We start from the raw sequence: 71785 nt of genomic DNA, 5'->3' as shown, positions 1-71785 counted from the left end.
TGATGACAAATCAAAAGATCCTTGTCCTCAGTGCAGGTGGGTCTGCTATCAAGGCCCAAATCAATATAGCAACCGGATTTTTTTAAATATATATATATATATATATATGTAGAAAAAATGTAACGTACAATAGGGTTTATCGTATGCTCGTACGCGATTGTGAAATCGCATGTTGGTAATTTTGATGAAATCGCATGTTGGTTTTTTTTAGTAATTTCATATGTTGGTAAATATGATGAAATCGCATGTTGGTTTTTTGTAGCAAATTCGCATGTTGGTTTTTTTTAGCAAAATCGCATGTTCAAGAGTGAATTCGCACCAGATCGTACGGCTGGGTTGATCGTGTACATTTTGTACGATAAGAGCCATTGTACGTTAACCTGCCTATATATAAATATATATTTAAAAAAATCTGGATGTTTTTATAAATAAGGGCCTGTTTAAAAGTTTTTTTAAAAAATGGCCTGCTAAAAAGTTTTATGACCCACACATCTTACGTAACAGTGGGGTTACTAACACTGACTCGGATTATGCCAGCGTCTTGGAACGCTTGCATGAATCTCTACCTGACTTTGATCTCGGCGGTTTCTCTAACAAGGTCACCGCCCCCAAAAAGCCACATAAAACTTTGACGAATGCCCTTGGTTGTCGAATCGCACAAAATTTTGGAGAAGATTTTCATTTGTCCCCCCGCAAGAAAGTTGTCATTGAATGCCTATAGAGGCCTCACGATCAGGATTTCTTAACTGTTATTCCTGTTGAAGGTCTAGGTTAACGTATCTCAGCGGTGGAGTACTGGTCAATCCTTAAGTACCATCTGATGATCCCTATGTTCCCGAATGATGAAACTTGCCTAGTCTGCCGTAAAGCATGCGTGTATAAATACGAGGAGCATGCGTTACACTGTAGAGAGTTGTCGGGGTTTAAGTATCACCATGACTTTGTTCAAGACGCGTTAATGGATATTCACAAACAAGCAGGGATCTCGGCAAAGAAACAGGCACCTGTTAATTTTCTTACAGACCCGGCGGAAGGGAGGTCCACCCTATGCCCGGCTGACGTGCTAGTTTTTGGTTGGGAGGGCGGGAAACATGCTTGTGTCGATCTCACAGGTGTATCCCCCAAGTCAGGTTCAAAGAAAATAGGTTTGTGGCGGGGCAAACGGTATTGAAAGTAGAGTCAAAGAAGGTGGAGAAGCATGCGAAAGCTTGTGAGGATAATGAGCATGCCTTTGTCCCCCCCGCGTTTGACACGTTTGGCTCCTTGGCGCCGGAGGCAGTTCCGTTCTTAGCTAGAGTTCAACGTGTGGTCCACATCAACTTTTTGACCCCTCAGGGGCGAGGCTTTGTTTTTAGTAGATTAGGTTTACTGTTCAGAAGGGGATGGCGGCACAGTTTGTTGCTCGTCTACCTGCTATCTTTATGTAATTTGCCCTAGTGATTATGAAACAATTATTTAGTTAAAAAAATAAAACCCAATTAACAAGCCCAAGTGACTAATAAAAAAATATAACCTAATTGGCAATTGTGGGAAACAAAACATCGCAGCAGACATGGGAAACATTCACGTTCATCATCATCTCACATCAGACGATTGAATTGAAGACCTAGGCCTGGGGATTCATCAATCATCATCGCAGTTGCAGCAGAGGAGGTGATTCATCATCATCCATCATCATTGCAGCAGACTTGGGGATTCATCATCATCATCATCGCAGCAGACTTGGAGGTATAAAATTCTTATAATTCTTTTTTTTTTATTTTAGAACCTTTAGTCTTGTTGTGTGATTCTGATTTCATATGTTAAGGTATAAAACTTTGTTTGATGTTTAATACTTTAAATGCATTAGTATTAAAGTTCGTGTGATTGAATGAATGTTTATTGTTAATATTTAGAAATTATGCCTCCCGTTCCTAAATACAAACATCTATCCGGCCATCAAAAACATAAGAAGAGGAAGTTAGAGGAAGAGAAAAGAAAGACGGACCAAGTAAAACAAAACCAAATACATAAGTTTTTGGGTGAAGATAATGTGGGTGAAGACCATGTGAACGTAGATGAAGATGATAATGTGGGCGAAGACAATATGAACATAGGTGAAGATAATGTTAATGCTACCGTAGATGAAAAATCTAATATGTGTGAAGATGATGTTAATCCGGTTCCGGATATTGATATTTTTGATCATAGGGTGGGCTTAATAATGACATGATTAAAGAGTTGGTTACGAAAGGTCCAAAAAGAGACATGGATGTTGTTAAGGGCCTCGTGGATAAATTTGATGAATCGTCAACTGTAGAAGAAGTAACATTTTCACACGAGAAGGATTTTAGAGTAAATTATTTTTTATGTATTGTTGATCAAAATATTTTTTCACTTGAAACAAGATTTGAACAATACCAAAAATTTGAAAAAAATATTTGGCTTTTTTATTTCCTAAAAAGTTGAAGACTCTTGATGAAGCCAAGCTTAAGGCATGTCGTTATGCCTTCAAGATGCATTGAAGTATAAATGAGAGTCCGATATTGATGTTAAAGAATTGTATACGGAGTTGAAATTGATTGATACATTTCGAGACACATTGACACCCCTTTTGACATTTTAGACTATATCTTCCAACGCAGTACTTCTTATCCTAATACTATAAATGCATATAAAGTGTTGTTGACAATTCTGGTAACCGTGGCATCAGCAGAAATAAGTTTCTCAAAATTGAAGTTGTTGAAGACCTATTTACGTTCTACAATATCACAAGAAAGGCTAAATGGGTTGGCGATAATATCTATTGAAAGTGAAATATTAGATACTATGGATTACAAGAAGTTGATCGAGAGCTTTGCTTTAAAAACGCTAGGAAAACCACACTGTTCGCTAAGCTTAGTAATTAGTAGCTTCGATACTTTGATCATTTTTGCAACATTATTTTTGTTAATTTGTTTTATCTATTTGATAACAAGAGAAAAATGCCCGGATAGTCTCTGTGGTTTGCTCAATTTTCACCTTTGGTCCCTAACTTTCTAAAATTACAGCTATAGTCCCCAACTTTTACAATTTGGTTCCCGGATAGTCCCTAGAATGTATGGAGGTTAGTTTTTGATGTTAAGTGAGTGTGAAATGATCTAAATACCCTTACTGTCAAATTAATAACTAAAAATTTAAAAGAAATATAATTAATATTTTAGAATTTATGTGGAACCCACCACCTACCCCACGCCACCCCACCCCACCCCACTCCACTCCACCCCACCCATTCCTCCTCCTCACCACCACCACCACCCACCTTCCCCACTCCTCCTTACCGTTCACCCAAAAAAAAAAATAAAAAACCAATCATCACCAAAGCTCAAAAACCCACCATAAACACATATGTAAAGGAGCTTCAAATTCTGTAGTAAGTTGTTTCTCAATTCAATCGAATCAATGACACCAAAAAGTAACTAAAACAAGAAAGATCTACCAAATTAAACCCATCAAATTTGAAGCTAAATCTATAAACAAAAATTACTGTAAAATTTTTCTCAGCTCCTCCGCTTACATATCTCTCTAATTAAGAGTCGTCGTAATCACGCCAACGGACAAGCACCGTGACATAGATCTGTAGAGGCGGCCATTGAGGCCAGTGGTCAGGCGAGATAGGAGAGTCTTTAAAGAGATGGACGGTGCCTGAGTGGTGAAGATGGCTGATGGCCAATGATTCAGGTGGGAGGCTGGTACTAGTGAGATGGGCGGTGGTTGGTGCAGGTCGAAGTCCAGTAAGAGTTATGTGTAACGCCTCATTTTTTCGTAACTTTCCCTTTTTAGAAAGCCTGCAATGTATTTCTATTTTCGGAAGTTTGTTTCTCTTGTAATCGTATTTCGTTTCGAATTGTTGTAAACTCGAGGCTTTGACATAATTAAATTAATTATTTTATAAAGATTATACATTGTTTATTCGTACAAGTTTATACAATTAATTTATATATGCACTTGATACATATTCATGATTCTCGTAAACATGAATTTAACTTACAAACAACTATCATAAATACATGATTTTTATACGCTTATTACATGCAAATGCACTTGATACATATTCATGATTCTCGTAAACATGAATTTAACTTACAAACAACTGTCATAAATACATGATTTTTATACGCTTATTACATGCAAATACTTATACATACACTCTCGATACTCAAATTATACTCACATACATGTTATACGCTTAAAAACATGCTAAAACACCAAATTTTAGCTTAATGTCACGAGATTGGTCACTTTTGGTCATCTAACCACCACCTAACTCCTAAATTACATTCTTTAACACTAACCCTAATATCCCCAATATAAATACACCATCTCCCAAGATTGTACACATATCGAATGGAGAAATTGTCCAAAAGAGTTGTGAGGGGCGTATGTTAGGGGTGACGTCAAAAGACCAACCATCATACTTGAAGCGGTAACATCGTCGTTGTTTTGTACACATCGTCGTTGTTTCAAAGCGTAACAGATGGTACCACACCCTTTTGTCCATTTTTTATTATTGGAAGATATTACAGACTAGGCTATCTTCTTGTGGATAATATCTACCCATCATGGTCTGTTTTTCTGATAGCTCCTTCATTTCCTGTCGAGGTTAAACAAAAGACGTTCAATAAGTTGCAAGAATCGGCAAAAAAGATGTTAAGAGGGCTTTTGGTGTTTTAAATGGTAGATGGGACTTGCTAAACTGAACGGTTCGTGCAATAAATAAAAAACAATCCATAGCATAGTATATGCATGTATCATATTGCACAATATGCTAATAAAAGAAGATGGACGTGCAATATCTCCAGATTGGGTGTCGGATCCTCCCACACAAGCTCATGTTCCTGAAAATTTCCAACAAGACTTGCACAATGAAGAAATTCACTTTCGGTTGAGATATGCTTTAGTTGAACTTTTGAGTTCTTTAGGTTTGGAATTTCCAGATTCGGACGAGGAGTAGGTTTTGTTTATGTGTCTTTTTATTTTTATATGTTTATTTTTAAGTTGTAACCTAAAATATGTCTAGAAATATTGTTTTTTATTTAAATGAAATTTATAATTTATAATTTTATTGTTAATATATATTTTGAAAAAAATTAAAAAAAACCATCACTAGTGATGGCACCCCCAGTAAAATCCATCACTAGTGATGGAATCAAGCTCAATGACGTGACGGAGAATGATTGGGTGTAGTGAGTGATAGAAAACATCACTAGTGGAGTGCCCCTATAGGGGTGCTCAGACAAAACCGTAACCAAATAAAAACCATAAACCAAACCATAACCGTAACCAAATAAACCGATCCGAATAACGAATTCGGTTTTTGGTATGGTTTCTAACCGAATCCGAATTTTGAATATGGTTTTTGGTTTATGGATCCACATTTTATTTTATTTGGTTTGTTCGGTTTATTTGGATAACCGCATAAACCATTTAACTTAATTAATTATTAAATAAAAATAATAATATTTTATAAATCATATACAATTTATTAGCCCAAAAATAGTTTTTTTTTATATTATATTTACAAGTTGAAGAAACACATAACTAATTTTAAGGTTAATTAGTTTGGTTTATGTTTCTACCATAAGGGTTAAGCTTCTTTGATTTCCTGAGCTCCTTAATGACCAGCTTATTCTGCAAAACAGAACACCGTTAGCTCGTTAAGAGGGGAATATGGGGGTTTCCCTCTTAACCAGACTCCGGCGTGAGAATAAGTATCTGCTTTGAGGAGATTAAAGTGAGTAAGAGTGAGAGTAGAGAGAATAGAATTAACCTGTGAATGAAGGGTTCTATTTATAGTCGGAGAGGTGTACAGGATGTGGGCTGATGGGCCTTGGGCCGGAAGACGACAACAGAGCGGATATGCCTTTTGTCTCACTGGTGTCGACCGTTAGTGCCTTCTAGAAGTTCCCCGGTGTTGGCGCACCGTGATTGGAGCCACGTGTCGCTGTTATCGGCCTTGTTGTCCCTCTGCCATCAGCAGGTAAGTGGAGATCATGGGACAGGTGTCTCTGCCCTGTGATTGGTGCCACGGAATCGTCCTTTACTACTTTCCGTCTCCTGCACATCAGACGATCATGGAGCACGATTGGGCAGGGCCTGAAGGACGCAGATTGGCCCTTTCTTCTGCCACTTGTACCCTGTGTACTCTGAAGTGCCCTTGCGCCATATCCCTGCGCGCCCCATGCTGCACATGGGGCTGGCCTGCGCATGGTATGGGCGATTGGAGGCTCGTCTTCAGGATGTTAAGTGCTGAAGTTGTTGCTTTCTCTTGTTTAGACCCTGCGCGAGGTTGTTAAGTGCTGGCGTAACCCGCACAAGGCTGAGATTGAAGAAGTAGTTGATTAAGGAGTATGGCCCGGCATGCGACCTGGAGGAAGGTTTTCGCGGCTTTTTGGGACCATACCCCTTCAACTCCCCCCAGTCCAGTGCTGCACCATGCGCAAAGTAAATGGTTGGAGCTCTGGACTTAGAAAAAAGAAGTTAAAAGCTTTGATGGTGCTTGCTTGATCCTGGTGGATGACGCGCGTGTAATTGCTTGTCGGTTACTACGGCGCGACTACCAGGTTAGCTCTTGTGATACGCTGCCTTTGGTTTGACGCGCGCAAACTTGTTTGGACAATTGTAGATGATGCGCGGCCTTAGTATCTTCTGCATGAAGTTTGTAGTAATTGTAGGCAGGAAAATCCTTGAAATTTGAATTCTGACGGGTTGGTGCAAATGTCGTTGATGGCGATGTTTGAGCTGACCGCTGACACGGCTGTCATCAAGTTGTCCCTGACGATTCGGCTTTCCGTCAGGCGAGTAAGGCCCACGCGCGCGTGGTAACCGTCACTCCGATAATCCCGCCTTACGTGGCGTTTTGTGATTGGGCACGCGAACGGTGATCTTGGCACGTTTACCCATCGCATTAAATGCGATGGGTATATATACCCGATGAGATGAAGGAAGGGAGCACTTCTTTCTTCAACTGCTCCCATTTTCTCTCCTCATTCCTTGCCGATCTTCAAATCTTCAAGTGGTCACTACTAGATCTTTGAAGAATCCTCTTCATAACTTCAATACTTCCTTCTGAACTTTAAACTCGATACTCATGGCTGAAGAACATCATGAAGACGTTCCTGGAGAAGAAAGTCTGGTCCCTGTCCTAAGGTGGGATCTAGGGCTTTTTGAACAGATCGTTCGAGGTTTTCGGTTCCCACCAGAATGGGATGCCAAGTACCCTGGCCAGAACCAGACGGCCGCCGATGTGCCGCCGGGCTACATCACGTTATTCGAGGATTTCTTTCATCAAGGCAACTTCCGGTTGCCGGCGACGAACTTTATGTCCCACATTCTTCGATTTTATGGGTTTCATATCTCCCAGATGAGTCCTCCTGGGATGGTCAGGGTTCGACACTTCGAGTTTCTTTGTCGAGCTCACGACATTGAACCTACTGTGGAGAGGTTTCGGGTCTTTTATCAGCTGATTAGGAATATGGGTTTCTATTCCTTCGCAAGTCGGGGAGCTGCGAAGAAGATACTTCTGAACCCACCCAAGAGTTTCCATGACTAGAAAACAAAGTTCTTCTTTATTCGCGAGGAAGTGATACCGATTGCCATGACCTTCCGCGCCTGGTCTGAACCAATTGTGAAGGAGGATCTGCCGATCCCTAAGCAGGAGAACTGGTATCTCAAGCTTACTGCCACTCCAAACCGAGTGTTTGGTGAAAACGTTCTAGTAGCGGCGGGAATGAGTGATCAATGGGCGCCGGATAGCAAGGACGTTCCAGTTTTGAAGTTCGATAACCAAGGTTAGTCACTTGTTTCATTTCTCTGACTTTAATTGTTTTGTAACCTGTTTTTACTTCTGTAATTGCACGTGTAGAGGTGCAACTGTACCAGGCTGCCTTCCCCACTTTTGGAGGGTTTATGGGCGCGCACCCACTTAGAGCGGGGGAGGAATACTGGTATGACCAAATTAAAGGTCATTTCATGTACCCAGTTGCCGATGCTTTTGCCGATCCACCTACCTCCACTGAAGCTGCGCATATTCCTAACCCTCGTCCTCTACGCGCTTTGACTTATGCTGGGAAAGAGATTGTTTATCTTTCCAGCGAGGAGTCTATCGGATCTTCCAATGGGGAGTTAAGCTCCTGGTCTACCATCTTTGCAGGTGTGCTGCGCGATTTGGGCATTGACCCGGAAGAAAAGAAGAAGAAGCCAAAGAAGAATAAGGTCATCACCTTGGATGTCGATGTTACCAGTAAAAAGGGTGGGAGTAGCCGCGCAACCACTGGTGTTGCTGATAAAGGTACCCTCCGCCTTCGTCAAAGTAACTTAGAAGATTATGTTATTATCAGTGACTCATTTGAGGGTTTGTCGCGCATAGGCGAGAAGAAGGCGGGAGCTGCTGGTTCAAAGAGTTCCGGGAGCGCGGGTTCCCGCAACCCTGATGCTGGGGCCACCCCGTCTTCCATCGCGCATGAAGAAGGAGAAGACGAAGAAGAGGTAGAGGAGGAGGAGCCTGCCGTGCAGCTGATTAGGAGAAGGAGCAGGGAGGCTGCGATTGGTGCCTCTGTGATGTCGAAGCCTGGTGGCGCTCCTCTGATCGGAAAAAAGGAGCAATTTGCGCTCTCTTTATAGATTTTCTCCTGGTTAGTGTTTTGCTTTTGCCTTGCGCTCCTTTTGTTATCTCCTTTTTAACATTCCATTTCTGAAGAGGCCGAAAAGAAGACCCCTGAGAAGAAGGGTGTCACCATCACGGAACCCTCAGAGCCGGCGCTTAAAAGGCCCATGGTCACCAAAGTTACCACTAAACCTTTCAAGGCTCCTCAGTCTGAAAAGGAGAAGCAAAAGGCTGTTGAGAAGCCTCTTAATGGGAAGGAGATGGAGAGAAAAAGAGCTGCTGACAAGCCTCTTACTGAGCCCAAGGAGCCCGAGGTTACCGCTGCTATTCCTCTTGAGAAGGCGCAGGGTCCAGAGGAAGTTCGTATCACAGGGCTTGACCAGCCCATTCATGAGAGGGGGAAAGGCCCGAAGGTGAAGAAACCTGTTAAACCCTTGTCAACTGAAGCCCCCGTTCAAGCTACTCAGGTAACTTCTGCTGGAGAATCTGGCTTGGCTGTTGATAAGGAGAGAACTGCCTGTGCTGGTGGTGCGAGTGCTGGTGTTGCTGCTGGCCAAGCTGGCGCGGGAAGGCAAGGTGCAATGCCACACTCTCCTATACGTCCTATGGATACCTTGGGAGATATTTACTACAAGTCCTATACGGAGGAGGGCCGTGGTGAAGCTCCACACCAGCCGCCATGGGTTTTGAAACAAAAAGACACTTTCCTGGAGTTCGCTCCGTGCCGCGACTGGCTTCTGAACTCCATTCCTCCTGGTGAGGTTAACCGACAAAGAGAGCGAACCCACAATGCGTTGTATCATGCTTATGTTGTTGGTGAAGCTAAAACCCGTGCTACTAACCATCAGATCGTTCGCGAGTGGCGAACCATGGTTAGGGAAAGGGAAGAATGGGAGAAATACCGCGAGCGGTTGCTAAGGCATGTCAAAAATTTTGAAAAGTCAAAGGCTGCCTTTGATGAGGAGAAGTCAAAGTTCGAAACTGATAAGAAAGCAGAGGAGTGGGGCTGTGAAGGCCTTAAGGGCAAACTCCGCGCTGCTGAAGACCTCTTAGCCAAGGAGCGTGCTGACTGGAAGATGATTTGCGCGAAAGACAACGAGCGCATGTACGCGGCTTGCGCTAAAATTACCGATCTTGAGGGTCAAGTTACGGAATTGAAAAGGAAGGTTGAAGATGTGCAAGCTGCTAAGGAGCAAGCTTAGGTGTGTTAAGGTGTTATCCTTTCTTGTCTGTGGTTTAGCGTGTACGATTATCTAAGTTTTTTACTCTTTGCAGGCTGAGCTTAAAGCGCAAATATCCAACAAGGATAAATATCTGGTTGCCAAGGACGTTGAAATTGCAGAGTTGAAGCGTCGCCTGCAAGAGCAGGTTGACAAAAGTGAGTCCTTGGAGATCGATCTTGAAGCTGAAAGGTCGAAAGCTGCCTCTGCCGAGGAAGCCAAGCAAAAGGCCGAGGAGGCACGCGCCATCAGTTCATCTGGCCTTAATGTGGCGCAAAATAATTATGCCGAGGTCCAGGGCATTGTTGACACCCTAGCTTAGGAGGCAGAATGGATGCGTGGCAGGGGATTAGTGCTGGTACTGTTCTTTTTAACTTGGGTTTTATTTACTATGAAACAGTTTCTGATTCATTTCTTTTTGTAGATGGCCAAATCCATCTTGAATGCAGTGGAGCTAGATGGGACTGTTGCTGCTCTTATAGATGCCTCGCACGCGGTTGGTCACCGTGGAGGTTATCAGGAATGTGCGCAGCATGCCGAGGAGATTTCCGGGCAGGAGTTTGACATAAGTCACTGCTCGGTGGCTGATGAGGCTAATGCGGAGTTGACCCATGCTGAAAATGCATACGATCATCTAGCTTTGCCTGTAATGGATTTGATCACAAAAGCTTTAGAGCATGATGACTGGTGTGCTCGTCTTAAGGCTATTCTAGACCCACCAGAGATGGTTGAAGCGTCTGATGAGGAGGAGTCGGCGGGCGATGATGGTGAAGGTGGCGGCAACGACGATGATGGCGGTAATGGTGATGACGATGGGGATGGTGATCAGCCTGAATAGGGTTGGCAGGCTTTATGCCTTGTAGTTTTGTTTTTGGATTTTAAATGTAACTTGTTGCGCGGTCACGCTTATGTAAACTGATGATGTTATGTAATCGTTGCGCTTCTGCACCTTTTGAATATGACCTTTATGTTTTGCTTTTCATTTTTCGAGTTACAATTATTGCACTGTTGCTAGAAACTTTGGTTAGGTTAGCGCGAATAAATGTAAGTGTGGCTCTTATGTGAGTGTAATTGCCCGGTCTCGCGCTATGTTCGCGGAGAACCTTGGAGGCATAACTCGATAGCTCGTAATTTGCTGAAGTGTTTTCGTGCTAATCAAAAGTTTAACATGCATTTGTAACGTAGAAGTCATCATGATAGGAGAAAACATAGGGCATATGCTTTCATTCATTTAAGAAACAGGCGCTTAGGCCAACATACATCGCAAACACGTAGGGCGTTTAGCCAACATAGAAATTAGAAAGGCGAGTGGCCAACATGAGAAAGTAAAGGCGCAAAGCCAAGGGTAGTTACATATAGCACTTGCGCAGTTGCTGCGCATTCCACATGCGCGGGATGATGCGTCCATCCAGAGTGCACAACTTGTATGCCCCTTTCCCTAGCACTTCGTGTACTAAGTATGGGCCTTCCCATTTGGGTGCTAGTTTTCCTGGTCGCTCGGCGTTTGAAGCTTCATTGTCCTTGAAGACGTATTCTCCTGGAATGAAGGTACAAATGCGGACTCTCGCATTATAGTACCTTTCCAGCTGTGTTTTGTACTTTGCTTCTTTAATACGCGCAATCTCGCGTCTTTCTTCCAGTAAATCGAGGTCGAGACGACGCTCTGCTTCATTATCAACCGTGTTGACTGCTGTCAAGCGCGGTGAGGGGAGTCCGTTGAAGAACCCGTTGAAGTCACGGATTGGAAAGTGAACAAGACCCGCCGGAGCAGTGTCAAGCTTGTCAAAGTTCGTTGGAATGCTAGACATGGTCCTGAATTCACCTGGGAGCGTGAGGACCGAATGAAAGAGAAATACCCCCACTTATTTCCTAAGAACCCTGCTTCTACAAGCAGAACTTAAAATTTCGGGACGAAATTTCTTTAACGGGGGGAGAATGTGACAACCCTCACTAAACCAGGTATCCGTACTATTTAATTAATAATTAATTACTGCTTAATTACTGTGCTTAACTGAAATTGCTGATGAACTGCTACTTGATTTCTAATACTTGTATATTCCTGCATCATACTTTGATTTCCGTCACTACATTATTTACATACTGAACTCTAGTGACAAACATGATGCACAAAAGCACAGTAGCATTTGAACGGATAACCTATTGAACATGCTGATAAAGCCAGCATCAGGCAGACACTGCCTCTAAGGCCTGTATGAGTCAGAAATATTTTTACTACACCCATAGTGAGTGTAGGGATACAAGGGTTGTAGAACTGCGTCTCTAGGGATAAGTTATAGTGACCGGATGTGCCTAAAACGTACTCTAAGCACAAAACACAGCACTTTAATTAACATATCAGCTTCTGGCTAACTGGTAAAGTGCCAAAACATGAGGAAAATATTCATGACACTTTGGGGAATAAGTTGTGTCACTAAAAATGATATTTACGACACTTAAAAGCTTTGTTAAGCACTTTGACGGATTACTATCCAACCGAACAACCGGACTATACCCGGGACATAAAAATATTGACAGAAACATTATTTATCTTTTTCTGAGCCAGTTAGGGTCCCTGAACACCCTAACACCCGCTATAAAGCACATCACACCACTAACCAAGTTAACCCCTAAATCTAACTTGGTTAACCTAACTAATCATCAACTAACTAGTTGAAATCGAATTAGTACCCCCCCCCCCCACTGAAACCGGCCCCAACTATAAGGGGACATACCTTATACTAAATTGATTATTTTAATATGATATGTTTGATATCTAGATAGCATATTAACCAAGGGTTAGTGAACTTGTGTTTGCCTATAAGTAACATGTCATGACACAAGAGATCTTACACTCCACACAACTCCACAAAGCTCTCTCTCTCCCTCTTGCTCAACTCACGGCCGAACACCCCTTGGGACACCCCATCCATTTTCGATCTTGATCATTCCATTTCAAGCACACACAAGTGTTACAGGTCACATACGAGGAGCCTTGGAGCTAACGGAAGGCGAAGGACCTCTCTATCTTGCTTTTATCCACCTCTTTTTCGCATATATTCTTCCCTAGCCTCGAGCTAGAGGTATAATGCTTAAAACACTCTCTTAAACTAATCTAAGGTGGTTAATATGTGTTGTAACGGTTAAAATTCGGAAACTTGCGTTTTGAAGCATAAAAGTCTACTAAAAACATGGAAAATGATGGTTAATAGCATATAAGTTGTGTAAATCTTGTAGTAATTGAAATTTGTGGTTATCTAGACCCGATCTACGTTGTGGTAGCTCGGATCACCATTTAACCCGGTTCGGTTAAGGTCATGGATCTTGACATAAGCTTGTTTTGAATGGTACAAGGGTTAAAAGGTGAAACTCTACCACACGAGAAACATGAACTTGTGTAAAAGTATTTTTACTTGTAAAATAGTGTTTAAAACGGGCGGATCTACGTATGTACAAATGGTATTTTCATAGAACCAAGCGTCAAGAAAATCATGTTTTCTAAAAGACGGATATCACACTAACAAGTATGATTTTTATAAACCACAAGTGTATAAAACACTTGTGAAATGAAAAGTTTCGACAAAATAACAATCTTTGTAAAAGATGACGAGAAGTTGTAAAGATGGATTTACTCTAAAAACGAGGTTTTTACGAGATCAAATTACCTTATATGAAGATCTAATAAATTTAAGGAGATTTACACCACAGTTTTGGGAAAACTACAAGTTCATGTAATTTTGGCGATTTACACATATGTTGATTAGTTGTTGTGATGAAAGTTGTTTTGATCAAATAAAGAAAATTGTTGAGTTGATTTGTTAAAGAAAATGATACGCTTGAAAGCGTGGCCACCTCCAGTTACAGAGGAAACTCTGGCGAAATTTTTCTAAAAACCTAACACTTAGAATTATCTACGCTACAAGTGTTAGAATTATTTTTGACATGTTTTCAAAATATATTTCGCCACGACTTTATTTACAAATATTCGGAGGTGGGATTTTCACAAAAACTAAACGTGATAAATATATATATTTATATTTTCACCACACTGTTTATGATTATTTTGTGAAAAATACACAAATATTATTTTTTAGAGTAAAAATAATATTTACAAATGTTGACGAATCCAAAATAATACGAACGCTTCCACGATAAACATATAAATTACAACGGTAATTATTATTACCACTCGAACGATAAAAACGTAACTTACGCATTATGCGGAAATTATTACGAACACGTATTCTATCAGCGTATTATTTTTGGGAGTGTTATGTGAAGTGAAAATATAATATTTTTGAGAAAAATACTTATATTTTGGAATTGGAAATAAATATATTAAGTGAGACTTAATGGTGTAATTCGAACGCACATGTATTAAATCCCCCATCCTTGGGAAGGAGATTAACTACCAAGTATATACGAGAAGTAAACACGAAATAGTTGTCTAACTATTTCCCAAAAACTTAAACTATAAAGCTAAGGCACGACCGTCCGTCTAATAGAATTAGCACATGTAGGTCGTTGCACAGCTGCCCGATTTGGAGTACTTGGTAGAGACGCACCGACTGTGAGTTCATGTCCCCCTTTTCTCTTAACTGTTTTCAGTTTTCTAAACTGCGGGGGTGAAATACATGTTACTATGATTACGAATATTTCTTACATGGTATGGTCAGCTAAGGAAGGAACTCTTAGGTATGTGATTTGGGTAAGTGAAACCTTAAGAACATTAGTCCTCGTAGTACGATCGAGGGATACAAGTGACAGGCGTATTTGAGCATAACAAACCCCACCCATGAGCCCTAAGGTTGGACCATGTGGTGACCTTGTCTTAACACCACCCATGCGCCCGCAGGTTGGACCATGTGGTGACCTTGTCGTAACACCACCCATGCGCCCGCAGGTTGGACCATGTGGTGACCTTGTCCTAACACCACCTATGCGCCCGCAGGTTGGACCATGTGGTGACCTTGTCCTAACACCACCCATGCGCCCGCAGGTTGGACCATGTGGTGACCTTGTCCTATCCCCTCCCATGCGCCCGCAGGTTGGACCATGTGGTTACACATTAACTCATATGTTTCCTTATTTGCTTTCATACCAGAGTTTACAAAATATTCACACTTACAATGGTTATAAAGGTTTATTCGCGCGCACATACTAAACACATGAACTCGCTCAACATTATTTTTGATTTTTCAACTTACATGTATTTCAGGGAATTAAAGGATCTGGCACGGTATGGCACGTTTTCCCGCTGCACTAGTTTCCGAGGTCATCCGGGGTTTAGGGAATGTGACTCTTTCCTGGACAAGTCACAGTCCTTAAACTGTGTTTATGTTTTGTCTGTTTGTTGAACAAGATTATGGTTGTTAGGGTGTATTCCCGTTAAAACAATGGTATTGTATTTGGTTTTCAAAACTTAATGGATGATCTTGCATGTTTTTAATTCATATAGCTTTGTTATGATTAAGCTATGGTATTAAGAAGTCACACCAAATTAACCACGCTTCCGCAAAGCCAGGGTGTGACAGCTTGGTATCAGAGCTCTGATCATAGTGAACTAGGATTCTTTCTCGAGTCTAGACTATGATCACTAGGGCTCTCACGAAAACATTTTTACTGCATACCACTTAAGTCCAGATCCAAAACGTTTTTACAAACACATGTTGAGCACATTTTATTATTTTAGGCTCAGTCTTGGAGGCTGAGGCTCGGTCTTGGAGGCTGAGGCTCGGTCTTGGAGGCCGAGGCTCGATCTTAGAGATCAAGGTAGATGGCTAGTGAGACTAGGAAGAATAGGCTCAGTCATGAAGGCTGAGGCTCAGTCATGGAGGCCGAGGCTTGATCTAGGAGGTCGAGGTGGATGATAGAGCAGTCTTAGAGACTGGGAGGAATTTGGCTAGTGGGACTAGGAATATCAGTCTGGGAGGCTGGGAGGCTAGTGGGACTAGGAGAATTATTTGATTGCTTATTGCTGACTAACATGTTTATATGTGGATGTGATTGATTGTTATACGTATATGTGTTTATGTTAAAAATGTCATGCTTTCATCATGTACAAGAAAGATGGACACTACGAATCCCATGGCCATAGCATCAGACGACATAGTACATCGAAGCACGAGGTGCACATTTCCGATACTACCGGCACAGACAATGACGACACTCAGCCCTTTGCGCTGCCTGAAGTCGTAGCAGAGCCTACCGATGGCCATCTTGTTGGGAATTTGCCACTCGCGGTAATCCCTGTCCTGTGCCCCTTGCCGCTTATCCTGTTGTTGATATGCCCCCCCCCCTCGACGTGGCCTCTGACGACGATAACGATCTACTAGAGGAGGACCCATTCGAGGGCGAGACCCTATTGCTGCTAGTGTTAGCCTACTGCTTGCGGACGCTCCTGCAGGGGAAACTCATGCCCATTCCCCTGTCCCAGACTCATTTGAGTTCCTGACATCCGCATTCTCGCATATACAGGGAGTGCAGTACCATTCACACAACGCCGACCTTGATACGGCATCATCGGCTGCACCGGTTCCCGCACACAGCTTTGAGTTTGATCACAGTATTGAGGGTGATCCTGTTCTCCCATCTGGTCTTGATCCAGACCATGACCTTGAGTTCATACACTTAGACCAGCCCTTGGAGGATCCTGTAACCCCCTGTGATGGTTGATCCAGCTGACTTTGAGATGGAGTTTGTTGATACGGAGCCAGCCGTGGCCCTTGAGCCAGGCGTTGCTCCTAACACCGCATTGGAGCATGACCTTGTTCATACCGATGCACCTGCTGTTGCTCCTTGATTGATCATCTGCTTGGACGAGAGAAAATTTGGGGTAACTGTGCAAGACAATTTATTATTACGGGGGCCCACGTAATAACGACTTGTAGTGCACAGAAATCCTGGTGGACTCTGCGGTTCAAGCTAATGAAAACCAATGTAGCAGGAAATATCTAAAACACGAATGACCAAGGCAAGGCAATGTAGCCTCGAGTTCATTCTATTACAAGCAGCAAGCCAAATTGGCAAGCCTATGTGAAGGCTCAGAAATTTATTTCCCCACTCATGCATTGAGTATATTTACGTGTAAAATTAGGTGAGTACATGATGGCTTATGGTGCTATGTATCTCATAGACAATTGGGAAGTTGTCTAACCCACTTCATGCCATTTCGGCAGAAGAGAATGTCACCCAGGCGTGACGCAAACACAAGTATGTTGCCAAGGATAGAAGCCGAGCGGCAAAAACGCATCTCACAGGCAAATGCGTGACATGAAGCACTCCGCACTAAGCGTAGCAATGGCACTACTGGGAGTAACCCCCCCAAACTGACCGCACCTATAAGCAGTTTCTGAACTGCAAGCCTTTGAAGTTCGTCGAAACAGGAAGCGCCATTGCATTTGTCGTTGGTCCGAAAAGATTGACTCCATTCTAAGAATGACTAACTGTTCATCCCAACAGAGTGTTACCTTTACCTCAGGGTCATTTCTAGATGGCACACTTTCATGATAGGATCTTCAGATTCAGACCCTTGGTACAGATGCTGCTTATGCACTGAGCTGGGACGAGCTCAAGGAAATGATTAAGGAGAAATATGGTTCTAAGATTGGAATAACAGAAGTTTGAGATGAAGTCCTGGAATTTGAAAATGGATGAACCAGAGATTCCCGACTTGCCTAGGGTCGTCACCTACTAAGTCATTGATGTTGTATGATACAGTTGGGTACCTGTAAACCTTACATTCTGGTCTCGATTCGTGGCAATGCAATCGCAGTAATCTATTGTTTATGTTCTATAACAGGAGATGTTATGTGATTGATTTGTTTATAACATGGGATGTTATGTGTTGATATTTTTGTATACTTACGTACACTTTACTTACTATGACCTGACCCATACGATCATCATTTAGAAAATGCCTCCAAGACGGGATGTACGCATACCCACCAACGAGGCGGAACTTCAGGGAATCATTGCTGCAGTCATCGCACAATACAAGGCCCATCACTCCGAGCGCAACGGAGGTACCTTAGGAAATAACCCACCCAACGGTTGCACCTACAAGCAGTTCTTAGGCTGCCAGCCCCTACATTTCGACGGCATTGGGGGTGCCGTAGCCTTCGTACGCTGGATTGAGAAGACGGACACTGTTTTGCGTGCGAGCAAATGCGCCCCAAGAGATCAGGTCACATACATTTCCGGGCTGTTCCGAGATGGGGCTCTATCATGGTGGAAACTTCAGGTTCAGACAATGGGCGAGGCTGCTGCGTATGCTCTATCGTGGGATGAGCTGAAAGAGCTAATGCATAAAAAGTACTGTTCGAGAACAGAAAGCCAGAAGGTAGAAACTGAGTTCTGGAACTTGAAGATGGAAGGTCCAAAAATAGCTGAGTATGTGGAGAAGTTCCAAGTTCTATCGCGTATCGTTCCTTACATGGTAGATCCGGAGTCTAAAAGGATTGAGCGTTTCATTTGGGGATTGGCACCCCAAATCATGAGCATGGTAACGACATCAAAGCCTGCCACAATCTCTGAGGCCATCAATCTAAGTGTAGCCCTGACGGAAGAGGCAATCAGGATGAACAAATTTTCAGCCTCTGAGGAGAAGAAGGAGACTCATGTAGAGTCATCTGGGAACAACAAGAGGAAGTTGGCGAATTTCAAACAGGGTACCCAGTCGAGTAGCGACGACAAGGCCAAAAAGAGAAAAGAGTACACGGGTATTCTACCAAAGTGCGACAACTGTCGACGTCCCCATAACAGGCGGTGTAGATATGGAAAATGTGGTAACTGTGGCAAGGTGGGACATGTCAAGGAAACATGTCGGCAAGGTACTGAACATGGAAATAGAGGTCAAGATGGTAACGGAAATCGCGGAGGAAATAACAACGACAACAACTATCAAGGCAGGGATGGTGACGATCAAGGCTGTGGCCAAGCATGTTTTAATTGCGGTGATGTGGGGCATTTCAGGAAGTATTGCCCTAAGAACACTCAGGCACGTGGATGAAAGCTCAACAGCGGGGATAGAATCCAAGCGTGGATATCGGTACGTCTCATAATAGTCAATGTTACGCTCTATTTGACAGTATTGTCAAATTTTAGCTTCAGAAAATATAGTTGTTTTAGTAGTAAGTAACCTAGATACCCGGTTCTCGATAGAACAAGCCTAACGGAAGCTTCGATGTGATAATTGGGATGGACTGGTTGTCGAACAACCCAGCAGAGATTGTCATCCGCACCCTGACAACGAACGGAGAAATGATTGTGATTCATGGAGCAGGACACGCTCCTACGGATTATCAGGCAAAGAAGACACAAAAATTTTCGCACAAAGGATGTGTTGCATTCTTGGCTCATGTCGTGGAAAAAGAAGCCGAAGAACCAAAACCCGAAGATATCCCTGTGATTGGAGAATACCCCGAAGTCTTCCTCGAAGACTTGCCGGAATCGTCTCCTCAACGATTAATTCTAGGTACTGCACCCGTAGTCAATGCATCGTAGCAACTTACATTTTCGGAGATGCAAGGAATGACAGAGAAGTTTTAGCAATGGATAGAGAAGGGAGATAACAGACCAAAAATTCCCTTTTGGGGTAACCCCATTACCACTCGTCAAAAAGAGGGATGATGATTTTCAAATAAACATCATCTACCGGGAGCTGAACAAGCCGGTGATCAAGAATAGATACCCTCTGCCAAGAATTGATGATCTGTTTGATCAGCTGCAAGGTTCAAGCTTTTACTCAAAGATCGACTTGGGATCTGGATACCATCAGTTAAGGATACAAGAGGAAAGTATCCCGAAGACAACCTTCAGAACTCGTTATGGACACTACGAGTTCCTTGTTATGCCGTTTGGTTTGACAACACACCTGCAGTGTTTATGGACTTGATAAATAGAGTTTGCAAGCCGTACTTGGACAAGTTCATGATTGTGTTATCAACGACATCTTGATTTATTCAAGAACAAAGGCTGAGCATGAACAACATCTAAGAGCTATTTTGGAACTGCTAAAGAAAGAGCAGCTGTATGCCAAATCCTCTAAAGTGCGAGTTTTGGCTACACGAAGTCCAATTCCTTGGGCACGTGGTAAATGGAGATGGAATCCACGTGGATCCCACCAACGTCGAAGCGATTAAGAATTGGGAAACGCCAAAGACGCCAACCAAGATTCGACAATTCTTGGGTTTGGCTGGCTACTATCAAGGGTTCATTGAGGATTTTTCTAAGATCGCTCAACCATTGACGCTCCTCACGCAGAAAGACAAAAAGTTTGATTTGGGGAATCAAACAGGAAGAAGCGTTTCAGGTATTGAAAGATAAGCTTTGCAACGCGCCAATCTTAGCCCTACCGGAAGGTACAAATGATTTTGTGGTATACTGTGACGCTTCGCATCAAGGATTGGGCTGTATGTTGATGCAACGCCAAAAGGTTACTGCCTACGCATCACGCCAATTGAAAGTACACGAAGAGAACTATACCACACATGATTTGGTGCTAGGCGCAGTGATATTTGCACTGAAGATCTGGAGACACTACCTTTATGGGACGAAGTGTACGATCTTCACAGATCACAAGAGCCTACAGCATATATTCAGCCAGAAGGAGTTGAATATGAGGCAAAGACGATGGGCTGAGCTGTTGAATGACTACGACTGCGAGATAAAGAATCATCCAGGGAAGGTGAATGTGGTCGCCGATACCCTAAGTCGAAAAGAAAGGATCAAGCCCATAAGGGTTAGGGCTTTAGAAATGACTATTCAAACCGACCTTTCCTCACGCATTCGTACAGCGCATAAAGAAGCTCTCAAGGAGAGAAACCTTGCAGAGGAATATCTCCGTGGGATGGAGAAGTTATTGGTACCAAACAGGGAAGGAACGTTGTGTTTTGAGAAAAGGATTTGGGTTCCTTTGTTTGGAGGTCTAAGGAAGGTTATTTTCGATGAAGCTCACAAGTCACGGTACTCTATCCACCCTGGAGCGGATAAGATGTACCAGGATCTTAAAGATTGTAATTGGTGGCCTAGGATGAAAGGCGATGTTGCTATTTATGTGATCAAGTGGTTAACATGCGCCAAGGTTAAGGCGGAATACCAGAAGCCTTCAGGACTTCTGCAACAACCAGAGATTCCCAAGTGGAAGTGGGAACAAATCTCCATGGATTTTGTTACAAAGTTGCCAAGAACGCCTAGAGGCCATGACACTATCTGGGTGATAGTGGACCGATTAACGAAGTCAGCACACTTCTTGCCTATCCGAGAAAGGGATAATACAAGCAAATTGGCTGAAATTTACATGAGAGAGATTGTTACACGCCATGGAGTACCTCTCTCGATTATCTCCGATAGAGACGAAAGGTTTGTATCAAGGATATGGCAATCCTTCCAAGAAGCCTTTGGCTCAAAGTTGAATGTGAACACCGCGCTTCACCCGCAGACCGACGGTCAAAGCGAGCGGACGATATAGACTTCGGAAGATATGCTGAGAGCATGTGTGATGGATTTGGGAGGTAGCTGGGATAAGCATTTACCTCTGGTTGAATTTCCATACAACAACAGCTACCACACCAGTATTGGTGCCGCGCCTTCGAAACTTTATATGGGTGCAAATGCATATCACCGCTCTGTTGGTCTGACGCTGGTGATAGACAGTTGGTTGGTCCTGATGTAGTCCAGGAAACCACAGACGAGATTGCACAGATCCGAGATCGCATCAGTGCGGCTCGTGACCGACAAAAATCCTACGCGGATCTAAAAAGGAAACCTCTAGAGTTTGAGGTGGGAGATATGGTTTTGTTGAAGGTATCACCCTGGAAGGGTGTGGCACGCTTTGAGAAACATGGAAAGTTGAATCCGAGGTATATTGGACCGTTCAAGATCTTGGAAAGAATCGGGTTAGTAGCGTACAAGTTGGACCTACCCGTTGAACTGAATGGAGTTCACGATACATTCCATGTTCCAATCTGAAGAGGAGTCCAACTCAAGTCACCGTTGCCATTCCCACCGACGAAATTCATGTTGACGACACGCTTCATTTCGTTGAAGAACCCGTTGAAGTCACGGATTGGAAAGTGAACAAGACCCGCCGGAGTAGTGTCAAGCTTGTCAAAGTTCGTTGGAATGCTAGACATGGTCCTGAATTCACCTGGGAGCGTGAGGACCGAATGAAAGAGAAATATCCCCACTTATTTCCTAAGAACCCTGCTTCTACAAGCAGAACTTAAAATTTTGGGACGAAATTTCTTTAACGGGGGGAGAATGTGACAACCCTCACTAAACCAGGTATCCGTACTATTTAATTAATAATTAATTACTGCTTAATTACTGTGCTTAACTGAAATTGCTGATGAACTGCTACTTGATTTCTAATACTTGTATATTCCTGCATCATACTTTGATTTCCGTCACTACATTATTTACATACTGAACTCTAGTGACAAACATGATGCACAAAAGCATAGTAGCATTTGAACGGATAACCTATTGAACATGCTGATAAAGCCAGCATCAGGCAGACACTGCCTCTAAGGCCTGTATGTGCCATAAATATTTTTACTACACCCATAGTGAGTGTAGGGATACAAGGGTTATAGAACTGCGTCTCTAGGGATAAGTTATAGTGACCGGATGTGCCTAAAACGTACTCTAAGCACAAAACACAACACTTTAATTAACATATCAGCTTCTGGCTAACTGGTAAAGTGCCAAAACATGAGGAAAATATTCCTGACACTTTGGGGAATAAGTTGTGTCACTAAAAATGATATTTACGACAATTAAAAGCTTTGTTAAGCACTTTAACGGATTACTATCCAACCGAACAACCGGACTATACCCGGGACATAAAAATATTGACAGAAACATTATTTATCTTTTTCTGAGCCAGTTAGGGTCCCTGAACACCCTAACACCCGCTATAAAGCACATCACACCACTAACCAAGTTAACCCCTAAATCTAACTTGGTTAACCTAACTAATCATCAACTAACTAGTTGAAATCGAACTAGTACCCCCCCCCATTGAAACCGGCCCCAACTATAAGGGGACATACCTTGTACTAAATTGATTATTTTAATATGATATGTTTGATATCTAGATAGCATATTAACCAAGGGTTAGTGAACTTGTGTTTGCCTATAAGTAACATGTCATGACACAAGAGATCTTACACTCCACACAACTCCACAAAGCTCTCTCTCTCCCTCTTGCTCAACTCACGGCCGAACACCCCTTGGGACACCCCATCCATTTTCGATCTTGATCATTCCATTTCAAGCACACACAAGTGTTACGGGTCACATACGAGGAGCCTTGGAGCTAACGGAAGGCGAAGGACCTCTCTATCTTGCTTTTATCCACCTCTTTTTCGCATAGATTCTTCCCTAGCCTCGAGCTAGAGGTATAATGCTTAGAACACTCTCTTAAACTAATCTAAGGTGGTTAATATGTGTTGTAACGGTTAAAATTCGGAAACTTGCGTTTTGAAGCATAAAAGTCTACTAAAAACATGGAAAATGATGGTTAATAGCATATAAGTTGTGTAAATCTTGTAGTAATTGAAATTTGTGGTTATCTAGACCCGATCTACGTTGTGGTAGCTCGGATCACCATTTAACCCGGTTCGGTTAAGGTCATGGATCTTGACATAAGCTTGTTTTGAATGGTACAAGGGTTAAAAGGTGAAACTCTACCACACGAGAAACATGAACTTGTGTAAAAGTATTTTTACTTGTAAAATAGTGTTTAAAACGGGCGGATCTACGTATGTACAAATGGTATTTTCATAGAACCAAGCGTCAAGAAAATCATGTTTTATAAAAGACGGATATCACACTAACAAGTATGATTTTTATAAACCACAAGTGTATAAAACACTTGTGAAATGAAAAGTTTCGACAAAATAACAATCTTTGTAAAAGATGACGAGAAGTTGTAAAGATGGATTTACTCTAAAAACGAGGTTTTTACGAGATCAAATTACCTTATATGAAGATCTAATAAATTTAAGGAGATTTACACCACAGTTTTGGGAAAACTGCAAGTTCATAATTTTGGCGATTTACACATATGTTGATTAGTTGTTGTGATGAAAGTTGTTTTGATCAAATAAAGAAAATTGTTGAGTTGATTTGTTAAAGAAAATGATACGCTTGAAAGCGTGGCCACCTCCAGTTACAGAGGAAACTCTGGCGAAATTTTTCTAAAAACCTAACACTTAGAATTATCTACGCTACAAGTGTTAGAATTATTTTTGACATGTTTTCAAAATATATTTCGCCACGACTTTATTTACAAATATTCGGAGGTGGGATTTTCACAAAAACTAAACGTGATAAATATATATATTTATATTTTCACCACACTGTTTATGATTATTTTGTGAAAAAAACACAAATATTATTTTTTAGAGTAAAAATAATATTTACAAACGTTGACGAATCCAAAATAATACGAACGCTTCCACGATAAACATATAAGTTACAACGGTAATTATTATTACCACTCGAACGATAAAAACGAAACTTACGCATTATGCGGAAATAATTACGAACACGTATTCTATCAGCGTATTATTTTTGGGAGTGTTATGTGAAGTGAAAATATAATATTTTTGAGAAAAATACTTATATTTTGGAATTGGAAATAAATATATTAAGTGAGACTTAATGGTGTAATTCGAACGCACATGTATTAAATCCCCCATCCTTGGGAAGGAGATTAACTACCAAGTATATACGAGAAGTAAACACGAAATAGTTGTCTAACTATTTCCCAAAAACTTAAACTATAAAGCTAAGGCACGGCCGTCCGTCTAATAGAATTAGCACATGTAGGTCGTTGCACAGCTGGCCGATTTGGAGTACTTGGTAGACACGCACCGACTGTGAGTTCATGTCCCCCTTTTCTCTTAACTGTTTTCAGTTTTCTAAACTGCGGGGGTGAAATACATGTTACTATGATTACGAATATTTCTTACATGGTATGGTCAGCTAAGGAAGGAACTGTTAGGTTATGTGATTTGGGTAAGTGAAACCTTAAGAACATTAGTCCTCGTAGTACGATCGAGGGATACAAGTGACAGGCCTATTTGAGCATAACAAACCCCACCCATGAGCCCTAAGGTTGGACCATGTGGTGACCTTGTCTTAACACCACCCATGCGCCCGCAGGTTGGACCATGTGGTGACCTTGTCGTAACACCACCCATGCGCCCGCAGGTTGGACCATGTGGTGACCTTGTCCTAACACCACCCATGCGCCCGCAGGTTGGACCATGTGGTGACCTTGTCCTAACACCACCCATGCGCCCGCAGGTTGGACCATGTGGTGACCTTGTCCTATCCCCTCCCATGCGCCCGCAGGTTGGACCATGTGGTTACACATTAACTGATATGTTTCCTTATTTGCTTTCATATTAGAGTTTACAAAATATTCACACTTACAATGGTTATAAAGGTTTATTCGCGCGCACATACTAAACACATGAACTCGCTCAACATTATTGTTGATTTTTCAACTTACATGTATTTCAGGGAATTAAAGGATCTGGCACGGTATGGCACGTTTTCCCGCTGCACTAGTTTCCGAGGTCATCCGGGGTTTAGGGAATGTGACTCTTTCCTGGACAAGTCACAGTCCTTAAACTGTGTTTATGTTTTGTCTGTTTGTTGAACAAGATTATGGTTGTTAGGGTGTATTCCCGTTAAAACAATGGTATTGTATTTGGTTTTCAAAACTTAATGGATGATCTTGCATGTTTTTAATTCATATAGCTTTGTTATGATTAAGCTATGGTATTAAGAAGTCACACCAAATTAACCACGCTTCCGCAAAGCCAGGGTGTGACAGCTTGGTATCAGAGCTCTGATCATAGCGAACTAGGATTCTTTCCCGAGTCTAGACTATGATCACTAGGGCTCTCACGAAAACATTTTTACTGCATACCACTTAAGTCCAGATCCAAAACGTTTTTACAAACACATGTTGAGCACATTTTATTATTTTAGGCTCAGTCTTGGAGGCTGAGGCTCGGTCTTGGAGGCCGAGGCTCGATCTTAGAGGTCAAGGTAGATGGCTAGTGAGACTAGGAAGAATAGGCTCAGTCATGAAGGCTGAGGCTCAGTCATGGAGGCCGAGGCTCGATCTAGGAGGTCGAGGTGGATGATAGAGCAGTCTTAGAGACTGGGAGGAATTTAGCTAGTGGGACTAGGAATATCAGTCTGGGAGGCTGGGAGGCTAGTGGGACTAGGAGAATTATTTGATTGCTTATTGCTGACTAACATGTTTATATGTGGATGTGATTGATTGTTATACGTATATGTGTTTATGTTACAAATGTCATGCTTTCATCATGTACAAGAAAGATGGACACTACGAATCCCATGGCCATAGCATCAGACGACATAGTACATCGAAGCACGAGGTGCACATTTCCGATACTACCGGCACAGACAATGACGACATTCAGCCCTTTGCGTTGCCTGAAGTCGTAGCAGAGCCTACCGATGGCCATTCGCTTATCCTGTTGTTGATATGCCCCCCCTCGACGTGGCCTCTGACGACGATAACGATCTACTAGAGGAGGACCCATTCGAGGGCGAGACCCTATTGCTGCTAGTATTAGCCTACTGCTTGCGGACGCTCCTGCAGGGGAAACTCATGCCCATTCCCCTGTCCCAGACTCATTTGAGTTCCTGACATCCGCATTCTCGCATATACAGGGAGTGCAGCACCATTCACACAACGCCGACCTTGATACGGCATCATCGGCTGCACCGGTTCCTGCACACAGCTTTGAGTTTGATCACAGTATTGAGGGTGATCCTGTTCTCCCGTCTGGTCTTGATCCAGACCATGACCTTGAGTTCATACACTTAGACCAGCCCTTGGAGGATCCTGTAACCCCCTGTGATGGTTGATCCAGCTGATTTTGAGATGGAGTTTGTTGATACGGAGCCAGCCGTGGCCCTTGAGCCAGGCGTTGCTCCTAACACCGCATTGGAGCATAACCTTGTTCATACCGATGCACCTGCTGTTGCTCCTTGATTGATCATCTGCTTGGACGAGAGAAAATTTGGGGTAACTGTGCAAGACAATTTATTATTACGGGGGCCCACGTAATAACGACTTGTAGTGCACAGAAATCCTGGTGGACTCTACGGTTCAAGCTAATGAAAACCAATGTAGCAGGAAATATCTAAAACACGAATGACCAAGGCAAGGCGATGTAGCCTCGAGTTCATTCTATTACAAGCAGCAAGCCAAATTGGCAAGCCTATGTGAAGGCTCAGAAATTTATTTCCCCACTCATGCATTGAGTATATTTACGTGTAAAATTAGGTGAGTACATGATGGCTTATGGTGCTATGTATCTCATAGACAATTGGGAAGTTGTCTAACCCACTTCATGCCATTTCGGCATAAGAGAATGTCACCCAGGCGTGACGCAAACACAAGTATGTTGCCAAGGATAGAAGCCGAGCGGCAAAAACGCATCTCACAGGCAAATGCGTGACATGAAGCACTCCGCACTAAGCGTAGCGATGGCACTACTGGGAGTAACCCCCCCCCCCAAACTGACCGCACCTATAAGCAGTTTCTGAACTGCAAGCCTTTGAACTTCGTCGAAACAGGAAGCACCATTGCATTTGTCGTTGGTCCGAAAAGATTGACTCCATTCTAAGAATGACTAACTGTTCATCCCAATAGAGTGTTACCTTTACCTCGGGGTCATTTCTAGATGGCACACTTTCATGATAGGATCTTCAGATTCAGACCATTGGTACAGATGCTGCTTATGCACTGAGCTGGGACGAGCTCAAGGAAATGATTAAGGAGAAATATGGTTCTAAGATTGGAATAACAGAAGTTTGAGATGAAGTCCTGGAATTTGAAAATGGACGAACCAGAGATTCCCGACTTGCCTAGGGTCGTCACCTACTAAGTCATTGATGTTGTATGATACAGTTGGGTACCTGTAAACCTTACATTCTGGTCTCGATTCGTGGCAATGCAATCGCAGTAATCTATTGTTTATGTTCTATAACACGAGATGTTATGTGATTGATTTGTTTATAACATGGGATGTTATGTGTTGATATTGTTGTATACTTACGTACACTTTACTTACTATGACCTGACCCATACGATCATCATTTAGAAGATGCCTCCAAGACGGGATGTACGCATACCCACCAACGAGGCAGAACTTCAGGGAATCATTGCTGCTGTCATCGCACAATACGAGGCCCATCACTCCGAGCGCAACGGAGGTACCTCAGGAAATAACCCACCCAACGGCTGCACCTACAAGCAGTTCTTAGGCTGCCAGCCCCTACATTTCGACGGCACTGGGGGTGCCGTAGCCTTCGTACGCTGGATTGAGAAGACGGACACTGTTTTGCGTGCGAGCAAATGCGCCCTAAGAGATCAGGTCACATACATTTCCTGGCTGTTCCGAGATGGGGCTCTATCATGGTGGAAACTTCAGGTTCAGACAATGGGCAAGGCTGCTGCGTATGCTCTATCGTGGGACGAGCTGAAAGAGCTAATGCATAAAAAGTACTGTTCGAGAACAGAAAGCCAGAAGGTAGAAACTGAGTTCTGGAACTTGAAGATGGAAGGTCCAAAAATAGCTGAGTATGTGGAGAAGTTCCAAGTTCTATCGCGTATCGTTCCTTACATGGTAGATCCGGAGTTTAAAAGGATTGAGCGTTTCATTTGGGGATTGGCACCCCAACTCATGAGCATGGTAACGGCATCAAAGCCTGCCACAATCTCTGAGGCCATCAATCTAAGTGTAGCCCTGACGGAAGAGGCAATCAGGATGAACAAATTTTCAGCCTCTGAGGAGAAGAAGGAGACTCATGTAGAGTCATCTGGGAACAACAAGAGGAAGTTGGCGAATTTCAAACAGGGTACCCAGTCGAGTAGCGACGACAAGGCCAAAAAGAGAAAAGAGTACACGAGTATTCTACCAAAGTGCGACAACTGTCGACGTCCCCATAACGGGCGGTGTAGATATGGAAAATGTGGTAACTGTGGCAAGGTGGGACATGTCAAGGAAACATGTCGGCAAGGTACTGAACATGGAAATAGAGGTCAAGATGGTAACGGAAATCGCGGAGGAAATAACAACGACAACAACTATCAAGGCAGGGATGGTGACGATCAAGGCTGTGTCCAAGCATGTTTTAATTGCGGTGATGTGGGGCATTTCAGGAAGTATTGCCCTAAGAACACTCAGGCACGTGGATGAAAGCTCAACAGCGGGGATAGAATCCAAGCGTGGATATCGGTACGTCTCATAATAGTCAATGTTACGCTCTATTTGACAGTATTGTCAAATTTTAGCTTCAGAATATATAGTTGTTTTAGTAGTAAGTAACCTAGATACCCGGTTCTCGATAGAACAAGCCTAACGGAAGCTTCGATGTGATAATTGGGATGGACTGGTTGTCGAACAACCCAGCGGAGATTGTCATCCGCACCCTGACGACGAACGGAGAAATGATTGTGATTCATGGAGCAGGACACGCTCCTACGGATTATCAGGCAAAGAAGACACAAAAATTTTCGCACAAAGGATGTGTTGCATTCTTGGCTCATGTCGTGGAAAAAGAAGCCGAAGAACCAAAACCCGAAGATATCCCTGTGATTGGAGAATACCCCGAAGTCTTCCTCGAAGACTTGCCGGAATCGTCTCCTCAACGATTAATTCCAGGCACTGCACCTGTAGTCAATGCATCGTAGCAACTTACATTTTCGGAGATGCAAGGAATGACAGAGAAATTTTAGCAATGGATAGAGAAGGGAGATAACAGACCAAAAATTCCCTTTTGGGGTAACCCCATTACCACTCGTCAAAAAGAGGGATGATGATTTTCAAATAAACATCATCTACCGGGAGCTGAACAAGCCGGTGATCAAGAATAGATACCCTCTGCCAAGAATTGATGATCTGTTTGATCAGCTGCAAGGTTCAAGCTTTTACTCAAAGATCGACTTGCGATCTGGATACCATCAGTTAAGGATACAAGAGGAAAGTATCCCGAAGACAGCCTTCAGAACTTGTTATGGACACTACGAGTTCCTTGTTATGCCGTTTGGTTTGACAACGCACCTGCAGTGTTTATGGACTTGATAAATAGAGTTTGCAAGCCGTACTTGGACAAGTTCATGATTGTGTTATCAACGACATCTTGATTTATTCAAGAACAAAGGCTGAGCACGAACAACATCTAAGAGCTATTTTGGAACTGCTAAAGAAAGAGCAGCTGTATGCCAAATCCTCTAAAGTGCGAGTTTTGGCTACACGAAGTCCAATTCCTTGGGCACGTGGTAAATGGAGATGGAATCCACGTGGATCCCACCAAGGTCGAAGCGATTAAGAATTGGGAAACGCCAAAGACGCCAACCAAGATTCGACAATTCTTGGGTTTGGCTGGCTACTATCAAGGGTTCATTGAGGATTTTTCTAAGATCGCTCAACCATTGACGCTCCTCACGCAGAAAGACAAAAAGTTTGATTTGGGGAATCAAACAGGAAGAAGCGTTTCAGGTATTGAAAGATAAGCTTTGCAACGCGCCAATCTTAGCCCTACCGGAAGGTACAGATGATTTTGTGGTATACTGTGACGCTTCGCGTCAAGGATTGGGCTGTATGTTGATGCAACGCCAAAAGGTTACTTACTGCCTACGCATCACGCCAATTGAAAGTACACGAAGAGAACTATACCACACATGATTTGGTGCTAGGCGCAGTGATATTTGCACTGAAGATCTGGAGACACTACCTTTATGGGACGAAGTGTACGATCTTCACAGATCACAAGAGCCTACAGCATATATTCAGCCAGAAGGAGTTGAATATGAGGCAAAGACGATGGGCTGAGCTGTTGAATGACTACGACTGCGAGATAAAGAATCATCCAGGGAAGGCGAATGTGGTCGTCGATACCCTAAGTCGAAAAGAAAGGATCAAGCCCATAAGGGTTAGGGCTTTAGAAATGATTATTCAAACCGACCTTTCCTCACGCATTCGTACAGCGCATAAAGAAGCTCTCAAGGAGAGAAACCTTGCAGAGGAATATCTCCGTGGGATGGAGAAGTTATTGGTATTCAAACAGGGAAGGAACGTTGTGTTTTGAGAAAAGGATTTGGGTTCCTTTGTTTGGAGGTCTAAGGAAGGTTATTTTCGATGAAGCTCACAAGTCACGGTACTCTATCCACCCTGGAGCGGATAAGATGTACCAGGATCTTAAAGATTGTTATTGGTGGCCTAGGATGAAAGGCGATGTTGCTATTTATGTGAGCAAGTGTTTAACATGCGCCAAGGTTAAGGCGGAATACCAGAAGCCTTCAGGACTTCTGCAACAACCAGAGATTCCCAAGTGGAAGTGGGAACAAATCTCCATGGATTTTGTTACAAAGTTGCCAAGAACGCCTAGAGGCCATGACACTATCTGGGTGATAGTGGACCGATTAACGAAGTCAGCACACTTCTTGCCTATCCGAGAAAGGGATAATACAAGAAAATTGGCTGAAATTTACATGAGAGAGATTGTTACACGCCATGGAGTACCTCTCTCGATTATCTCCGATAGAGACGGAAGGTTCGTATCAAGGATATGGCAATCCTTCCAAGAAGCCTTTGGCTCAAAGTTGAATGTGAACACCGCGCTTCACCCGCAGACCGACGGTCAAAGCGAGCGGACGATGCAGACTTCGGAAGATATGCTGAGAGCATGTGTGATGGATTTTGGAGGTAGCTGGGATAATCATTTACCTCTGGTTGAATTTCCATACAACAACAGCTACCACACCAGTATTGGTGCCGCGCCTTCGAAACTTTATATGGGCGCAAATGCAGATCACCGCTCTGTTGGTCTGACGCTGGTGAGAGACAGTTGGTTGGTCCTGATGTAGTCCAGGAAACCACAGACGAGATAGCACAGATCCGAGATCGCATCAGTGCGGCTCGTGACCGACAAAAATCCTACGCGGATCTAAAAAGGAAACCTCTAGAGTTTGAGGTGGGAGATATGGTTTTGTTGAAGGTATCACCCTGGAAGGGTGTGGCACGCTTTGAGAAACGTGGAAAGTTGAATCCGAGGTATATTGGACCGTTCAAGATCTTGAAAAGAATCGGGTTAGTAGCGTACAAGTTGGACCTACCCGCTGAACTGAATGGAGTTCACGATACATTCCATGTATCCAATCTGAAGAGGAGTCCAACTCAAGTCACAGTTGCCATTCCCACCGACGAAATTCATGTTGACGACATGCTCCATTTCGTTGAAGAACCCGTTGAAGTCACGGATTGGAAAGTGAACAAGACCCGCCGGAGCAGTGTCAAGCTTGTCAAAGTTCGTTGGAATGCTAGACATGGTCCTGAATTCACCTGGGAGCGTGAGGACCGAATGAAAGAGAAATACCCCCACTTATTTCCTAAGAACCCTGCTTCTACAAGCAGAACTTAAAATTTCGGGACGAAATTTCTTTAACGGGGGGAGAATGTGACAACCCTCACTAAACCAGGTATCCGTACTATTTAATTAATAATTAATTACTGCTTAATTACTGTGCTTAACTGAAATTGCTGATGAACTGCTACTTGATTTCTAATACTTGTATATTCCTGCATCATACTTTGATTTCCGTCACTACATTATTTACATACTGAACTCTAGTGACAAACATGATGCACAAAAGCACAGTAGCATTTGAACGGATAACCTATTGAACATGCTGATAAAGCCAGCATCAGGCAGACACTGCCTCTAAGGCCTGTATGAGTCAGAAATATTTTTACTACACCCATAGTGAGTGTAGGGATACAAGGGTTGTAGAACTGCGTCTCTAGGGATAAGTTATAGTGACCGGATGTGCCTAAAACGTACTCTAAGCACAAAACACAGCACTTTAATTAACATATCAGCTTCTGGCTAACTGGTAAAGTGCCAAAACATGAGGAAAATATTCATGACACTTTGGGGAATAAGTTGTGTCACTAAAAATGATATTTACGACACTTAAAAGCTTTGTTAAGCACTTTGACGGATTACTATCCAACCGAACAACCGGACTATACCCGGGACATAAAAATATTGACAGAAACATTATTTATCTTTTTCTGAGCCAGTTAGGGTCCCTGAACACCCTAACACCCGCTATAAAGCACATCACACCACTAACCAAGTTAACCCCTAAATCTAACTTGGTTAACCTAACTAATCATCAACTAACTAGTTGAAATCGAATTAGTACCCCCCCCCCCCATTGAAACCGGCCCCAACTATAAGGGGACATACCTTGTACTAAATTGATTATTTTAATATGATATGTTTGATATCTAGATAGCATATTAACCAAGGGTTAGTGAACTTGTGTTTGCCTATAAGTAACATGTCATGACACAAGAGATCTTACACTCCACACAACTCCACAAAGCTTTCTCTCTCCCTCTTGCTCAACTCACAGCCGAACACCCCTTGGGACACCCCATCCATTTTCGATCTTGATCATTCCATTTCAAGCACACACAAGTGTTACGGGTCACATACGAGGAGCCTTGGAGCTAACGGAAGGCGAAAGACCTCTCTATCTTGCTTTTATCCACCTCTTTTTCGCATAGATTCTTCCCTAGCCTCGAGCTAGAGGTATAATGCTTAAAACACTCTCTTAAACTAATCCAAGGTGGTTAATATGTGTTGTAACGGTTAAAATTCGGAAACTTGCGTTTTGAAGCATAAAAGTCTACTAAAAACATGGAAAATGATGGTTAATAGCATATAAGTTGTGTAAATCTTGTAGAAATTGAAATTTGTGGTTATCTAGACCCGATCTACGTTGTGGTAGCTCGGATCACCATTTAACCCGGTTCGGTTAAGGTCATGGATCTTGACATAAGCTTGTTTTGAATGGTACAAGGGTTAAAAGGTGAAACTCTACCACACGAGAAACATGAACTTGTGTAAAAGTATTTTTACTTGTAAAATAGTGTTTAAAACGGGCGGATCTACGTATGTACAAATGGTATTTTCATAGAACCAAGCGTCAAGAAAATCATGTTTTCTAAAAGACGGATATCACACTAACAAGTATGATTTCTATAAACCACAAGTGTATAAAACACTTGTGAAATGAAAAGTTTCGACAAAATAACAATCTTTGTAAAAGATGACGAGAAGTTGTAAAGATGGATTTACTCTAAAAACGAGGTTTTTACGAGATCAAATTACCTTATATGAAGATCTAATAAATTTAAGGAGATTTACACCACAGTTTTGGGAAAACTGCAAGTTCATGTAATTATGGCGATTTACACATATGTTGATTAGTTGTTGTGATGAAAGTTGTTTTGATCAAATAAAGAAAATTGTTGAGTTGATTTGTTAAAGAAAATGATACGCTTGAAAGCGTGGCCACCTCCAGTTACAGAGGAAACTCTGGTGAAATTTTTCTAAAAACCTAACACTTAGAATTATCTACGCTACAAGTGTTAGAATTATTTTTGACATGTTTTCAAAATATATTTCGCCACGACTTTATTTACAAATATTCGGAGGTGGGATTTTCACAAAAACTAAACGTGATAAATATATATATTTATATTTTCACCACACTGTTTATGATTATTTTGTGAAAAATACACAAATATTATTTTTTCACAGTAAAAATAATATTTACAAACGTTGACGAATCCAAAATAATACGAACGCTTCCACGATAAACATATAAGTTACAACGGTAATTATTATTACCACTCGAACGATAAAAACGTAACTTACACATTATGCGGAAATAATTACGAACACGTATTCTATCAGCGTATTATTTTTGGGAGTGTTATGTGAAGTGAAAATATAATATTTTTGAGAAAAATACTTATATTTTGGAATTGGAAATAAATATATTAAGTGAGACTTAATGGTGTAATTCAAACGCACATGTGTTAAATCCCCCATCCTTGGGAAGGAGATTAACTACCAAGTATATACGAGAAGTAAACACGAAATAGTTGTCTAACTATTTCCCAAAAACTTAAACTATAAAGCTAAGGCACGGTCGTCCGTCTAATAGAATTAGCACATGTAGGTCGTTGCACAGCTGCCAAATTTGGAGTACTTGGTAGAGACGCACCGACTGTGAGTTCATGTCCCCCTTTTCTGTTAACTGTTTTCAGTTTTCTAAACTGCGGGGGTGAAATACATGTTACTATGATTACGAATATTTCTTACATGGTATGGTCAGCTAAGGAAGGAACTGTTAGGTTATGTGATTTGGGTAAGTGAAACCTTAAGAACATTAGTCCTCGTAGTACGATCGAGGGATACAAGTGACAGGCCTATTTGAGCATAACAAACCCCACCCATGAGCCCTAAGGTTGGACCATGTGGTGACCTTGTCTTAACACCACCCATGCGCCCGCAGGTTGGACCATGTGGTGACCTTGTCGTAACACCACCCATGCGCCCGCAGGTTGGACCATGTGGTGACCTTGTCCTAGCACCACCCATGCGCCCGCAGGTTGGACCATGTGGTGACCTTGTCCTAACACCACCCATGCGCCCGCAGGTTGGACCATGTGGTGACCTTCTCCTATCCCCTCCCATGCGCCCGCAGGTTGGACCATGTGGTTACACATTAACTGATATGTTTCCTTATTTGCTTTCATACCAGAGTTTACAAAATATTCACACTTACAATGGTTATAAAGGTTTATTCGCGCGCACATACTAAACACATGAACTCGCTCAACATTATTGTTGATTTTTCAACTTACATGTATTTAAGGGAATTAAAGGATCTGTCACGGTATGGCACGTTTTCCCGCTGCACTAGTTTCCGAGGTCATCCGGGGTTTAGGGAATGTGACTCTTTCCTGGACAAGTCACAGTCCTTAAACTGTGTTTATGTTTTGTCTGTTTGTTGAACAAGATTATGGTTGTTAGGGTGTATTCCCATTAAAACAATGGTATTGTATTTGGTTTTCAAAACTTAATGGATGATCTTGCATGTTTTTAATTCATATAGCTTTGTTATGATTAAGCTATTGTATTAAGAAGTCACACCAAATTAAACATGCTTCCGCAAAGCCAGGGTGTGACATGGAAGGGCCAAGAAGGGGATACAGGGATCAGATCATTCTTCGGGCGCAGGGTCTTCGGGGAGTGTCTCTGACATGAGTCACATTTGCGCACCTCCCTTAGAGCATCGACATGCATCCCTGGCCAGTAATAACCAGCATTCATGATTTTTGCGACAACCATGCGCGGTCTTGCATGGATGCCACAGATCCCCTCGTGGATCTCTCTGATCAAGTAGTTCGCATCTTGAGGGTCCACACAGCGCAACAGGGCCCTAAATAGGACTTTCGGTATAAAATACCATCATTCATTTCATAGTGCAGGGCCTTGTTCTGAATCATCCTTGCCTCTGCTTTGCTCTCCGGGAGTATCCCTTCTTGTAGATATTGAATTATAGGGGTCATCCAAGATGGCTGCCCTACTTCGATCACATTTACCTGGCGTAGCAGGACTGATGGATTCTTGAGTACTTCAATCCTTACATCTTTGGCTAGATGTTGAAAGGAAGTTGAAGCGAGCTTGCTCAAAGCATCTGCTGGTTTGTTTTCTGAGCGATTGATGTGAACCACCTTGTATGACTTGAAGCGTTGAAGTAGCTCTTTCGCCTGTTCTAAATACAGGGCCATGACCTCGCCCTCTGTATCGTAAATTCCATTGATTTGACTGGCGATCAGAAGTGAATCAACATGTGCTTGTAGATTTTGAGCTCCCATTTTTATGGCGAGGCGTAAGCCTGCCAGAAATGCCTCATATTCCGCCTCGTTGATGGTGTTCTTGAAGTCCAACTTGATGGCATATGTAAATTCATGCTTTTCGGGGCTCACGAGGCGCAACGCTGCTCCTGCGCCGTCCTCATTTGATGCCCCATCAGTGTACAACAACCACAACTCGTTAGATGTGTCTTTTGCGGGAGTCTCAACAATCTCACAATCTTTGATTTTTTCTACTGGAACTTCTGTGACGAAGTCCGCAAGGACTTGACCTTTGTTGGCTGGGCGCGACCTGTACAAGATGTTGTGGCCCCCCAGTTCGATGGCCCATTTTGCTAACCGCCCAGACGTCTCTGGTTTTTGCAATATTGTGCCGATGTGAAAGTTGGTAAGTACTGTGATTACATGCCCTGTAAAGTACCTGTGCAGCCTTCTAGAAGCATGAAGCAGCGCCAGTACCAACTTTTCCATTGTTGAATATCTTGTTTCTCGGTCGGGAAGCACCTTACTTACATAATAAATTGGAGTTTATACTCCGTTTCTTTCTACCATCAATACCGACCCTACTGCCTTATCCGAAGAAGATAAGTACAGTATAAGTGGTTCCTTTTCGTATGGTGCAGTCAGTGTAGGGAGTTTGATCAAGCATTCTTTCATCTGCTGGAACGCCGCTTCTGCCTCTGGCGTCCACTTGAACTCTTGTTTCTTTACGCAATTGCGCAAGGTGCTGATAAAAGGATATGACTTTGCGGCGTGATTTGATAGGAATCGGTTGAGCGCGGCTAAACGGCCGGCTAATCGCTGCATCTCCTTGATTGTTTTTGGCGATGGCATTCGCTCTATTGCTTGAACCTTCTCTGGGTTTACTTTGAAGCCGCCGTTTGTGACTATGAAGCCTAAAAACTTCCCTTCTTCCATACCAAAGGAACATTTGGCAGGATTCAATTTCATGTTCACATTCCTCAATGAGTTGAACGTTTTCTCGATATCTTTCAACATTTGGTCCTCTTCGGGACTCTTGATGACCAGATCATCGATGTAAACCTCGGAGTGTTTCCCAATATCATCAGCGAAGATTTTGTCCATCAGGCGCTGGTACGTCGCGCCAACATTTTTGAGGCCGAACGGCATCTTTGTGTAACAGAAAATGCCGAGGTCGGTTATAAAAGCTGTTTTGTCTTCATCTTCGAGTTTCATTTGAACCTGGTGGTACCCCTTGTAACAATCTAGAAAGCAGTTCCATCTGTATGGTGCGAGAGAGTCTATCTTTTTGTCGATCTAAGGCAAAGAGTAGCAGTCTTTGGGACATGCCTTGTTGAGATCGGTATAATCGACGCAGATTCCCCATCCTCCATTTGACTTCTCCACCATTACTGGGTTTGCCACCCAACTTTGATAGCGCACCTCTCGAAGGATTCCTGCTTTTAAGAGCTTACATACTTGCTCGTTCATTGCTTTTGTCTTATCCGCTCCCAGACTGCGCCTTCTTTGTACTTTTGGTTCAACGAAGGGATAAGTGTTTAGACAGTGTTCTGTAAAATTGCGCGGGACACGGTCATGTCTGCCGGAGTCCAGGCGAAAATATCCACGTTTCTGAACAAGAGTTGTTTTAGGTGCGTTCTGATGTTTGGCGAGATAGCGTGGCCTATTGTCACCGTTTGTTGAGGGTATTTGCGGTTTAGGACCCATTTCTCTGGCTTTGTTGTGGAAACCTTTGGTGCCTTAGTTGGGCGCATATCGTCTGCTGACATCACTTCCTTCTTTGCATAGATAATTGCCACCCCCGTCTCGGTTGGAAACCCGATTGCTGAGTGGGGGGGGGGGAAGTTACCATGTTGAGCTCTCCTTGGGTTTTTCTCCCAATCAAAACGTCGTGCCTTGATTTCATAGGCATCACCATGAAGTTGACCATTGTTGTTCTTGAGTGCATCCCATCAGAAAGCGTGGCCTAGTGGGAAGACCATTTCATTGCAGAATCCCTACAAAGGGTAATCGACTGGTTCAAGTCTTACTTTATCTTTGTCATCGAACTGACTAAAGCATTGCTCATAGATGATATCTGCTGTACTCCCTGGGTCAGTGAATACATACTCTATCTCGTAATGGCCGATAATGCCGGTAATAACGACGGGGCGCGTTGCGCATGGGCCCCCGCGCACTACCGGGAAGATGACCTGTTGCTCTTGCCATGCTGCTTCGAAAGGACGCTTGCTTTTATCTCTCGCCCTATATCTTGGTCCGTTAACCATATGTGTTTCCAAGCGTCTGACCTTTTTGTCTCTTCTGTCATCATTGCGCTGAATCTGACGCGTTTCTTTGCGCATGTTCTTTACTAGATGACCCAGTTTCCCACTTTTCAAAGCTTTCTCGATTTCTTGTCTCAAGCTGATACAGTCATCTGTTAGATGAACTGTATCTTTATGGAAGTCACAATACAGGTTGGGGTCTTGCCCCTTTTTGTTGGTCATAGGCCTTGGCGCCTTGAAATCGTGATTCTCCGTCATGAGCACTTCTTTAGGTGTCTTTATGAGCGGAGTCCAATGATTTTCTCTATTTTCATTCCTGACTGCCTTCCTGTACCCAATGCGATCGATGGTGTCTCGCGTGTCTTCCTTATAGCGAGATCGTTCTTCATAACGAGGTCGTTCATCATAACCGCTGGAGTGGTTAGCTTTCCACCCAGGGTTTTTGCCTTTGTTTCGTATGCTGTTATCGCGCGAGTTTCCCTTAGAAAATCGATCTTCAGTATAAGAGTTTTTATTGCCAGCCAGTGACTCTTCAGTCTGCGCGACTATCTTTACGGGTTCCATGTGCTTATCCCACTCCTTGAGCATTCCATCTAGACTCTTTGTTAAAGCGGGTGATGAAATCTTCTAAACCTTCGTTTTCTCTGCGCCAAATATCCGTTACCTCAGCTGTATCGCGCTGGTAACGTCTATGTTGACTGAAGTGATTCACAAACTATGTTCTAAAATCAACCCATGACTTGATCTTTCCCGATGGGAGGCTGTCGAACCAAGCGCGAGCAGCTCCCGTGAAGATTTGGATAAACAAATGGCACCACATGGGCATATTCCATCCTCCCATGCAGCTGACGCTTGTGAATACTCTGACATGATCATCAGGATCAGTTAGCCCATTAAACTTTCCGACCGTTGGAGGCAATTTCTCTTTTGACAATGGCGCTAGAGCGATTTTTGGGATGAACTTCGAGTGTTCTGTAGCTTCTTCTGGTCGATAGGCGAGGCAAAAGTCTCGCTCTGCCTTTTCGCTGTACCTAACGTGCTGCCTCGGTCTGTAGTACTCATGATTTCTTTGCAAGCGATTGAAAACTGAGGACCCCTCGTCATCTTGCCAAGTTGGGTCATTTGGGTCTGTATCATCCCACCCGTTGTTCATGTTGCGCGGCGTGAGCCGGCTATGAACTGGTCCTCTCTGGACATTGGACGGATAGTCGTAATAGCTTTTTGTTTCTCTCCGTGTATCGCGCGTGTCATGCACGCTTGGTCTTCTCTGGGGAGGAGGTCTGTTGATTCTTCCTTGAAGATTTTGCTGTGGGGGTATCTGGCGTGCCCCTTGACTCTGAGGTGTAACCAAGGACGGTTCTGCCGTTAAAACTGCTTGCTGTGCGCTCAAAGATTGATACGCCGCATTGATGGTGGCAATCTGCTTGGCGTACCACGAGGCTGGAGTTTCGCCTTCGGGTAGCCCTAGTAGCGCTGAAATGTTCTGGGGTGGAGCTGGATTTGAAGGTCCAGCACCATTGTTTCCTGGGGTTGTCGACTGAATGATGCGAGTGATACTCGCGCGAGGTCCCCCAGTGTTGGTGACTTCCATTTCACCAACTTCTTCAATATGTTGGGCTTGGACGTTTTGATTGTCCTCCCCCAATGCTGCATGTGCATTTGCTCCGAATCCAAAATCAGGTACGATTCCTTGACCAGCCATGGTCGAAGGAAAAACAACGAAAGCTCAAAGAAAAGAAGATGAAAGTGGTTTATAGAAAAAACCGGTGGGCGCCAATGAAGAAACAAGTAACTAATTTTAAGGTTAATTAGTTTGGTTTATGTTTCTACCATAAGGATTAATCTTCTTTGATTTCCTGAGCTCCTTAATGACCGGCTTATCCTTCAAAACAGAACACCGTTAGCTCGTTAAGAGGGGAATATGGGGGTTTCCCTCTTAACCAGACTCCGGCGTGAGAATAAGTATCTGCTTTGAGGAGATTAAAGTGAGTAAGAGTGAGAGTAGAGAGAATAGAATTAACCTGTGATTTTGAAGGGTTCTATTTATAGCCGGAGAGGTGTAGAGGATGTGGGTTGATGGGCCTGGCGCCGGAAGACGACAACAGAGCGGATATGCCTTTTGTCTCACTGGTGTCGACCGTTAGTGCCTTCTAGAAGTTCCCCGGTGTTGGCGCACCGTGATTGGAGCCATGTGTCGCTGTTATCGGCCTTGTTGTCCCTCTGCCAACAGCAGGTAAGTGGAGATCATGGGACAGGTGTCTCTGCCCTGTGATTGGTGCCACGTAATCGTCCTTTAGTACTTTCCGTCTCCTGCATGTCAGACGATCATGGAGCACGATTGGGCAGAGCCTGAAGGATGCGGATTGGCCCTTTCTTCTGCCACTTGTACCCTGTGTACTCTGAAGTGCCCGTGCGCTATATCCATGCGCGCCCCTTGCTGTAGATGGGGCTGGCCTGCGCATGGTATGGGCGATTGGAGGCTCGTCTTCAGGATGATAAGTGCTGAAGTTGTTGCTTTCTCTTGTTTTGACCCTGCGCGAGGTTGTTAAGTGCTGATGTAACCCGCGCGAGGCTGAGATTGAAGAAGTAGTTGATTAAGGAGTATGGCCCGGCGCGCGACCTGGAGGATGGTTTGCGCGGCTTTTTGGGACCATACCCCTTCACAAGTTTTAATAGCTAAACATCTATTGGTTTTCTTATTTCTTGTAGAAATGAAGGGTTATGCGTGATTGGGGGAAAGGGTTATGTATGCAGGTTCACTCGAGTTGGAGAAAGACTCATGTTTGAAGATTATTTATATTTTGTGTCATTAGACTTGTTAACTATTTATAGTTTCTATCATCTATGTTTTGAAGCTTTAACTTTGTGATTGTGTCTACGACTACTTGATGGATGTTTTGTTTTATTTCGCAATGAAACTTTCTTGTATTCATATGTTGTTAGGTGTAAATTAGTTGGGATGTTCGGAAGTTGGAACACAAACATAAATATAAATTAGGAAAAAAAAGGTACTTAGGTACAATTTGATTAGATTTGCAATTTGGTTTCTAACCGAAACCAAACCGAATTGAATTTGGTTTGGTTTGGATCGGTTTGCATATTTCTTATTTGGTTTGGTTTGTTTTTTGGTTTGGGGTAAAAAACTTTGAAAACCGAATACACCAAATAAATCATAAACCGAACCGGTAAAAAAATTTGAAAACCGAATAAACCAAATAAATCATAAACCGAACCAATGAACACCCCTATGCCCCTACCCCCCCCCCTAATTTTCCTTTTCATTATGATACTTTTTTATACTTTTATCATTATTTTTCTATCTTATTCATTCACAACCACTTTCAAAGAATATTAAAATATTATAGAGGTGAACAATATCTACTTCAACTTTACTGATAAACAATAAGTTTTTCTCATTTCTCTCTCTCTCTTCTACTTACAAACACTCTAAAAAATATAAAGGTTACACTTATATAAATATGGACGATCCATTGTAAATGCTGTTATAGATTAATACTATGTATAAATATAAATATAAATTTTAACTTCAGCTTGGAATAGCAGTTTTTGACACTTAAATCCCCAGTATAACTTTACACTTCTAGGAATTTATTAACTTCAGCTTGGAATAGCAGTTTTTGACAACTAAATCCCCTGTATAACTTTATGCTTCTAGGAATTTAATTGTAAACCCATATAATTTAATGGAACAGGAGTAAACAAGTTATTCATCTGCTTGAAAGGAACATATCGGTAACATTATCTTTCATCCACCAATCATACGAGAGGAATAAGATACCATCCATTATCCACCAATCATACGAGAGACACAAAGCATCCTATACTTTCTACTATTTACAGCCCACAGGACTTGATTAGAACCCATAAAGGTTGAAGCAAGATGACATACGCAGGGATCCAGATGTTCATGGAGAAGTTGAACCAGCTTATTAACTGCTATGATATTCCATTCATCAATAACCCCGCAATTATAATCCAAAGGCCTCAATTCCAACTTCTATATCAAGAACTGGGCTCCATGATGCAAATTCTTTTCATCAACCAACATCAAGACCACGAAAAACTTAATGATCTGAAGAGAAGATTCACAAACGCAGCAGAAGAGGAACAATATATCGTGGATCTCTTTCTTTCCAGTGTTCACATTAGGAATACTACTGAAGATTTCCCTACACCTGGAGACTTAAAATGATACCCACATCTTGATTATTCGGAGATCATTCAAGTCTTCTGTCATTCAGTTTCTGTCATGTGTTCGAATTAGAAATAATGGACATTTGCCCACATCTGATCATTTTAATCTCTCCCTAAATCTTGATGATGTTAGGAGATCACTAAAGTCTGTCAAGGTAGAGTTCATGAGTATGAAAATTGATAGCAAGAAGATGGTTTCATCTCCAAGACCACAAACAACACTAAATCAATCTGCTACTGCTTCCAGAGGATCAAAGAAAGTATTGGATGAAATCTTCGTTGTGATTGATCATGATTTGGAGCTCATAAGAGACAAACTGTTGGAAGATCAAAAGAAGGTAGATGTTGTCTCTATTGTTGGCATGGGTGGAATTGGCAAGAGTACCCTAGCCAGCAAAGTATTCAATGATGGTTATGTTAAGCATCATTTCCATGTTCGTGTATGGGTTACTATTTCTCAGACATATGATAAGCGGGATGTGTTGACTCAAATTCTGGAATCCATCCTTGCTCAACTAGACCTTAAAAAATATACTGACTCTGAACTTCATGAAAAGGTGCACAAACACCTAAACCTCAAAAAGGCGAATGACTCTCTACTTCGCGAATTGGTGCACGAAAACCTAATGGGTAAGAGATACTTGATTGTCATTGATGATATCTGGCACATAGAAACATGGGATAACCTGAAAGTATTTTTCCCCCATGACAACATTGGAAGTCGAATTCTGCTTACTAGTCGCCAAACTAAAGTTGCTAAGCACCAAATTCAGATGGATTGATTCATCACTTAGGATATTTGAATAAAGAAAGAAGCTGGGAGCTGTTATGTCAGAAGGTGTTCCAAGGCAATGAGTGCCCTAAATGGTCGATTAAACTTGGAATGCAAATAGTAGAAAATTGTCAAGGATTACCACTTGCAGTGGTTGTCATTGCAGGAGTTTTAGCAAATGAAACACATAATGAAGAGTTTTGGGTGGAAATTGCTACAAAGACTAGTTCTTACATCTTTGGTGACCAAAATGGATGCCGGGAAACATTAGGTTTAAGTTACAATCATCTTCCGCTTCACTTGAGAGAGTGTTTTCTGTATCTTGGGGGCTTCCCTAAAGACTATGAGTTTCAGGTACAAAGGTTGATATGGCTATGGGTGGCTGAGGGATTCATTCAAGAAGATGGAAATAGAAGCTTGGAGGATACTGCGGAGGGCTACCTGATGGATCTAATTGACAGAAATCTTGTAATTGTAGCACACAAGAGTGAGCATGATGGAGCCGCCGATGTTTGTAAAATACATGAACTTGTTAGGGAGTTATGCCTAAGAAAATCTAAGGAGGAACGATTTATTCTTCTAACAGAACCACTAATACCGTCGCCTCAATTTTCAGATGTCATCACACAACCATATAAGCCGGTTCGTATGTTCATAAATAAAGATATCAACATTCTAGGTTTTCCTTATTCACCTGCCCAAAACCGTCAATCGATTGTGTGCTTTAGTGATTTCAGATCCTTGAGTGATGTCATTGCAAATGGTTTCCATTCCTTTGAGCTACTTAGCGTGTTAGATCTACAAAATTGTAGACTAAATGATTTTCCCAAACGTATAGAATTGCTAGTTCACTTGAGGTATCTTGCAATTTGGAAAGAATCAGAAGGTTTCCCATTGTCAATATGCAATTTATGGGGTCTTCAAACCCTTATATATATTGCATATCGTCGAATGACTGTTTTACCTAGTAACATATCAGATTTGGTAAATCTGAGGCATTTATTGGGTACTCCTTGGTCACGTTATAGCAAAGCATACTTTCTCCTTCCTTCCATTGAAAGACCAATGAATTTGCAAACTGTCTCAGATGTGAGGTTAGGAGAAGGGGTACATAATTTTCAAAAGTGTTTTCCTTACGTTAAGGAACTTACATGTGGTACTTGCTTGCTCAGATAAGCAAAATGACTTCAAATCTCTCACCTACCTTGAAAAGCTTGAACTAATTAATGGTGACTTTTGGAGAAGAATGGAGCGCGTTACATTCCCAACATCACATCAATGAAAACACTTACACTATGTGATTGTCGTCTACCGTGGAGTGAAATGTCAATCATTAAGTTGTTTCCTAATCTCGAGCTTCTTAAACTAACAAGCGATGCTTTTGTGGGAAGCCGCTGGAACACAGATGAACAGGAGTTTCCACAGCTAAAATTCTTGAGCCTTCATTGGTTAAATATCAAGGTGTGGGACGCCAACAATAGAAGCTTCCGGTGTCTCAGAAAATTAGAAATTAGCAGCTGCTTTTATATTGAAGAGATCCCCCTTGAAATTGGGGACATACCAACGCTTAAGCTTATTTCAATTGATGGTTGCAGGCCCTCTGTTGGTGAATCTGTAAGAAGAATTCAAGAAGAGCAACATGATTTGGGAAACTACGACCTAAAAATCTACATTCAAGAAGAGTGGCAATAATGCATGAGGAAAAGGGTGATTACAACAGAGGGAAGACGTGTGTTGAAAGATGAAAGAAAATAGATTCACCAGAATCATAGCAAGACACATTGGTCTTGTTCTCTTGGAATGGCTGAGGAAAAGAGGACATGGAAACTCTGATTGGAAATTTGAAAAACTGGAAAGATACAGTTCTTTTTTATGTTTTATACTTTTAGCTGCATATTGGTTTTAGGCTTTTATATTTTTTTTATTTAAGTTTCTAATCCTTATGATAACTTAATAGGTGCGTTATGTTATATCCTAAAGACGGGATATTCACTATTCATATATCCAAAATTTAAAAGTCTTACTTCAATCATTTGGATATGTACCGATGGAAGAAAGATAAACAAATAGTAAAAATAATAATTATATAGATTTAGGGATGGAGAATCAAATAAATGTGAGAGGTTAAACAAAATTAGAGATAAATTTAAAGAAATATGCTTTTTATTAGAGATGAGGATGAAGATTCAACTGGGGATGCTCTTAAAGATATGGTCACGAGCAATATTTCAAAGTTACACAAAAGAGGGGTAGGCCTCCACTTGTCATAGAAGCTTTGAACCTTTTTTTTTTTTTTTAATTTTATGCTTTTCACATACATATGTTTAACTTATGTGCATAAAAACCATCAAATGAACTCTCTTTGTGTTCTTTTGCAGCGTTACCTACATATGTGTAGATACCATATATATACATAGATTGGAAATTTGAAAAACTGGAAAGATACAGTTCTTTTTTATGTTTTATACTTTTAGCTGCATATTGGTTTTAGGCTTTTATATTTTTTTTATTTAAGTTTTTAAATCCTTATGATAACTTAATAGGTGCGTTATGTTATATCCTAAAGACGGGATATTCACTATTCATATATCCAAATCAAATTTATGCACTTTTCCTTTTTGAACTTTAGAAGAGATTAGTGAGAACGTTACAATTATAACATTTTCTTATATTCTCAAGTATGTGAGTTAAATTTTAACATTTTTATAATTCAACTTCAATATTATTTGTGTTGTAATGTTATTTGTTTATTGCAATTAACTTGCATTCATCATATGAAATAGATTAGAAATTAGTCTTTGGTTTTCTAATTAGAAGTTATTTATTTATGGAGTTGTGCTTAAAGACCTGCCATGGTAACCCTTAGGAGTGCCTCAACTATTAGTTAAATGTATGTATCTCACTCGACCGGAGTTGGGGTCATTCTTAGAGATCCACGATCATAGGGCCAGATCGAACAATACTTAACATTCAAAAAACAAGTGTTGACCATAAATCATTATGATACTTTTATGATGCAAAGCGTATTGTTAACACATAATAGGTTGATTTGGGTAACTTAAATCTCCAACGAATAATATCACTTGAGTACAACTCATATGGAAACAAGATGAACTTGTTAAGCGAGTCGAAAGTCACATGTGGATTTAAAGAAACCCCTAAATTGCTTTATACAATAAAACTAGGTTATAACCCCGTGTATTACAAGGGTTAAATAAATTAATTTTATATACCAAATAATAAAACATTATCTTTTTAAAAGCCTCCTTTATTGCACGGGTTGAAAAAATGTAATTTTATATATTAAATAATAAAATAAGTTATATCTATAAGAACCATATGTATTGTACGGGTTGAATAAATGTAATATTATATACCAAATAATAAAAAAAATATATCTTTAAAACCATTGTATTTTACAGGTTGAATAAATGTAATATTGTTTACCAAATAATAAAAAAGTTATATTTTTAAAAACCCCCGTGTATTACATGGGTTGAATAAATATGATTTTATATACCAAATAATAAAAAATATATTTAAAAAACTAAAGGATTTTTTTATATTTAAAATAGGATAAGATTGAATATTAATCTGAACTAACGGATTTTTTTATATTTAAAGTAGGATAAGATTGAATATTAATCTTTATTTATTTAGTTAATATAAGATTGAAAAATCATATAATTGAATAGGTGGGAGGTTGTATGATGATAAATCGGTTAACCGTACTGTACTGAATGATAAAGATAATAGTGATTGTTGAATAAATTAATTAATCGAATTTAACAGAAACATATGTGATGTTAGGTGGATTTTTTTATTATTTGAAAGTTAATATCAACTTTGGAATTCGTATGAATTCTTATTAGATTAGATTTTAGATTTGATTAAATATTATTAATAATAAAAATTTGTATTAATTTAGATTAAATATTATTATTATTAGTATTATTAATAATTTTAATCAATTAAATGAGAGAATGACAAGTGTCTCAAAACAGGTTTCTTTTGTGATATAGTATAGATTTATTATACGTACTGTAACAAAATATTACATTGTTTGAATAAATATGATTTTATATACCAAATAATAAAAAAATATATATTTAAAAAAACTAACGGATTTTTTTATATTTAAAGTAGGATAAGATTGAATATTAATATGAACTAATGGATTTCTTTTATATTTAAAGTAGGATAAGATTGAATATTAATCTTTATTTATTTAGTTAATATAAGATTGAAAAATCATATGATTGAATAGGTGGGAGGTTGTATGATGATAAATCGGTTAACCGTACTGAATGATTAAGATAATAGTGATTGTTGAACAAATTAATTAATCGAATTTAACAGAAAAATTTGTGATGTTAGGTGGATTTTTTTAATTATTTGAAAGTTAGTATCAACTTTGGAATTCGTATGAATTATTATTAGATTTGATTAAATATTATTGATAATAAAAATTTGTATTAGATTAGATTTTAGATTTGATTAAATATTACTAATAATAAAAATTTATATTAGATTAGATTAAATATTATTATTATTAGTATTATTAATAATTTTAATCAATTAAATGAGAGAATGACAAGTGTCCCAAAACAGGTTTCTTTTATTATATAGTATTGATTATATTAGTGCAATCAATGTATAGCTTTTGTAATTATATACAGTGGCGGACCCATAAATTTTTTTCATGGGGTGCAGAAATTTTTAAAGAAACCCCTAATACTTCATAATCTTCAATCATAACTCAAAACCCGTTTCATGATTCATGGGGATTTTCTATAAATTACATAAACCCTTCAATTTCCTACAAATTAGCAATCACATATGTTTCCTAACAAGGGTTCGATATCCAATAACCCCTAATACTTCATAATCTACGATTATAACTCAACCCACTTCATGATTCGTAGAGATTTTCTATAAATTACATAAACCCATCAATATCATACAAATTAGCATCTACATATGTTTCCTAACAAGGGTTCCATATCCAATTTCTCATTATACATACTTGACACATAAGATATAACCTCCTTCATATCTTCTCATTACATCAAAACTCCACAAACTTACAAATTATTGTTAGACAAGCTTAGATGATTCTAAACCAATGTCCATACACAAGATTTGTGTTGATTTGCCTCTTCAATTGTTATATTTTAGACTTTTGATTAAGGTGAACTTCTTCCCCTTCCGCCCTCTCTCTAAAACACGCACACACACACACCCCTACCTCTTCATGCACTTTCTTTTTCTCTAATTTAGTTACCATATATTCACATCTAATTCCTCTAGTTTAGTTCATGCTTTTCTTTCATTCATAATGTTATTATTATTTTTATAACAATTCATAACTATATTAAATTTATTACTTTAGAAATCATTCATCATGCTAAAATATTCTAAACAAAATAAAACAACTTGGTCACAACATCTAACTTTTTTGGGGTGTTAAATACAGTTAGTTTGGTTGGTTGATATAATAAGGTTTATTAACTAAGGTAACTATTAGAGTTAAATCAAGTGGAATTGAATTAAGAAGTACAAGGGCCTATTCTGTCAAGTTTTGAACCTAGTTTATAAAAGGATTACACTCATTAAGCTAATATTAAGAGTTTAGGTCATATTTGCGTAATATGTGAAACATAAAGGGGGCTTAGTGTAAATCTGGGACTCAAACCCGCGACCTCACCCCCTCAATGTGTGCAATAACATCATGTGCGCTACGACCTCAATTGATGCTAGAACTCAGCCCAATCAGTATAGATACAAGTCCTCAAGACCTGAAATAAGTTAAAAAAAAAAAAAGAATAGGAACCGCAGGAGACGGGGTTCAAACCCGGCACCCCATGTTTTCACAAGCGACATGCTAACCACTGCAACATCACTTCTTCCTTACTCGTTTGTCTTCTTCCTTACTCACTTGTTACGCGACCCGGACGGATCCAGGACCTGACCCAACTCGTTTCCGCGAGTTATGTGACGTTTGAACTGCATTTAAACCCCAATCAACTCGCGTTTTCAGTGATTAATGATAATTAACATCTTAAACAACCCAATGTTTGTGAAACTGGTCAATTTAAAAAGAGACTAAACCATCATTAATGGTTATCACGAATATAAACAGGTTTCAATCAATTCCATGAATTCAAGTGATAAAACCCGCACCCTCGGGTTCTGATATGCACAAAATGTAACATATAAATTGTATCAAATACGGTATAAAAACAACCATTTTCAGTACTAATGTTGGAAAAAGTGTGTTTCTTTGTTTACCGTTGAGTTTCAGGATAAAATAAGCTCAAATGACCAAAAGGAACGAATTAATGACAAAAACCAACATAAATAAGAAGAAAAGAAGTTGACACACTATACCGACCCTCAAAGCTTCACCCCAAGAATAAAAGCAACAAGTCAGAAGCCCAATAGGGGGTCATGCCGGCCATACCCCAGTCAAGATTCCTTAGAGAATAAAGACAAATAGAAAATGAAAAAGGACACGGGGCCATGTAACCTCAGCACGGGTCGTGGTTAACTCTCGGATTCGCAAATCTGGGTTCGTACAACAAGTACAGGGACCACGGGGCCGTGTGTGCAGAAGAGCTGACAAGAGCATTAAATGAAGACAGGAAAGATGAAGGACACGGGGTCGTGCCCACTAGGCACGTGGCCGTGTGAGTCTCCTGTTTCCAACTATAAATAGAGGTGTCTGGCTCATTTGCAAACCATCCCTTGGCAAACCATTTCTCTTACTTCTACCACCACAAACCATCATCTTCCACCACTTTAGTTAGAGTTAGAGTAGTCTCGGGATCCAAGATCGATAGTAAGAGTTTTGTCTAAATATGGCCATGCTTGGCTAATCCCTTACATCAATTGGTGAAGACAAAATCTTTTGTGTATTACTTTTGATTTCCATCCTTTGGTCACTTTTTAATTGGGTATGTATTAATGACTTTAATAACTAGTTTTTTTATATTGAAGATGAATTTTTATTCTCTTCATGTTTCGTTGATTCACTCATTCGTGTCTTTACAGTCTATATAAAGCACGTTAACTGCCTGGAAGGGGGTTAGTGTTGATGCATCTTTATGTGGATGCGTGTCATTTCGGTTCACCAGCGTTACAAATGGAAGACCGAGACTCGATATACTCCATCGTGTCTCGGTGTGATGTTTTCGATGTAAAACAGTTTGTGATGTGCAAATTGTTATGTTGCTTATCTATCTATGTGTTGCTACTTCTGCATGTTTGCAAGTTATATGTGAAGCATATCATTCACGAAAGACCACGATGAACCAACCTGCTTCTGCTGAAATACCTTGGCTGAAGAACCTTGGACGAAGAACCTTCCCACCGAAGAACCCATGCATGAAGAACCCTCCATGAAAGACCATCCTCGGGCAAAGAACCCTTGGGTGAAGAACATTCTTCGTCAGAGGTGTTGGCTGGAAGTATTGTTCACGAAAGAGTTGCGTCTTTCATGGCTCCCAGTTCTTTGTGGGCCTCTTGTTTGGGCCCAGTAAGGTTGTATAAAAGGGACTTGTTTCAACACAGAAGTTAGAACACATAGAGAGTACAAAGAAATCACAGGAGAGTTTAGTGAGGTTTATCTTGTATCATCTTGTATGTAAAACTCTTCTAGTTGAAATATTTTGAGCTTTAATCGTTGAATCTTGTGCGTGTTTGTGTGTTCTTGTCTCGGTTGCATACCCATTTGGATTCCGCACAGCCGGGTATGTTCGGTAACAAGGATACGTGTTCTAGATCCTCCTCTAGTGGACCTACAAGTGGTATTAGAGCATTGGCTCTCATCCTTATTAAAACCGAGCCGTGTGTCGTGTTTTTCGAACATTTTTTGATGGTTTTTCAGTAAAATTTCTGTGCTTTGAAAGTTACATGGGTTAAGTCCTTGAAAAACTGTTGTTTGCTTAAATTTTTCTTAAAAACCTTGTTGAAATACAGGGATTTTTCTAAAAACTTTTTGCAAAAATCTTGTTCGGAAAACTTTCCGGTGTGTTGCGTTGACCGGAATATTCACCGGAATTTTCTTGGTGATAAGATAAGATTTAAAAAAGGTGATTATTGTTTAATATTTTTGTATCATTTCAGATCAACTTTTCACCAAATCTTACCTACTGACACTCCTCTCCATACCTGTGAAAAACCTTCTGTAAATGAAAAACCCATTTGCTTTTTTTTTTATTAGGTGAAGAACATTCTTCATGGCCCATTTGTCTTATTAGGTGAAGAACATTCTTCATGGCCCATTTGTCTTATTAGGTGAAGAACCTCTTATTCAGTGGAAAACATTCTTCACCCACACTCACGAAAAATCTTTGTTCCTTGTTAATTTGATCATCCACTAAGAACCCTATTCTTGGTGGACTTGTAGTCTTTCACAGTGGGTCCTCAAAAGTTTTACCATTGCCTGTTGAGTTGATTATTTTCAATCCATTATGACTTAAGATTGGTGGGGTTGGAAACCTGATCCTAATGTGGATATGTTTAAGAGTAAAGGTTCAGGTCCAGTCCCTCCCTTCATGGGCTTAGATTCCCACGTCTTCCTCATCAGCACAATCAAGTTCAATTACAACAAATCAGAGGGCCTTCGTTACAAACCAAAACCAAAGTATTCAAAGTCTTCTTTGGAGCAAAAATGAAACCGGTAGTAACAACCGCCCACCAAAGCTCATGCATAGGAACGAGTATCCCAGATGGCAAGAGAGATTTCATACGTATATTCTTGGGCAAAACAGGGAGTTGTGGTTGTCTTTTACCACGGAATTCAATCAAGCACTTGAAGAAGCCAGTTCAAATGCTGCGACATTTGCAGATCTTTCTATCGATGATAAGAAGATATATGACTTAGAAAAGAAAGCATTCTCAATTCTAACTCAAGCCTTAAACAAAGATTGATGCGTGTCAGTGTGTATATGTTTTAGGTATGTATTTTAAGCCCTTTTTACACTTTTTAGCCAAGTTTTAAATTTGTAAAACACGATATTCACTAACACTAAACACACATATGGGCAAGTGCACCCATCGTGGACGTAATATAGTGTTGGTAAGATACCGAGGTCGTCCAAGGACACAAGAGCTTTTAGTACCGGTTTATCCTCAACGTCTTATCAAATCAAAATGTTAGAAAAAGGTTTTTAAATTAAGAAAATAAAACTAACTAAAATGCTGAAAAATAAAATAAAAATAAAACAGATAGACAAGATGAATCACTTGAATCCGACTCATGTGTAGTGTAACCTTTGATTATTTTCGCACTTTTGCACTTGTTTAAGAGATTATCTTAGTTATTGTAGTAGGCCCCTCTTTTGAAGGTAACGTTACCCTCAACCCAATAGTTTGAGTTAGCAAGGATACAATCCTAAAGGTCGGATTATTGAAAGATAATTAATTAAGTTATTAATGCATAATGTGGTAGGCCCCTCTTTTGAAGGCGACGTTACCCTGCGCTAAGTAGTCTGAGTCAGCAGGGATACAGTCCTAAGTAGCCGGGTTAAAGTTTTAATAGTAGTTTAACTTATGAGGGGGTCAAAGAGTTTGGACCCCCGCCATCCAATACCTTTGGGTATTGAAGGAGGTCCTACTAAATTTGACCCAGGTCCTTTGCAGGATCTATACACTGAACAATGGCAAGACTCTTACCAAACCGTTCCCTTAACCCCCGACCAGGTAGCCAACATACCTCTATATAGACCGTGGAGATATGAATGGTGAAAATCTTTTATTTTATATATACAATAAAATAATGCCAAGACACCACGGACAAAGGATAAGGAAGAATCACCTTCAACATAAGAAACTAGTAATTAAAGTCATTAATACAAAACCAATTAAAAAGTGCAAAAGATTAAAAATAAAAAGTATTGCACTAAACACTTGTCTTCACCAAGTGATGTAAGAGACTTAGGCAAACATGACCTTTGATTGTCAAGAACTCTTACGATCAATCTTGGATCCCGAGACGACTCACACACTCTATGATGGACAATGGATGATGGTGGTGGATGATGGTTTTGTGATGTCGGTGGGTGGTAGGTGAAGTGTGAGAGAGGTGGTGTGCCAAGGGATGAGTTGCAAGAGCTCCAAACACTCATATTTATAGGCTGAACAGAAGCTTGGGCACAGCCCCGTGTCCATCTGACTCTCTCTCTTCATTAATTGCAATTCACAATTTCAATAAATGCGTCTGCAGGAAGTTGACCACGCCCCCGTGTCCGCTGGGCACGACCCCGTGGTGGGCAACAGAAGCTTCTATGACTTTGTCTTTTTTGCTGACACTTGGGCACGGCCCCGTGCTCACTGAGCACGGGGCGTGTTTAGTCTTCTGTCTTCTTTGTTTTGCTTGGGAAGATGCTGTCGGGAGGTCGGGCATGCCATTTTTGTTCCTTTTCTTGTATTTATGTTAGATTTAGCTGTCTTTTTGCTTCTTTTGTTCATTTGAGCTCATTTAATCCTGAAAATACAAAAGGAAGACAAAAGCACACTTTTTCCAACATTAGTACCAAAAAATGGTTAGTTTTATGCCACAATTGATGTAATTTATATGTTGCATTTTGTGCCCATCAAATACCCCCACACTTGAATCTTTGCTTGTCCTCAAGCAAAACTCTTTATAATGTGGCTTTTTTCACTCCCAAATGGAATGGGTAGAAGAGAAGGTTTTTGGGCTTGTCATAGAGTGTCGGGATTTTCAAGATTCTTTATTTAGGTTTTATTTTTATTTTTTTACAATCCTATTCGTCATGATTTATTAAAAAACGTTTCGTAAGAAAAATTACTTATTAGGGCATAACATACCTTTTAAAATTTCATTTATATACAAGTTTACATACCTCGCGGGGGATCACTCAACACTCGGCTGAAGGTGTATTTTTAGTGAATCACTCCAGAGCGGCATGGAACTTACTTCTACCATAAGCTTGCCAAGCAATCAATCCTCCTCCTTTTTAACTATATTCCTTTGTAAATATCAAGAGGACTTTTTGGGTGAAGGGTTAGGCTTGGGCTACAGATGGGTGGTTGGGTTAGTGGTTAGTAAAAGGGCGAAAAGCATAACAAAACGTCGGTTTTTTTGAAAGACTTTTTGTTTTTCATACTTTTATTTTATTTTGATGAACCATTCTTTTTCAAACAAAGTTATTTTTGATAAACTTGTTTGTTTATTTGGTTTCATCAAAATGTACACACATATATATATATATATATATATATATTTGAAGTCATAAGAAAACCGAACTTTGTTACTAAAAGAAAGGGGTAAAATAAAAAGGTTTAGTTGGGTAAAAAGGGTGATTGTTTTGGGTTAAGAAATGAAAAGGTTTAGGCTCAAAGGGGTTAACTAGGGGGATTTTGGCTAGGTGGTAAAAAAAAATGAAAAATAATTGTGTAGAAAGAAAAAAGGGTTAGTCCTAATGCCTCCATCATTTACTTACTGGGGTTTAAGTTGGTAAGGACCGGGAATGTCTTGTCGTGGCAAGTTCTAGAGTCGTATGAACCAAGCGGCTATTCACACAAGAAACGAAAAATGAGCATTTAGTGTAAAGATATGTATTTGTATGCTCAATAAAGGCTCAAAACTCACTTTTGTGGGAAAGGTTTTTTTTTTGTGATCAAGTATATATAATCAAATTTTAACTAAGCTTGTCATGCTGTTTCATAATTTTCTTATGTTGGTTCTTTTTATCACGACGCTATCGGTTGTAAACTTGTAAAAATATAACCTTGTTAAAACTTGAATTCCCAACTTAAACTTGGACAAGTAAAAAGAAAATGAAAATTTTTGAAAAAATATTGGGGTGATTAGCGGTTCCAATAGAGTTTTGTATAAGGCTTGTTATTAGGACTTGCAAGATTCAAGGTTTTAGCATCCCCCCACACTTAAATTACACATTGTCCTCAATGTGTCCCAAAAATAAGTTTTTAGGTTGATTAAATGTGTAAAAGGGTGTTAGAAGCAAAATTTTATGTTACTGGCACTCTGGACACGACCCCCTGGTGACCGGGCACGGCCCCGTGTTCAGGTGCCAGTGAAAAAAATTAATAAAAAGAAATACTGCTTAATTACTGTTCTTAACTGAAATTGCTGATGAACTGCTACTTGATTTCTAATACTTGTATATTCCTGCATCATACTTTGATTTCGGTCACTACATTATTTACATACTGAACTCTAGTGACAAACATGATGCACAAAAGCACAGTAGCATTTGAACGGATAACCTATTGAACATGCTGATAAAGCCAGCATCAGGCAGACACTGCCTCTAAGGCCTGTATGAGCCAGAAATATTTTTACTACACCCATAGTGAGTGTAGGGATACAAGGGTTGTAGAACTGCGTCTCTAGGGATAAGTTATAGTGACCGGATGTGCCTAAAACGTACTCTAAGCACAAAACACAGCACTTTAATTAACATATCAGCTTCTAGCTAACTGGTAAAGTGCCAAAACATGAGGAAAATATTCCTGACACTTTGGGGAATAAGTTGTGTCACTAAAAATGATATTTACGACACTTAAAAGCTTTGTTAAGCACTTTAACGGATTACTATCCAACCGAACAACCGGACTATACCCGTGACATAAAAATATTGATAGAAACATTATTTATCTTTTTCTGAGCCAGTTACGGTCCCTGAACACCCTAACACCCGCTATAAAGCACATCACACCACTAACCAAGTTAATCCCTAAATCTAACTTGGTTAACCTAACTAATCATCAACTAACTAGTTGAAATCGAACTAGTACCCCCCCCCCCCCTTGAAACCGGCCCCAACTATAAGGGGACATACCTTGTACTAAATTGATTATTTTAATATGATATGTTTGATATCTAGATAGCATATTAACCAAGGGTTAGTGAACTTGTGTTTGCCTATTAGTAACATGTCATGACACAAGAGATCTTACACTCCACACAACTCCACAAAGCTCTCTCTCTCCCTCTTGCTCAACTCACGGCCGAACACCCCTTGGGACACCCCATCCATTTTCGATCTTGATCATTCCATTTCAAGCACACACAAGTGTTACGGGTCACATACGAGGAGCCTTAGAGCTAACGGAAGGCGAAAGACCTCTCTATCTTGCTTTTATCCACCTCTTTTTCGCATAGATTCTTCCCTAGCCTCGAGCTAGAGGTATAATGCTTAAAACACTCTCTTAAACTAATCTAAGGTGGTTAATATGTGTTGTAACGGTTAAAATTCGGAAACTTGCGTTTTGAAGCATAAAAGTCTACTAAAAACATGGAAAATGATGGTTAATAGCATATAAGTTATGTAAATCTTGTAGTAATTGAAATTTGTGGTTATCTAGACCCGATCTACGTTGTGGTAGCTCGGATCACCATTTAACCCGGTTCGGTTAAGGTCATGGATCTTGACATAAGCTTGTTTTGAATGGTACAAGGGTTAAAAGGTGAAACTCTACCACACGAGAAACATGAACTTGTGTAAAAGTATTTTTACTTGTAAAATAGTGTTTAAAACGGGCGGATCTACGTATGTACAAATGGTATTTTCATAGAACCAAGCGTCAAGAAAATCATGTTTTCTAAAAGACGGATATCACACTAACAAGTATGATTTTTATAAACCACAAGTGTATAAAACACTTGTGAAATAAAAAGTTTCGACAAAATAACAATCTTTGTAAAAGATGACGAGAAGTTGTAAAGATGGATTTACTCTAAAAACGAGGTTTTTACGAGATCAAATTACCTTATATGAAGAACTAATAAATTTAAGGAGATTTACACCACAGTTTTGGGAAAACTGCAAGTTCATGTAATTTTGGCGATTTACACATATGTTGATTAGTTGTTGTGATGAAAGTTGTTTTGATCAAATAAAGAAAATTGTTGAGTTGATTTGTTAAAGAAAATGATACGCTTGAAAGCGTGGCCACCTCCAGTTACAGAGGAAACTCTGGCGAAATTTTTCTAAAAACCTAACACTTAGAATTATCTACGCTACAAGTGTTAGAATTATTTTTGACATGTTTTCAAAATATATTTCGCCACGACTTTATTTACAAATATTCGGAGGTGGCATTTTCACAAAAACTAAATGTGATAAATATATATATTTATATTTTCACCACACTGTTTATGATTATTTTGTGAAAAATACACAAATATTATTTTTTCAGAGTAAAAATAATATTTACAAACGTTGACGAATCCAAAATAATACGAACGCTTCCACGATAAACATATAAGTTACAACGATAATTATTATTACCACTCGAACGATAAAAACGTAACTTACACATTATGCGGAAATAATTACGAACACATATTCTATCAGCGTATTATTTTTGGGAGTGTTATGTGAAGTGAAAATATAATATTTTTGAGAAAAATACTTATATTTTGGAATTGGAAATAAATATATTAAGTGAGACTTAATGGTGTAATTCGAACGCACATGTATTAAATCCCCCATCCTTGGGAAGGAGATTAACTACCAAGTATATACGAGAAGTAAACACGAAATAGTTGTCTAACTATTTCCCAAAAACTTAAACTATAAAGCTAAGGCACGGCCGTCCGTCTAATAGAATTAGCACATGTAGGTCGTTGCACAGCTGCCAAATTTGGAGTACTTGGTAGAGACGCACCGACTGTGAGTTCATGTCCCCCTTTTCTCTTAACTGTTTTCAGTTTTCTAAACTGCGGGGGTGAAATACATGTTACTATGATTACGAATATTTCTTACATGGTATGGTCAGCTAAGGAAGGAACTGTTAGGTTATGTGATTTGGATAAGTGAAACCTTAAGAACATTAATCCTCGTAGTACGATCGAGGGATACAAGTGACAGGCCTATTTGAGCATAACAAACCCCACCCATGAGCCCTAAGGTTGGACCATGTGGTGACCTTGTCTTAACACCACCCATGCGCCCGCAGGTTGGACCATGTGGTGACCTTGTCGTAACACCACCCATGCGCCCGCAGGTTGGACCATGTGGTGACCTTGTCCTAACACCACCCATGCGCCCGCAGGTTGGACCATGTGGTGACCTTGTCCTAACACCACCCATGCGCCCGCAGGTTGGACCATGTGGTGACCTTGTCCTATCCCCTCCCATGCGCCCGCAGGTTGGACCATGTGGTTACACATTAACTGATATGTTTCCTTATTTGCTTTCATACCAGAGTTTACAAAATATTCACACTTACAATGGTTATAAAGGTTTATTCGCGCGCACATACTAAACACATGAACTCGCTCAACATTATTGTTGATTTTTCAACTTACATGTATTTCAGGGAATTAAAGGATCTGTCACGGTATGGCACGTTTTCCCGCTGCACTAGTTTCCGAGGTCATCCGGGGTTTAGGGAATGTGACTCTTTCCTGGACAAGTCACAGTCCTTAAACTGTGTTTATGTTTTGTCTGTTTGTTGAACAAGATTATGGTTGTTAGGGTGTATTCCCATTAAAACAATGGTATTGTATTTGGTTTTCAAAACTTAATGGATGATCTTGCATGTTTTTAATTCATATAGCTTTGTTATGATTAAGCTATGGTATTAAGAAGTCACACCAAATTAACCACGCTTCCGCAAAGCCAGGGTGTGACATGGAAGGGCCAAGCAGTGGATACAGGGATCAGATCATTCTTCGGGCGCAGGGTCTTCGGGGAGTGTCTCTGACATGAGTCACATTTGCGCACCTCCCTTAGAGCATCGACATGCATCCCTGGCCAGTAATAACCAGCATTCATGATTTTTGCGACAACCATGCGCGGTCCTGCATGGATGCCATAGATCCCCTCGTGGATCTCTCTGATCAAGTAGTTCGCATCTTGAGGGTCCACACAGCGCAACAGGGCCCTAAATAGGACTTTCGGTATAAAATACCATCATTCATTTCATAGTGCAGGGCCTTGTTCTGAATCTTCCTTGCCTCTGCTTTGCTCTCCGGGAGTATCCCTTCTTGTAGATATTGAATTATAGGGGTCATCCAAGATGGCTGCCCTACTTCGATCACATTTACCTGGCGTAGCAGGACTGATGGATTCTTGAGTACTTCAATCCTTACATCTTTGGCTAGATGTTGAAAGGAAGTTGAAGCGAGCTTGCTCAAAGCATCTGCTGGTTTGTTTTCTGAGCGATTGATGTGAACCACCTTGTATGACTTGAAGCGTTGAAGTAGCTCTTTCGCCTGTTCTAAATACAGGGCCATGACCTCGCCCTCTGTATCGTAAATTCCATTGATTTGACTGGCGATCAGAAGTGAATTAACATGTGCTTGTAGATTTTGAGCTCCCATTTTTATGGCGAGGCGTAAGCCTGCCAGAAATGCCTCATATTCCACCTCGTTGATGGTGTTCTTGAAGTCCAACTTGATGGCATATGTAAATTCATGCTTTTCGGGGCTCACGAGGCGCAACGCTGCTCGTGCGCCGTCCTCATTTGATGCCCCATCAGTGTACAACAACCACAACTCGTTAGATGTGTCTTTCGCGGGAGTCTCAACAATCTCACAATCTTTGATTTTTTCTACTGGAACTTCTGTGACGACGTCCGCAAGGACTTGACCTTTGTTGGCTGGGCGCGACCTGTACAAGATGTTGTGGCCCCCCAGTTCGATGGCCCATTTTGCTAACCGCCCAGACGTCTCTGGTTTTTGCAATATTGTGCCGATGTGAAAGTTGGTAAGTACTGTGATTACATGCCCTGTAAAGTACCTGCGCAGCCTTCTAGAAGCATGAAGCAGCGCCAGTACCAACTTTTCCATTGTTGAATATCTTGTTTCTCGGTCGGGAAGCACCTTACTTACATAATAAATTGGAGTTTATACTCCGTTTCTTTCTACCATCAATACCGACCCTACTGCCTTATCCGAAGAAGATAAGTACAGTATAAGTGGTTCCTTTTCGTATGGTGCAGTCAGTGTAGGGAGTTTGATCAAGCATTCTTTCATCTGCTGGAACGCCGCTTCTGCCTCTGGCGTCCACTTGAACTCTTGTTTCTTTACGCAATTGCGCAAGGTGCTGATAAAAGGATATGACTTTGCGGCCTGATTTGATAGGAATCGGTTGAGCGCGGCTAAACGGCCGGCTAATCGCTGCATCTCCTTGATTGTTTTTGGCGATGGCATTCGCTCTATTGCTTGAACCTTCTCTGGGTTTACTTTGAAGCCGCCGTTTGTGACTATGAAGCCTAAAAACTTCCCTTCTTCCATACCAAAGGAACATTTGGCAGGATTCAATTTCATGTTCACATTCCTCAATGAGTTGAACGTTTTCTCGATATCTTTCAACATTTGGTCCTCTTCGGGACTCTTGATGACCAGATCATCGATGTAAACCTCGGAGTGTTTCCCAAAATCATCAGCGAAGATTTTGTCCATCAGGCGCTGGTACGTCGCGCCAACATTTTTGAGGCCGAACGGCATCTTTGTGTAACAGAAAATGCCGAGGTCGGTTATAAAAGCTGTTTTGTCTTCATCTTCGAGTTTCATTTGAACCTGGTGGTACCCCTTGTAACAATCTAGAAAGCAGTTCCATCTGTATGGTGCGAGAGAGTCTATCTTTTTGTCGATCTCAGACAAAGAGTAGCAGTCTTTGGGACATGCCTTGTTGAGATCGGTATAATCGACGCAGATTCCCCATCCTCCATTTGACTTCTCCACCATTACTGGGTTTGCCACCCAACTTTGATAGCGCACCTCTCGAAGGATTCCTGCTTTTAAGAGCTTACATACTTGCTCGTTCATTGCTTTTGTCTTATCCGCTCCCAGACTGCGCCTTCTTTGTACTTTTGGTTCAACGGAGGGATAAGTGTTTAGACAGTGTTCTGTAACATTGCGCGGGACACCGGTCATGTCTGCCGGAGTCCAAGCGAAAATATCCACGTTTCTGAACAAGAGCTGTTTTAGGTGCGTTCTGATGTTTGGCGAGATAGCGTGGCCTATTGTCACCGTTTGTTCAGGGTATTTGCGGTTTAGGACCCATTTCTCTGGCTTTGTTGTGGAATCCTTTGGTGCCTTAGTTGGGCGCATATCGTCTGCTGACATCACTTCCTTCTTTGCATAGATAATTGCCACCCCCGTCTCGGTTCGAAACCCGATTGCTGAGTGGGGGGGGGGGAAGTTACCATGTTGAGCTCTCCTTGGGTTTTTCTCCCAATCAAAACGTCGTGCCTTGATTTCATAGGCATCACCATGAAGTTGACCATTGTTGTTCTTGAGTGCATCCCATCAGAAAGCGTGAGAGGGAAGCTGATCTGGCCTAGTGGGAAGACCATTTCATTGCAGAATCCCTACAAAGGGTAATCGACTGGTTCAAGTCTTGCTTTATCTTTGTCATCGAACTGACTAAAGCATTGCTCATAAATGATATCTGCTGTACTCCCTGGGTCAATGAATACATACTCTATCTCGTAATGGCCGATAATGCCGGTAATAACGACGGGGCGCGTTGCGCATGGGCCCCCGCGCACTACCGGGAAGATGACCTGTTGCTCTTGCCATGCTGGTTCGAAAGGATGCTTGCTTTTATCTCTCGCCCTATATCTTGGTCCGTAAACCATATGTGTTTCCAAGCGTCTGACCTTTTTGTCTCTTCTGTCATCATTGCGCTGAATCTGACGCGTTTCTTTGCGCATGTTCTTTACTAGATGACCCAGTTTCCCACTTTTCAAAGCTTTCTCGATTTCTTGTCTCAAGCTGATACAGTCATCTGTTAGATGACCTGTATCTTTATGGAAGTCACAATACAGGTTGGGGTCTTGCCCCTTTTTGTTGGTCATAGGCCTTGGCGCCTTGAAATCATGATTCTCCGTCATGAGCACTTCATTAGGTGTCTTTATGAGCGGAGTCCAATGCTTTTCTCTATTTTCATTCCTGACTGCCTTCCTGTACCCAATGCGATCGATGGTGTCTCGCGTGTCTTCCTTATAGCGAGATCGTTCTTCATAACGAGGTCGTTCATCGTAACCGCTGGAGTGGTTAGCTTTCCACCCAGGGTTTTTGCCTTTGTTTCGTATGCTGTTATCGCGCGAGTTTCCCTTAGAAAATCGATCTTCAGTATAAGAGTTTTTATTGCCAGCCAGTGACTCTTCAGTCTGCGCGACTATCTTTACGGCTTCCATGTGCTTATCCCACTCCTTGGGCATTCCATCTAGACTCTTTGTTAAAGCAGGTGATGAAATCTTCTAAACCTTCGTTTTCTCTGCGCCAAATATCCATTACCTCAGCTGTATCGCGCTGGTAACGTCTATGTTGACTGAAGTGATTCACAAACTGTGTTCTAAAATCAACCCATGACTTGATCTTTCCCGGTGGGAGGCTGTCGAACCAAGCGCGAGCAGCTCCCGTGAAGGTTTGGATAAACAAATGGCACCACATGGGCATATTCCATCCTCCCATGCAGCCGACGCTTGTGAATACTCTGACATGATCATCAGGATCAGTTAGCCCATTAAACTTTCCGACCGTTGGAGGCAATTTCTCTTTTGACAATGGCGCTAGAGCGATTTTTGGGATGAACTTCGAGTGTTCTGTAGCTTCTTCTGGTCGATAGGCGAGGCAAAAGTCTCGCTCTGCCTCTTCGCTGTACCTAACGTGCTGCCTCGGTCTGTAGTACTCATGATTTCTTTGCAAGCGATTGAAAACTGAGGACCCCTCGTCATCTTGCCAAGTTGGGTCATTTGGGTCTGTATCATCCCACTCGTTGTTCATGTTGCGCGGCGTGAGCCGGCTATGAACTGGTCCTCTCTAGACATTGGACGGATAGTCGTAATAGCTTTTTGTTTCTCTCCGTGTATCGCGCGTGTCATGCACGCTTGGTCTTCTTTGGGGAGGAGGTCTGTTGATTCTTCCTTGAAGATTTTGCTGTGGGGGTATCTGGCGCGCCCTTTGACTCTGAGGTGTAACCAAGGACGGTTCTGCCGTTAAAACTGCTTGCTGTGCGCTCAAATATTGATACGCCGCATTGATGGTGGCAATCTGCTTGGCGTACCACGAGGCTGGAGTTTCGCCTTCGGGTAGCCCTAGTAGCGCTGAAATGTTCTGGGGTGGAGCTGGATTTGAAGGTCCAGCACCATTGTTTCCTGGGGTTGTCGACTGAATGATGCGAGTGATACTCGCGCGAGGTCCCCCAGTGTTGGTGACTTCCATTTCACCAACTTCTTCAATATGTTGGGCTTGGACGTTTTGATTGTCCTCCCCCAATGCTGCATGTGCATTTGCTCCGAATCCAAAATCAGGAACGATTCCTTGACCAGCCATGGTCGAAGGAAAAACAACGAAAGCTCAAAGAAAAGAAGATGAAAGTGGTTTATAGAAAAAACCGGTGGGCGCCAATGAAGAAACAAGTAACTAATTTTAAGGTTAATTAGTTTGGTTTATGTTTCTACCATAAGGGTTAATCTTCTTTGATTTCCTGAGCTCCTTAATGACCGGCTTATCCTGCAAAACAGAACACCGTTAGCTCGTTAAGAGGGGAATATGGGGGTTTCCCTCTTAACCAGACTCCGGCGTGAGAATAAGTATCTGCTTTGAGGAGATTAAAGTGAGTAAGAGTGAGAGTAGAGAGAATAGAATTAACCTGTGATTGAAGGGTTCTATTTATAGCCGGAGAGGTGTAGAGGATGTGGGTTGATGGGCCTTGGGCCGGAAGACGACTACAGAGCAGATATGCCTTTTGTCTCACTGGTGTCGACCGTTAGTGCCTTCTAGAAGTTCCCCGGTGTTGGCGCACCGTGATTGGAGCCACGTGTCGCTGTTATCGGCCTTGTTGTCCCTCTGCCATCAGCAGGTAAGTGGAGATCATGGGACAGGTGTCTCTGCCCTGTGATTGGTGCCACGTAATCGTCCTTTAGTACTTTCCGTCTCCTGCACGTCAGACGATCATGGAGCACGATTGGGCAGAGCCTGAAGGATGCGGATTGGCCCTTTCTTCTGCCACTTGTACCCAGTGTACTCTGAAGTGCCCGTGCGCTATATCCCTGCGCGCCCCTTGCTGTAGATGGGGCTGGCCTGCGCATGGTATGGGCGATTGGAGGCTCGTCTTCAGGATGTTAAGTGCTGAAGTTGTTGCTTTCTCTTGTTTTGACCCTGCGCGAGGTTGTTAAGTGCTGATGTAACCCGCGCGAGGCTGAGATTGAAGAAGTAGTTGATTAAGGAGTATGGCCCGGCGCGCGACCTGGAGGATGGTTTGCGCGGCTTTTTGGGACCATACCCCTTCACAAGTTTTAATAGCTAAACATCTATTGGTTTTCTTGTTTCTTGTAGAAATGAAGGGTTATGCGTGATTGGGGGAAAGGGTTATGTATGCAGGTTCACTCGAGTTGGAGAAAGACTCATGTTTGAAGATTATTTATATTTTGTGTCATTAGACTTGTTAACTATTTATAGTTTCTATCATCTATGTTTTGAAGCTTTAACTTTGTGATTGTGTCTACGACTACTTGATGGATGTTTTGTTTTATTTCGCAATGAAACTTTCTTGTATTCATATGTTGTTAGGTGTAAATTAGTTGCGATGTTCGGAAGTTGGAACACAAACATAAATATAAATTAGGAAAAAAAAAGTACTTAGGTACAATTTGATTAGATTTGCAATTTGGTTTCTAACCGAAACCAAACCGAATTGAATTTGGTTTGGTTTGGATCGGTTTGCATATTTCTTATTTGGTTTGGTTTGTTTTTTGGTTTGGGGTAAAAAATTTTGAAAACCGAATACACCAAATAAATCATAAACCGAACCGGTAAAAAAATTTGAAAACCGAATAAACCAAATAAATCATAAACCGAACCGATGAACACCCCTATGCCCCTACCCCCCCCCTAATTTTCCTTTTCGTTATGATATTTTTTTATACTTTTATCATTATTTTTCTATCTTATTCATTCACAACCACTTTCAAAGAATATTAAAATATTATAGAGGTGAACAATATCTACTTCAACTTTACTGATAAACAATAAGTTTTTCTCATTTCTCTCTCTCTTCTACTTACAAACACTCTAAAAAATATAAAGGTTACACTTATATAAATATGGACGATCCATTGTAAATGCTGTTATAGATTAATACTATGTATAAATATAAATATAAATTTTAACTTCAGCTTGGAATAGCAGTTTTTGACACTTAAATCCCCAGTATAACTTTACACTTCTAGGAATTTATTAACTTCAGCTTGGAATAGCAGTTTTTGACAACTAAATCCCCTGTATAACTTTATGCTTCTAGGAATTTAATTGTAAACCCATATAATTTTATGGAACAGGAGTAAACAAGTTATTCATCTGCTTGAAAGGAACATATCGGTAACATTATCTTTCATCCACCAATCATACGAGAGGAATAAGATACCATCCATTATCCACCAATCATACGAGAGACACAAAGCATCCTATACTTTCTACTATTTACAGCCCACAGGACTTGATTAGAACCCATAAAGGTTGAAGCAAGATGACATACGCAGGGATCCAGATGTTCATGGAGAAGTTGAACCAGCTTATTAACTGCTATGATATTCCATTCATCAATAACCCCGCAATTATAATCCAAAGGCCTCAATTCCAACTTCTATATCAAGAACTGGGCTCCATGATGCAAATTCTTTTCATCAACCAACATCAAGACCACGAAAAACTTAATGATCTGAAGAGAAGATTCACAAACGCAGCAGAAGAGGAACAATATATCGTGGATCTCTTTCTTTCCAGTGTTCACATTAGGAATACTACTGAAGATTTCCCTACACCTGGAGACTTAAAATAATACCCACATCTTGATTATTCGGAGATCATTCAAGTCTTCTGTCATTCAGTTTCTGTCATGTGTTCGAATTAGAAATAATGGACATTTGCCCACATCTGATCATTTTAATCTCTCCCTAAATCTTGATGATGTTAGGAGATCACTAAAGTCTGTCAAGGTAGAGTTCATGAGTATGAAAATTGATAGCAAGAAGATGGTTTCATCTCCAAGACCACAAACAACACTAAATCAATCTGCTACTGCTTCCAGAGGATCAAAGAAAGTATTGGATGAAATCTTCGTTGTGATTGATCATGATTTGGAGCTCATAAGAGACAAACTGTTGGAAGATCAAAAGAAGGTAGATGTTGTCTCTATTGTTGGCATGGGTGGAATTGGCAAGAGTACCCTAGCCAGCAAAGTATTCAATGATGGTTATGTTAAGCATCATTTCCATGTTCGTGTATGGGTTACTATTTCTCAGACATATGATAAGCGGGATGTGTTGACTCAAATTCTGGAATCCATCCTTGCTCAACTAGACCTTAAAAAATATACTGACTCTGAACTTCATGAAAAGGTGCACAAACACCTAAACCTCAAAAAGGCGAATGACTCTCTACTTCGCGAATTGGTGCACGAAAACCTAATGGGTAAGAGATACTTGATTGTCATTGATGATATCTGGCACATAGAAACATGGGATAACCTGAAAGTATTTTTCCCCCATGACAACATTGGAAGTCGAATTCTGCTTACTAGTCGCCAAACTAAAGTTGCTAAGCGCCAAATTCAGATGGATTGTGTAAGGCCTCCTAATCCAAGATCTCACTCAGCTAAAGCAACTGATACCACTTGTAAGGCCTCCTAATCCAAGATCTCACTCAGCTAAAGCAACCAAAAGGTGTGCGGAATCCACCTGATGATCAACAACTGTAGATGAACACAAGAATGCAAGGATTTGAGAGAGAAATCAAGAATACACAGAGTATTCTTGATGAAGATGAATGACGTCACTCACACAAAGCGCCGCCAGACAAAAGGCACAATGATTAGGGCACAGAAATTCACACAGAAATCGTTACCTTGTCTATTCCATATTAAAGTATATATACAAGGTGAAGCCCGGACTTTCCACACCAAATAGAAAGCTCGGACAAAGCACAAAGCAAGCACAGAGTTTTTCTACAAAACTCAGACAAAACTAAGCTATACAAAAACTCAGACAAAAGAACTAGTCTAAATAAACTCTGTCTAAATTAAACTCTTTCCAAATAAACTATTTCCAAATAAACTCTTTCCATAAACTCTTTCCAATAAACTCTTTCCAATAAACTCTTTCCATCAACTCCTTCTAGAAGAAACTCTATCCATAAACTCTTTCCAATAAACTCTTTCTAGACTTTGGACAATGTTCAATAAAGACCCTTGATGTTGGAAGCCTTGCACTTATCACCCAAAAGTGCATTAACAAACTCCCCCTTGATCAGTGCATGGTCTTCATTGAACTTGAGATCTTCAATTCTTCCATTGGTAACATGGGAGTCATGCACTTATCACCCAAAGTGCATTAACAAACTCCCCCTTGATCAGTGCATGGTTTTCATTGGACTTGAGATCTTCATCCTTTCTTCGAGAGCTGCTTCCTGCCCAGACCTTGTTCTTCACACAGAACTGAACCAACTTGATGGACTGGTCAGCTAGAACACGATCTTCTTCATTGTATTTTAGAGGCAGGCGCCGAAGCTTCTTCAGATGTGCTCCCCTTAAGTTTGCAAGCCAAATCAGATCCAGCACCTTAGCAATCTCCTCCGTCACTTTCGTTTTAGAAATCACTGATTCCCCAGTCTTGAGATGCACGATCCAGATGCACACAGCTTCTCCAAATATTCCATCTTGAGATGAACGATCCAGATGCACACAGCTTCTCCAATCTTCCATCTTGAGATGAACGATCCAGACCTGAAACACTTAACCCAGGATTAAGAAACTTGACCCCGAAGATATCGGCCCAAACCTGGATCCCAAAAATAAATTCCAATACCCCAGAATAAACAATTGAAATATTAAACAACCAACATTTAATAACTTATTTAAATAATTTTCACCACCCTAGAGTATTTTTTCAGAATGATAACTCGCACATAGAAACAAGAAAGCAAAATCTTTTTGTGATTTTTCAATTTAAACTAAACTAAGGATTTAACCTAAGAGCATATTTACACTAATTTTCTTTTTGTGAAGTCGGAGCAAAGGAATCATATTGGTTTTTTCTGTCGGTATCCAACACAGAAACCATAGCATTTAGCTTTAATGTTTTAGACTAATGTTGACAGTTCAAGACGTTCAACGGTATTGTGGTCCATTTAAGTTTTAGCACGCTTTCGAACACTGTTTTCGAGATATGGAATTAAGTGTATTAAGCTGACATTAACTGTGTTTACCCACCTCAGAATATACTCCCGTATCAAGGTATGCGCGAGAGATCATCTTACTGGTGAGTATACGATTTATCATCTGTTTTTGACGTATAAGCTAATGTGAGATACTCACTTATTTGGATTTTAGATGCAAAAGGCACAGGAGCAAGTCATTTGTGATAGAATCACTTATTGAGGATAGACTTGACTCCCGCAAGATTTTGAGGGACATGTGATTGTTTATCACTTATTCGGGTCGGGTGCATCATGTTTTGAAGATATTTACACGTATGTATGGTATCATGGAAGATCTAGACTTGCGTCCCCGTTGTTTTCGGTAAAAGAAGCAACCATGATACCCAGATGATAAACAGCATAAAGACCACGTATCTCAGAACCTCGGCAATCTATCAAACGAAATTACGGTACCAAGACCATATATCCGAGAGATGCGCCACACGAGTTACGCAGTTCATTATGTTTATATACCAAAAACAGGTTCTTATTTACGCGTAAAACCTACCGATGCAACGTATAATGAAGCTGTCACATTTAATAGTTAATCTCATATATATATAGCCATAGTCCTGCACCAGATACGACTAACCGATGTACTATCATTTCCCTTATATCTCAACACGACTTCATTTTAGATTTTTCAAATGTTTTTGTATTTTTTCTGAAATTTATCCTACAACTAAGTAAAATATTTTTGGAGTTTTTCAATATTTCGAAAACGGTAAGAACTATACAGAAAAGATAAAATAAAGTTTCTATGCGAGTTTTGAAAGCATTTTACTCTGGGTTGATCATGCCAATCATTCGGACCAGATTTTCAAATCTAGCCCGATCGAATGTTTTCGTAAACAGGTCGGCAAGATTATCCAAGGTGTCTACCCTAACCACTTCTATCAACCCCTTCTCAGCACAGTCGCGAATAAAGTGATGCCTAACATCTATGTGCTTAGTGCGTGAGTGATTTACCGGATTGTTTGTTATGGAAATGGCAGAGTTATTATCAACAAGGATAGGAGTTCGAGTAAAATTCAAACCGTAGTCCCTCATTTGCTGCTGAATCCACAAAACCTGAGCACAACAGCTTGAAGCAGCAATGTACTCGGCCTCGCACGTGGATAGAGAAACGGCAACCTGCTTTTTGCATTGCCAAGAGACAACACGGTTTCCAAGAAGTTGTGCGCCACCAGAGGTTGACTTTCTGTTCATCCGGCACCCTCCGAAATCTGCGTCAGCATACGCCATCAAATCCAGACCACCTTCAGCTGGATACCACAATCCAAGCTTAGGCGTTCCTTTCAGATATCTGAAAATACGCTTGACAGCTTTCAAGTGCGACTCCTTCGGAGTTGATTGGTACCTAGCACACAAACAAACAGAGAACATAATATCTGGTCGTGAAGCAGTAAGATACATCAATGAACCTATCATTGCTCGATATAGAGTCGGATCCACTTCAGGATCTTTCTCATCATCGGGTGAAAGCTTGAGATTTGTCGGTAAAGGCGTGTCATAGGGTAAGCTATCTTCCAATCCAAATCTCTTGAGAATCTCGTGGACATACTTTGTCTGATGCACGTACGTCCCGGTTTTTTCTTGACTCACTTGAAGACCTAAGAAGAAAGATAACTCGCCCATCGCGCTCATTTCAAACTTAGACTTCATCACCTTCTCAAACTCACGACACAACTCTTCATTTGAAGAACCAAAGATTATGTCATCAACGTAAATTTGCACGATCAGAAAATCTCCCCCTTTCTTCAAAATGAACAATGTGGAGTCGATTGCACCACGCGAGAACCCATGCTCCAAAAGATGCTTTGACAACGTCTCGTACCAAGCTCGAGGGGCTTGATGAAGCCCGTAGAGAGCCTTGTCCAACAAATAGACCTTGTTGTCTGACCCTGGAGCTTCAAAACCCGGCGGTTGGGACACATACACCGTTTCATGCAATTTCCCGTAAAGGAAGGCGCTTTTCACATCCAACTGATAGACTTTGATACGCATGTGTGCAGCAAAGGCTAGAAACAAACGAATAGCTTCCAGTCTTGCCACCGGTGCATAAACTTCTGTATAATCAATCCCTTCCTCCTGATTGAACCCTTGAACAACCAACCGTGCTTTGTTTCTGACAACGACACCCTTATCGTCTTTCTTGCACTTGAAAACCCATTTCGTGTTGATTGCATGTTGGCCCTTAGGAAGATCGACCAAATTCCACACCTTTAACTTGTCGAACTGAGCTAACTCTTCTTGCATCGCCTCACACCAAGAATTATCCTTCAGAGCCATTTGATAGTTCTTCGGCTCTATCTGAGAGATAAAACATTCATGTAGGCTAAGATTGTAGATTTCCTCTTTCTTGATAGCAGAGAACAGACATTGCATTTCTGAAATACTCCTTCGCGTTTGCACTCCCGCAGTTGGATTCCCAATAATATTATCAACAGGATGATGAATATTTGTTCTTGGAACTGGGATTGCCGGAGCTTGAAGATTGTTTCCCAAATTCGATTGAATCTCCCCCTCAGCATGTGCATTACTACTAGAAGCTCCACCATTACCAGAAGACGCTTCAACATTTGGATATGCTGAAAAGTCAACGTATAGATCTCCACTGGTAGTTTGAGCAGCTGCATTGGGGATCTGCTCAGCAACAACGTCACTTACGGTCGAAGAATCAGCGACTGGAACACTCGAAGAC

The 71785-nt window shown here is 41.0% G+C and overlaps 1 pseudogene; it reads left to right on the top strand.

The window, feature by feature from the left end:
* The first annotated feature begins 42756 nt into the window (after nt 1–42756).
* On the top strand, nt 42757–45790 carry LOC110919844 (annotated as a pseudogene).
* Nucleotides 45791–71785: the final 25995 nt, after the last annotated feature.

This window comes from Helianthus annuus, chromosome 17, assembly GCF_002127325.2.
Source record: "Helianthus annuus cultivar XRQ/B chromosome 17, HanXRQr2.0-SUNRISE, whole genome shotgun sequence".
Classification (NCBI taxonomy): Eukaryota; Viridiplantae; Streptophyta; class Magnoliopsida; order Asterales; family Asteraceae; genus Helianthus; species Helianthus annuus.
The sequence above is the reverse complement of the archived record's forward strand: the minus strand, read 5'-3'. Positions and strand labels throughout refer to the sequence as shown.